General features: G+C 39.2%; 4 protein-coding genes and 1 long non-coding RNA gene across 7 annotated transcripts in view; 4 read left to right on the forward strand and 1 right to left on the reverse strand.

The window, feature by feature from the left end:
* LOC310942418 (excitatory amino acid transporter 1-like) overlaps positions 1-975 on the forward strand; it is a gene marked incomplete at both ends in the record, with an annotated part of 4,337 nt that extends 3,362 nt beyond the window's left edge. Inside the window, 2 exons of the mRNA XM_083907798.1 lie at positions 514-648; positions 846-975. Of these exons, the coding sequence (XP_083763924.1) occupies positions 514-648; positions 846-975 (265 nt within the window). The remainder of the gene's footprint in view (positions 1-513; positions 649-845) is intronic.
* Positions 976-7,948: 6,973 nt separating this feature from the next.
* Positions 7,949-18,446, forward strand: LOC310942556 (caytaxin-like). The gene is made up of 12 exons (XM_083907965.1): positions 7,949-8,064; positions 10,359-10,417; positions 10,507-10,734; positions 12,675-12,833; positions 14,437-14,539; positions 14,744-14,875; positions 15,018-15,104; positions 15,313-15,411; positions 16,151-16,186; positions 16,272-16,319; positions 16,536-16,582; positions 18,348-18,446. The coding sequence occupies exons 1-11, from the start codon at positions 7,988-7,990 to the stop codon at positions 16,573-16,575; spliced, it is 1,068 nt and encodes a 355-aa protein (XP_083764091.1). The 5' UTR covers positions 7,949-7,987; the 3' UTR covers positions 16,576-16,582; positions 18,348-18,446.
* Positions 12,562-28,581, reverse strand: LOC310942557. The gene is made up of 5 exons (XR_014593105.1): positions 28,518-28,581; positions 28,071-28,262; positions 15,055-15,148; positions 14,799-14,893; positions 12,562-12,811 (listed from the first exon to the last, which is right to left on the reverse strand). It is a non-coding gene; the product is annotated as an uncharacterized lncRNA (long non-coding RNA).
* On the forward strand, positions 22,300-24,850 carry LOC310942114 (nicotinamide riboside kinase 2-like). Of its 2 annotated transcripts, none has more exons than XM_083907420.1 (8): positions 22,300-22,461; positions 22,541-22,631; positions 23,515-23,563; positions 23,773-23,950; positions 24,028-24,099; positions 24,185-24,291; positions 24,374-24,459; positions 24,537-24,850. In XM_083907420.1, the coding sequence occupies exons 1-7, from the start codon at positions 22,436-22,438 to the stop codon at positions 24,457-24,459; spliced, it is 609 nt and encodes a 202-aa protein (XP_083763546.1). In that variant the 5' UTR covers positions 22,300-22,435; the 3' UTR covers positions 24,537-24,850. The 2 variants fall into 2 exon arrangements, with proteins under 2 accessions (XP_083763546.1, XP_083763547.1); XM_083907421.1 differs by having other exon boundaries at positions 24,540-24,850.
* Positions 26,608-42,182, forward strand: LOC310942555 (protein-lysine 6-oxidase-like). Of its 2 annotated transcripts, none has more exons than XM_083907964.1 (7): positions 26,608-26,647; positions 34,773-34,881; positions 35,329-35,466; positions 35,543-35,699; positions 36,865-36,960; positions 37,060-37,175; positions 41,422-42,182. In XM_083907964.1, the coding sequence occupies exons 1-7, from the start codon at positions 26,626-26,628 to the stop codon at positions 41,426-41,428; spliced, it is 645 nt and encodes a 214-aa protein (XP_083764090.1). In that variant the 5' UTR covers positions 26,608-26,625; the 3' UTR covers positions 41,429-42,182. The 2 variants fall into 2 exon arrangements, with proteins under 2 accessions (XP_083764090.1, XP_083764089.1); XM_083907963.1 differs by lacking the exon at positions 26,608-26,647 and adding an exon at positions 32,563-33,433.
* The last annotated feature ends 29,907 nt before the right edge of the window (positions 42,183-72,089 follow it).

A 72,089-nucleotide genomic window follows, 5' to 3' on the forward strand; every position in this document is an offset into this window, starting at 1 on the left:
ATGAGCCTTTCAGTCGACCACTATCAGCCATTTCCTCTTCCACAAAAGAGAGAATTTCCTCCAAGTCTGTGCAATTCTTTCTTCAGAAGAGCTTCAGTTTCTTACACAATCCTTTCAAGGCTCTGATACTAATGCTAACGTTGAGCTGATGTGCCTAAAAATGAAGCATTTCCTTTTTTGTGAAGCACGAACCAAAGTATAACTTTACAAGATGCTCCATGTTCCTCCTCTTGTCACAGGTTGCATCCGATCATCTGAGATTTTGCTTGAAAATAATACTTTGACTATATTCTCATAATAGTCTAATTGTTTTCGTCAGTGTGGCTCTAATACTAAAGACACTCTGCTCACTCAGATTTAAAGACATCACAGTTTCCTGTGATAGGTTAAACTTGTATGTGTGCCTTGTCATCGGATTGGTACTGGCCATTACTAGCTCTGTTCTGCCCATTTTATATACCATAATGAGGACCTTGTTGCATTACCACTACTGTCTTGTCTCTCTTTTTGCAGCTTGATTGTCACAGTTGTAAGCACAGGTGGAGCAGGCATCCCTCAGGCTGGTATCGTATCCCTGCTAATTGTCTTGTCATCAGTTGGACTCCCCACTGAAGACATATCCCTGCTTTTGATTGTGGACTGGATGCTGTAAGTACGCATTTAATATCATACTGTATGAGAGGAAACGTTAAATTAGCCAACTTGTTTTCTTCATAGGGCTATTTGAGGTTTTAAATGTGCACATATGCATGTAAATTAGGGAGTAGGCATTTAGAAAACATAAAATAAACCACAAATACAAGTTCCTGCTATAACTTAGGGTCTTCATGCATTTGTCTTGACAGGGATCGTTTGAGGACTGCCACTAATGTCCTGGGGGACTGCATTGGTGTGGGTGTAGTACAGCATCTGTCCAGACATGATCTCCAGAGCTCCAGACCTGCAGAGGAAGACCTCCACCTGCAGGTTTCATGAGGCCTCTGATGGAAACATTTGATAGGCTGTTGTAAAAACTGATATGAAATACTTGTTTTTCATTGAGCTTGAGCAAGATTTAATGGGTTCTAGTCATCAAATGTGGACAGACTTTCTCAGGAGTATGATATCACTCTTCGTAATAAACTGTCTTGACAGATATCTTCCTCTCTGCACTACCTGACTTCGGGTTGCCAAATAAGTTTTTCACAGCCTTTTACTCGAGATAAAATTCTGTTGAGAGTCATTTGTAAAAAAAATATATCTTCTTGAAAATGTCTGGTTCAGCCATTCAAAATATCATAGGTGTCATAGAACTTACTATAAATGTTGCGCTTATCAGGATTTGTATTTTGACTGTTTTTTTGTATTTGGACTATGAATTGCACCATGATGACCTGCTTTTTTTAAGATGACAACATCTTAACAGGAAAAAATAGTGGCTTGAAACAGCTTGAAACATAAACTTGTCCAAATCTATGCACAAGATTTAGGATTAGAAATGTTTGGCAATGTGATTTTGGCATATATTAGATATAAGGTGAATAGATGAATAGAAATGATAGAGTATTAGGATTTAGTACTGTTTCCCTTGTTGAAGTGGAAGCTGTGTTTTCATAGGGAGCACTCTATCTCCCTCTGGTGGCAGAGTATCAGTGACCCAGTTACACATCGAGAGACCTGTTAAATATTTAATAATCCTGCCTTTTTTTGGAAGTAAAATTGCACAGTGCACCGAAAACTGAAACATTGATTTGTTTAATAAAACAAAATGGATTGTTATATATAAGAGAATTTCACCTTGATGACTTGACATGAAGGGGCTCAAAGATCTTTACATACTCTAGTACTCAACAAACATTACATTTAAAGCTTGTTTTTATCTCTCTTGCAAATACGTTGCAAAAAAACTTTAATTCAACTTGTTTGTTTCAGGGAACGCTTAAAATAGTGATCACCAAATAGTTTTTTCTTTCTCTTTAGGGAACAAGTGTCTGTGCCCTGATCTAATGCAGTGAAAAAGACACTCATGTACAGAGCCATTTCCAAATGGAATACTTTCACATCCACAAATATTGAAATCAAGTGAACAATCAATTTTAAAGGTACATTGTGTAATAACCTTTATCAAAGCTGTATATCCTTCACCTCACCCTTCCATCCCAAGTGTGTTAGGGTGGTGAAAGAGAGTGTGAGAGAGAGAGAGAGCTGCTCCTCATTAGCAAGAAGCATTTTGCTTATGCAAAGAAATGCATCTGTTTATGTTTAAACACAAAATAATTTTGTGAACTGAAAAGGAATGACAATGCTGCTTGCATGTGTGCGGGGGTCCTCCGTTGTGATAGCGGAGCAGAGTTTACAGCCGAGGTCAGTGTTGGTGTGTGAATAGGCAAACAAACAACAACCACAATGACCGTTACTCATTGCGTTATCACAAAATTACAATATTCAAAGTTGAAAGCATGTTTCGTCTGTAGTAGGCAGTGGCTATATTACGTTTGTAGAAAATGTATTACGTTTGTGGGATTATTGCAACACACGTAGCTGTAAACACGCAAACGGATAAACACACTCGTAAAGTTGTAACAAGTGTCCTGTTAAACTGTTTAACACTCCCCTGAACATGGTGCAATTGAAAATGTTTGAGCGACTGGCAGTCAAAAGAAACTCGAGATCTCGACTTTCCGCTTTCAACTTCTTTTTTTCCATTTTCTTTGGGAAACTAGAGATCTCGATTTTGAAACTCGAGATTTAAAAAAAAAAAAAAAAATGTTCTTCATTTTTTTCCCTCATGTCACTTAGGAGGCTCTGTACATATGAGCTTAGATTGTCTTTCACATTTATAGACTGTAGACTTTTGAGTGATTTGTTATGTTCTTGATCCTTATGTGCTAGAGACAAATTAGCCCTTGTAACATGTAGCGTTTTTGTATTGTATATTGGATCTCAGGAGGAGTCGATGTTCTGTAATGTAATGCCTAATGGAGATAATAATAAAACTGACTAAACTGCATGTTTCTTATCTACTAGATATTCTGTCTCAATTAAATGGGCTGGATCTTTTGATGAAATATGCATTCAAAGTCTGGCCATACTGAAGTATTTTAGTGATGTGTAAAGTAGTGTTATTAAGAAAACTATATCTGTCCCAAACACCCTAATGCATTTTTTGCTAAGCAGCCGAATGCAGGAGGAGAATATGAAAACTGTGTCAGCTCCCACCAGGTGATGAGAAATGCAAAGCCAGAGAGGTTTAGTGTGTGTTTACTGACACGAGGAGAGAGAAGGCTCAGTGCAGTTGTGAGGAAAGGGGAGGGTGGAGAAGAGGGATGAGCATCACAGCATTTGTAGGAGGAGTTTCATTGAGAGGAGAGAGCTTTGTGAGAAAGATATCGTGAGAAAGAGAGAGAAGGGAAAGATGCTGTTGCCAGGAAACAGCAGTGAAGAAGGGATATCCATCTATTCCACCTTGTTTGAGAATAAAATCATATTTCACCATGGACGTGAAACAGAGAGAGCATGAGGACAAGGAACTCAGCTGACAGTGACTCCCGGCAGCCTGAAAGGAATCACAGTGAAGGTAGGCATGTGATTATGTAACATCACAATACGGCACCCATATGGGTGACATCACCACAGCAGGATTAGATGCACGGGGTGGGGGCGTTAGGAGTTGAAGGAGGAAGGAGAGAAGCAGAAGTCGATGAGAGTCAGAGAGATGAGAGAAGCTGGAAAGCTTTTGTCCAAAAAGCAGAACACAGGATGTGACTGTCAGCTCTAGAGGGAAGTCAATAGATGTGCATGAGAGCAGGATGGTATTGTGCTCTGTAATGTCCTAATCACAGTCTCTTCTACAGGAGGACACAGTGTCTCCCGTGGCATTCATTAGAACCATCAGCCAACAAACAGAGGTACAGAAATGTTCCACCTGCAGATGTAAACAGTGAGGAGCAGCTCTAGAAAGTGAGCCTCTGACTGCAAAACAAGGACGCTTTAAAAACAGTGACCAGGAAGTCTTCTTAATCACAGCATGTGAGTAGCCTGCTCTCTGCATGAGGCTCCTGCTAACAGGTTTTCTTCTCTGATAGGAAGCACAGAAAACAGATTCTACTATATGTGTTATTATTTGTAAGTAAATGGATGGTAGTTATAAATAGCCTGTCTCCACTTACACACATAAAACTATTTTCTGTTTCGAATAAGACGATCCCACTGATTTAAAAAAATAAATAAAAATTAGTTGTCTGGGTTTATGTTTTTTTTTTTTCCTCGGTCAGAGATCAGTGTCTAAGACAAAACTGAGCACTGTTTGATTCTGACGACATGATTGGGATTGTTTAGTCGCTCTTAAGTAAAGCCACATACCATTTATGATGAAACATTATCTAAGTATCTGAGTGCTAAAGTGTAACTCATCATCTACACAATACACCAACAACATAGAACAATAGATGGGCAGTTTGATGAGTTTTACGAAATTGTAGAGCAGTGCATGTCTGATTTAAAGAAAGTTTATTCTTAATCACCTATCTTGTCACATACAACTTTATTTTAGACTTTCAGTTTGTGGTTAACTGGTTTGAATGACTTTCCTTGTCATTTCACAGTTGCCTATTATTATTAGTGGCCATCATCCATTGATGTTAATTTATGAATGATTTCTTCAGGAAAATAAACAAATGTCAATCAAAAGTATTTCTACATATTCCTGTGTTTGTTCGCTTATTGGAGTCTGCAACCCATAAACATTTGATAATGATGGAGCTGAGAACAGATTATTCCAGTTTGTGTGTCATCCTGCTGCTAATGAAATATATTAAAGGTCATTAGACCTTAGATACATATAGTGTCTCCTGGTGAGCATTTGCTGCAGATTACATTTAGAACTTTAGGGTTTGATTAGCAGACCACAAGATAGTATTCCTCTGCCATCCGGACACAAATCCCTCCCAAAAGCATGTGCTGTTGTTGCTGCATTAGAGTTTGTGTCCATCATTCAGCAGTTCATTGTTCTTTATGAGCAGCTGAGGCTTGACAAGAGACATCTGCACAGATGATGAACCACACACACACTGATCTGCTGTTTTTCCGTGTGAATTGTCTGCCTCATTCTCAGTCACACTCTGTCAACATCAAAGAGAGGTCATCAGTGTTTTCCCAGGATGCTTTTGCAGTTATCCTCTTTATGTATGTATGTGTGAGAACAGAGGAAAGTGTTTTTTAATGAGAAGGATTTTTATTAAAGCAGTGTTTAATGACCTTAGCTGTTTAACATCTGGGTGTAGCCACACCGTTTCAACAAAAAGGCTACAATTCGCACAGCCGTCTTGATTTTCCTGTTTATTTTCTTCTCCTTCGTCATCGACACCAATAAATCATAAGACACTGTGAAAACTATAAATACAAAACATAAAAGTCCATATGAGTCCATTGAGGCTTATTTTAACAAATCGAAAATTAAATACACTTGACAATTAATACAAGTACAATTGCCGTGTGCGCCTCTTGAACACAGTGCAGACAACTTCAGAACTCATAACTTCTTGCCTCAATCACTCACTACAAATCATTATATCAACATGTTTTAATTCAATTATGTATAAAGGCAAAGCCCTTTTGGTCTCCTATTTATTCACTTTTAACACTTGCTGAACTCAAGTCTATAACAATGAACTCACAGACAGTTACGCTGGGGTAAGATACTGCAATTACCACCACTCTCTCATTTAGAGTCCAGTCACAGCACAGCAGTTTCTAGCAGCATGCAGCCAGAGGGCTGTCACCTTTTAGCCCACTTTTGCTGTATTTGTTTTCCATATGGACTCTGACGTGTCTCGCTGGAGCACATCAGTGCCGTCCCAGTGGACAAATGGACAGCGGGTAATGTCTGCTGCAGCACGAAATCTGACTGGGACAATGATGAAGGAAGGACACGGTCACTCCTCCCCCATAAATACTCCTTGCATGGATACAAAAGTACCGCGTGATGTCGTCTGAGTCGATAACTGTCGAGTATGTGCATGACCTTTGATAATGACCAGAAGACAAGATGGTGTAAAGTTGACCAAAATAAGGACCCTTGAAAGGGCCAGTTTATGATTTGGGGGATGATTAATAGGCAGAAAATAGATTTTCACAATTATGTTTAATGTTATCACATCTGTCTTAGGTCATGTTTTCTTTTTCCCCATAATCACCATATCCTGTTTTATTTTGAAAAAACACTGTCTCTCATTTATTTCTGTTTTTTCATCCCGCACCAGTGATTGATAGATGTACCTAAATATATACATTGCTGGTGCTTGACATCACGTATATATATATATATGTATATATATATATATGTGTATATATAGTATATATATATGTATATATATGTTTGTGTATGTATATGTATATATATAATATATATATACTATATATACACATATATATATTATATATATATGTGTGTATATGTATATATATATATATGTTTGTGTATATATTTATATATATGTATATGTATATACATGTGTGTATATATATATATATATATATATATATATGTATATGTATATATATGTGTATACGTATATATATATGTATATATATGTGTATATGTATATATATATATATATGTGTATATGTATATATATGTGTATATGTATATATGTATATGTATATGTATATATATATATTCAATTTAGGATTATTTTTTGGTAATTTGTTTCATTTTACACACTGGTCAAAATTCCTCTGCTCCCTCTAATCACACACATTGCTGGTGCTTGACATCACAGTGTATTAAGACTGGTGCTGCATGTACCACAGTTTACGAAAGATGAGTATGGCCATTTAAAAAAAAAAAATGTATAACCCAGTGATTTTTGACTGCCTGTGTGCTGAACCCTACATTTGAGCCCAGCTGTACTCTACTCACTTGATGCAGGTGTCACTTTTGGTTTGGTTGGTTGTTCACATTTTGAAGTAGAAACTTCTTATAGATATGAAGCAAACAATGTTCCCCACATTAATCCAATGAAGATGTAGGAGGAAAGGACAAGGAGAGTGGAAAAGTGGAGACCGTTTTCTGGTCTGTGAAGGCCACCATAGTTCCTTGCATGTTTGGGAATAATTACACTACAAACACACAATAAATACACAGTATTTAATACCCAAAACACATAAAAGAAATAGTGACATGGTTTGGTTTTGGGTGACACATACACCCATAATGGCTGTGCATCGTTACAAATAGATACTTATCCCTTTAGTATCTGACAAAGCTGTGATCCAAATGAAAAATGAAAGAAGGAAAATTAAAATCTGAAAAGCAAAATACAGTATAGGCTACAATAAAATATCTTCTCCCTCCAGAAATGTTCATAAATGAGCCCCAGCTATCATGAGCTGCTCTGTGGAGCCATGTATGATGTCAGCCTGAGGGGCTGCATAGGAAAAATGTGGTGTGGTATTGTATCTCCTGCCTCAGCGATGTATCAGAAAGAATCACAGTTTGTCAAAATATTACAATGACTTGGTTATATAGCGATTACCCATGGTACTTTTTTTTATAATCCAGTATTATGAATCAAGCATTGTCATTGACAAATGCTGTCTCATCATTCAGACCCACACTCATGAAGAAGCAGAGGCTAAAAACATTCCCTCAGTTCTATTTCTCGTCTATTTCTCGTAAAAGTCACTTGCAAAAATACTAAATCCTACATTTCTCATAATACAACTGGGTGGTTTGTGACTTTAGACCCTCCCTGTTTTGTAAACACACATCATTCAAATGCCACACCCTAGTTACTGAAACCTAGGCTTTCTGAAGCAAGTCTCCAACCACAGCTCACTTAATCTTGATTAAATCACCAGAGTTGCACAAGATGTGAAATAGGTGGAGTGTTTCCTCTCTCCGAGGTGCGTGTTTTAACAATGTTTTAGAACCTGATTTTCTTACTCAGACTTGATTTCATGTGTTTGTCCACCACAGAGGGCCAAGGCCTGTCCTCCCTGACAGAGGATGGGTACAGCAGAGGCCACTTTACGTATGGACAGCATGGAGGTGAAGGACGAGTGGCAGGATGAGGATTTCCCCAGGTATTTCTGTGTGTGCATGAGTGGGTGAGAGTCCATATTTGTGCGTGGAGATCTGAGCACACGCTTTGGCCTCGCATGCCTCAGCAGCTATGGAAAACCAGACGTGTGTGTGTTTAACGCTAAAGGAAAGCAGGTGTGTTATTTCCTTGATGTGGAAAACAGCTGATTAAATAGACCACCAATTCGCCAACTATAGACAATTCTTTATTTCTACAGCTGTGAAACATGAGCAGAGGAAACAGATTCCTCACAGACATCTAGTGTATTAACAGCATATTTACCACAGTGTCATTGTTTCACAAATGTGCTCTAAGAGGGGTGGGTGGGCAAGAAAATAATATCCCCATTATTTGTTTGGATTAGTAAAATCTTGATAGTGTTGATTTTTGTCGTTACTATTGTGCAATTTATTGAACAGTGCGGAACCAAACTATTTCCCTATGTAACATAGATATAAAACACATAGATATACCAGAGCATTTCAGACAAAGAACATTCCTGAACAGATTTTAATCAGTTTGTGCACTTTGCCAAATTTCCGCTGCGTTCAACGGATATTTAAAGTAAGACTTGAATTTAAAAGGTAAACAACAGACTTTGTTGTTTGCACCTTGTCATTTGGGGAAAAGCCAAACCAGGTGTATACAATGGAGGTGGAGTTCTTTTTAGGGACCAACTCCTCCATTTTGTTTTAATTTTCAGCCGTGGCCTCTCTCTGCTCAGGGCCAGCTCTAGCCTTCATGGGGTCCTAAGCTGAATTTGCTTGGGGGTTCCGCTCCCACCACTACCACAGTAGTTCACTATGATTGGTTGATTGCAGTTTCTCTAGGGTGTGCATGAAGCACACTCACTCATGAGTCATAATAACGTGACAAATGCGTGTACCTGGATCTATAAGAGGCATGAGTAAAAAGGGATATTTGAACGTTTGTGTAAATACAATAATGGAGATAAATAGAGCCATTGTACTTTTTTATACTTTTTACATTGCATATTGTTCACCCCTATTGTTTAAGTGACTCTTCAGTGTCTGGTGTCTTCAACTTACCTTTACAAAGCCACTGACAGAATAATAACAGCAATTTCCTCAGCAGCTCCTTCAGCGAGCCTGTACTTGTGGTGTTAAAGGGTGTGTTTGACTTCTATGTGTGTGTTTTTGTGTGTGTGTGTGTGTGTGTGTGTGTGTGTGTGTGTGTGTGTGTGTGTGTGTGTGTGTGTGTGTGTGTGTGTGTGTGTGTGTGTGTGTGTGTGTGTGAGGGCTCATGTGTCTTAATACACTGTGATGTCAGAGTGGAGGCTGTAATCACTGACACTATTTCCAAGGAAACTGTGTAGTTATATCAACACAGATGAGCTTCCCCAAAGAGTAGAAATCAATACTGACCCTGACAATATTTTATTATTCTATTTCAGCGTCTGTTATCACAGTTAATGTCAGCATTACGTTAGTAGCCATTGACTAAGTAGCAAAAAACAATAGTGTTATGGCGTCATATATGTAGGAGGGTTTTTTGAGGGAAAAAGTCAAACATTTATACATTTTCAGAACACAGGTGATCAATGCACACCCTCCCTCCTTTACCCACTGGATAAGAGATGTATTACACTTTTTAAAATGAGAGATAATGAAAGACTCATTGAAGGGCTTCATGAAGACTTTCTGTAACATATGGAATCTTTTCTCAACCATATTAGAGAGAAAGTCAGGAGAAGAAGCCAGAATAATTCATACTCACTCGCCAAACATGTGTCCTACCTCTTGGCTCATGTATGGATGGTGCATGTACAGTAATGTCACCTAATATGTCATTCAATACTGTAGCATTTGTTGAAAATTATTCTTCTACTTTCGGCTTCTCCCTCTCTGGGTCACCACAGCAGATCATCTGCCTCCATCTTGTCCTCGCCCTTGTGTCCTCTTCTGTTCCACCACCTGTCCTCATGTCCTTCTGTACAACATCCATGTTGAAAACCACAATAAACAGAGTTTAAAAGAAAAGGTGGGAATATGGCTGGAAAGACTTGCCAGGTGGGAAGTGACAGTAGAGTGTGGACAATATAAAGTCAGGTGTAACTAATACAACACAGGTGATGTAATAGAAGAATAAGACAAACTAAAACAAGGCACTGATACAAAATAAAACAGGAAGAAATGTCAGCAATATACACACAGAGAAGGTCTCAAATAAAGCCAGGACAAAAAAAAAATTCTAACTAAATCAAAGTCTTTCTACTTTCGACTTTTTGCCATTGTTAATGTAAATGTTCATGTAGTATCATGATTTTCTCTGTAGGCCACTGCCAGAAGACGGTGATGTTGATTCTTCATGTGGCCTCACTGACAACAGAAGCAGTAACTAAAATAATAATAATAAAAAAAGATTGAAAATAAACATGATTATATATATTCTGCAAATAAACATCCATACTCTGTTGTTTTAGATCCCCCCACCACTTTGAAAGTGGGAGAGTCCATGTCTCAGCATAAACGTCGCACCTTGGTGGCCCCGGACATGAGCCTGTCCCTAGATCAGAGCGAGGGCTCAGTGCTGTCTGACGACTTCCTGGAAACGCCCGATGACCTGGACATCAACGTGGATGACATGGAGACCCCCGATGAGACCGACTCGCTGGAGTTCATCACTAATGGAAATGAGCTGGAATGGGAAGGTCAGGACAGATTATGATGAATGCAATCTGAATACTTAGATCAGATTCAAATTTCTACAAAACAGCAATTCTATTACGACAGCCCCCCAAACCACACATACATATGATTTGTAAATAAATAAACAAGTACAGAGAGCACATAGCAAGAGATATCTACAGGGGTCCGTTTCACAAGCAGGTTCAACAAACTCTGAGTCTAACCCTGAACTCTAAGTTGATCTACTCTGAGATAGGAAACTCTGAGTTTTCGGTTCCACAACGGCTGATTTGATAAACTCGGAGTAGTTTCACCCGAAGTGACAGGATGCCTTGTCACAACCCTCCTATTTATCACCAGGAGTACACTGGCTGGATGTGCCAATTTAGATTGGGGGTCAATTTATAGCGTTTTTATTGCATCTCAAAGTTTAAATGTTTTCTAACATGAGACTTTTAACTTGAAATCTCTCGAAAACTGTGAAGTAGAAATGTCTGATTTCCAGTATGCTAGCAGTCATAGATGCTCTTAGCACAACTTTTTCGGTCTTGTCCAGAACTTATGGAAAACATTTTTATTGCATCTCAAATTTGAGAATGATTTCGATATTAAAAAGTACTAACTTTTAACTTAAAATGTGTCTAAAATCGTACAGTAAAACTATCTGATTCCCATTATGCTAGTGGTCATACTCATAGACAGAATTTACATGTTACAAGTTGAGATTTTTCTTTTTGGATTAAAAGAAAAATGTCAATGTGGTCCTTTTAACTTGAAATGTTCTTAAAACTGCACAGTAAAAATTTCTGATTTGTTTAGTACACTAGATTACGGAGCTCCAGACATGACATGGTCAAAAAAAATAAAAATTGTGCGAAATACACAAAATAAGTATAACGTACGCATAAAATATTATTTTGTGGCCACGAAGTAGGTATAATGTGCGCACAAACTAATAATATCATTCCTGGACAGCGGGGTAAACAAATTGCCGCTGTTCTCAACACACGTGAACAGCGGCATTTGCGTCTTTACGCACGGGAGAAGCTCTGTTCTGACTCTACCAACCAGGCTGGTTTTTGTGGCTTGTGAAGTTTTTGCCAACTGTCAAGACTGGCTCAGATGACTTGACAAAAAACAGTCATCTTCAAGAGAGATGTGGTTAATTAATATTTATTTTAACCAAAAACAATAATCTTCAACAAAATCTAAACTATGTCTGTAATCAGATGAATCAGTTGTAAGTGTGAGTGCACGAATGTGTGTGTGTTTGTGTGTGTGTGTTTGTGTGTGTGTGTGTGTGTGTGTGTGTGTGTGTGTGTGTGTGTGTGTGTGTGTGTGTGTGTGTGTGTGTGTGTGTGTGTGTGAAACTAAAAGACTAAAAATGATATGAGCTGCCAGTCCGGAGTGCCAGAGTGCCAGGCCGGAAATGGTGAGAGAGAGCGTGCATGGCTGGACTGCAGGGCTTTAAACAAATAGTATTTTGTGGCCACAATTTAAATGTTTTTTTTTTTTTTGATGTTTGACCATCTCCGTACGATATCCCTAAAATCTGCTTCATTAATTGGTTCACAGGCTTTTTACCATAATAGTGAAAAGAGGGCATCAAAAGTCAGCATCAGATAGTTTGATCCATGGTTTGGCTACGGAGAAACAGAAAGCCTCTGATAGTTTGAACTCAGTCTCAAACTGGCAGAGATTAGAACTGAAAACCTTCTAACAAGCCCAATTCCCTTCTGCTAGGCCATGGTCTGCCCCTTACAAGACAATTAGAGACAAACTAGTATGCTGGAATGGGCCATTGCATATTTTACATTTTATTGGAAAGGTGCTTTTTTATTTACCAAGTTTAATGTTTAATAAATTCCGTCCCATGAAGTCAGTCATATGTAAAAAGCTCCATTTCCAGACTTATCGATCTTCTGCCACACCAACACCTTATTTTATGCAATCTTAAATGCAGATGACACTCCAGTGGCCACAGCCAAACGTCTTCCAGGGGAAAGCGAGGAAGAAAGAGACTCTTCAGGTCGTCTGTGGAGAACGGTGATCATCGGTGACCAGGAACAACGCATTGACATGCAGGTCATCAGGCCGTACCTGAGGGTGGTCACACATGGAGGTTAGTGAGAGTGAGTAGTTTTTAGGGGCCGCCTTATTAACTGTTACAAAAATAATGATATGTGGTAGGAAATAATAATATTTAAAACATTATCATAATACTAATTTGTATGTGTAATCTATACACCACTCCAATGTCAGCAGTGCCACACACCTCTGACATTAAACAACATTAAGCAGTTGAGAAAATGCAAATATTGCACCGTTAATATTAGGATGTGAGACTTTGAGATTTTCAGTGAGACAACTCTAGGACAGCCAGTCTTTGCTTTATACACCTTGAAATAGGTTTTTGTAGTTGATTGAGTATTATGCTGAAATCCTATCACAATATACTATTTTATATCATTCAATATTGATATCGTGATACAAATCAAATTGTTATTTTTGTAAGGCTGGGAGATGTGGGTCATAAATAGTATTGAAATATTTTGGGATGTATCCCGCAATGTGGATATAAAGCTGCACACAGGTAGTTTCTCTGGACTCATGAAACGTCTTCTCTTATAGATCGATATGTGTGATTCTCAAAGGAGAGTGACAATACACTGTAAATACACTCAATCTGTTTATGATCATCTGTATTACATGATCTTAAAATACACATTCTTACCTTTCATTTAAGATAATACCTGGTTTATTTCTTTGGCCTTATCATGTTAAATGAAGGATATTTACATGTTAGAAGTAATGACTATGAAGATGGTCACATTCTGCCATGAAAACTTAAATGACTTATGACTTAAAATTAAAGAAAATGTTATTAAGTAACTTTTTTAAGTATGTCGATTCCATGTTTTTTTAATATATATACTGTATATTTCACTCATGCACCCAATATGATTTATTTATTACTTTTATTCAACAGCCTTTAAAACCAGGAGAAGTCATCCCAGATACCATATCATGATATGTTGATATCCACATAGACTATATCTTGCCTCATGTCGCGGTATAAATGAAATATTGATATTGCCCAGCCCTAATTTAAAGCAATTTCAATACATGCTTCTTCAGCTGTGTAACACATATCCTGCTCCAATAAAGAAGAAAAAAAACATGACTCAGCAAAAATTGCTCTCAGTGATTTTTATTTGCACTCTTACAGTCTGTGCATAGGGAAGCACGGATTGTATCAAATTTAAATGTGTTCTCTTTCCCATATCCCATCCAGGGATTTTCACCATGTATCGGACCAACACCAATGCTCAGTATCAAATCAGCTCGTCTCCTACTGTTTTCGTACCAGTTACAGTATCTCAATTCATTGTCTCTCTCAAAATCCTGCTAGAGGCACAGTATTTTCACTGTCAGGGGACATTAATAGACATTCAAAGTCAAAAAAGACAAAACTAACTTCTGCTTCATATTCAAATTCTAGAGATTGCAGCCCACTGGTTTTAATCAACCACTCATTTACAACAAGCACACACCGACTTCACTTTCTAAAAGGGAAATATGTGTTGATGAAACAGCTTTAAGTTTCAAAACAAGTACAACTTAGTGACGCTGTGAGGTAATAAATACAGTCAATGTGTGGAAATTTTCTGTTGTTGTTTTATACCTTTGTGATTGGTTGTGCTTTCAACACTCTCCTCTCTCAGGTTATTACGGTGAGGGTTTGAATGCCATCATCGTGTTTGCAGCCTGTTATCTTCCCGACAGTGGCTGTGAAGACTATGCCTACATCATGGAGAACCTTTTCCTGTGAGATTCATTCTTGTATCTCGTGTACATGCAACATTATGTTACCATCTCCACTGTAGTGCTGATCAAAGGAGAAAACATGTATGTCACGATAAAATTGAAAGACAAATCCTCAAGTGTTGTTTTCTTTGAGAAGACTAGAGCAGATCATCCTGTGCTGCTGCTGCTGCTTTAGATGTGAGCATGTTTGTTTATGTTCTGCAGGTATGTTGTGAGCAGCCTGGAGCTTCTGGTGGCAGAAGATTATATGATTGTTTACCTGAACGGAGCAACTCCTCGCAGGAAGATGCCTGGCATCAGCTGGCTGAAGAGATGCTACCAGATGATTGACAGGAAGTAAGACAGTCTGTACACCTGTGGGGGGCAACATGAGAATAGCAACGCATGTGGAGATGATTATGTTGAGGATTATGTTGAAGATAAATATTGAATGTGTGATTTTTAAAAGCCACCACAAACACTCGAATGTCTCCTGTAGACTGAGGAAGAATCTCAAGTGTCTCATCATCGCTCACCCAACATGGTTCATCCGAACCGTCCTGGCCATCTCAAGACCTTTCATCAGGTGAGGATGTGTTTCTGACCTCAAACACACTGCTCTCATCAAATCTAACAAGCAAAGACAAAACAGGAGATCGGTGACAGTCAAATTATTTTACATTTAAAGAGCTGTGCTACATGAAGGCAGTGATACAAACAGACTGATACAGTGTCTGCAGTTTTCAAATATAATTTCTTGCAGTGACCACATGTTCTATATGTTACCTATACAGTGTGAAGTTCATGGATAAAATCCGCTATGTTCACAACCTGGATGAACTCGGCCAGATCATCCCCATGGAGCACGTGCAGATCCCTGAGTGTGTGCTGCAGTGAGTAATCAGAGTCACCAGGGGTCACTGGTGAAACACTACATGGGTCTGCCACAGCATTATTCTGTATCTGTAGATCAGGGTTTCTCAATGTTTTGTGTTGTTTTGTTCTTGAAAAAGAACATTTCAACACACATTTCTCAGAATCAATGACCGAAGAAAGGAATAGGCTGAAGCTCAAGCTCTAAAGGCTACAATCAAACAACAACAGTACACAATAACACTTAATTCACATTGTCTTCAATCCTTAAGACTTTTCTGAAACAAGAGCTACACAATTTTAACCCATTTCTGAGCTCATTCCATAATTTGACTCCCAACACTGAAACACACCTCATCACATCAATAAAAAAAAGCTCAGACATAAAACAATACTGGGACTGTCTGGCTATGAGGTGTTTAAAGTAAGTAAGTCCTGAAGGGGTTCACAGGAAATGATAAGATAAGGATGCAATTTCCATTTTCCTTGATGAAAAATGAGACTCATGATCAAACAGTCAGAATAGTTTTAAAGACTTCAAAAAAAAGTCATCAAACATCTGCTTTCATCATGGAAAAAATATCAAAAGTTAACACAGTATTGCATCAAAGTAAACCATAGGTGGATGAACTTCGGAATATAAGCGTGAAACAACAGAGTGAACAAAGCCATGTATGGTTTTGACTGATGGTGTGGCCTCTTTCTATCACTGGTGAGAAGTAGGTTGATATAATCAGATTCCTGTTCGCCCTCTTAAAGGTACGACAATGAGAAGATAAGAGCACAAAGGGAAAGGTGAGCAATGCATTTTCATGTGGTCCAATACATGTTACAAATGCATGCTCTTTTTTCCACTCTCATGTTAATATCTGTCTTACAGACTTCAGCAAGACCAGCAGCAGGGCAACTCAATGCCGCCTAAAGAAAGGTGACACCATTTTACAGTACATACAGTTCAGTGCCCTTTTTGTGATTAGTCAGTCAGTGAAGATCCTAAAATAACCACCTCTTTTCACAACTAATGACTGTATAAAAAAATACAAAGTATTAAGTTTAATAACTTGGGCACAGAAAGTGCAGCCTAAGAAACTGTAGATGGCGAAACACATTTATGTAAGGCTTAACTCTAATTTGTTGCTTCCAGGCCAAAGTCAGTGATAGCAGAGGTTGGCTGTGACATCTGACATTAAGGTAAGGGTTCTACTTCACCTCAGTGTGTCTCCATCTGCTTCATACAGCCTGGTTTGTAATCAACTTTTACATACAAGGACATGTTCTCATTAACACACACACACACACACACACACATGCTAACATGTGCATTAGGGACATGACAGAGTAAATGACCAGAATGCTGGACGATGGCCTATTTGAAGTGTTGACAGTGACCAAAGTTCAAAGACACCTTTGCTGCCCCTCTCTATCTAAAAATAATAATAATAAACAAAAAATGGAATTAACTGGAAAGGATGAGGCAGACATTGAATTTATAAAGTCTTGATGACCCTTTAAAGCGCTACAGTTTTTGTCATATACTCATCCACATGCACACTTTCATACAGCATGTCTATATGTAGTGCTTTTTCTGTAATATCTGTTGTCATGCCCATTCACATGCATGAACAAAAACCTGAAAATCAAATATTTTCTGGAGTCTCAAACAGATTTAAAGTGCATCTGTTCTTTGGGGTATGTAGGTTCTTGAAAATAACTAGAGCACACAGCTCTTTTTTCTGTCACAGTCATTGATTTTAATAGATATGATGATGCAAATTACATCGTGTTTCCTCTGCTATGTGGAAAGCTAGAGTTTAACAAACTGAAACACTGCTGCTGTGTAATTACTTTTAATCATCACGATCCAACTCATTTACACTTTTGCAAAGGTTTACTTTGTTTTTTGGAAGAAGGAAGAAGTGTTAGATCAGGGGTTCTCAAAGTTTTGATACCTGAGGGCCAATTTAGGAACGCAACTTTGAACTGAGGGCCGCCAAAGGAAAAAAAACAGAAATAAATCCCATTCATAATAATTTTAATGACCAGATTGCAGTTCTACAGTTTAGCGTTAAGTAATATAAGCGTTAATATAATGTAATTTAAGCATTAATATAATAACGCTTTATAATTTACTGGGTAATTACCCAGTATTTTGGCCATTGTTCTTACCTTCTAATTACAGGTAGTAACACATTTCTGTTACCATATATTTACTGGGTAAATAGCTCGTAATTGGGGGCTGCAGCTACCTGCTTATTACCAGCTTATAACACAATAATACACTAAAATTCATCATATAGAAACCAGATAAATACCCAGTATTTTTGTTTACACTTGTTTGTCTGTATCCAGAAATGTCCAATAAACATTTAACAAGCTTAGTACCTCCTGAATTAAAACTATCAACTGTAATTCACTGCGGGCCGCCAGAAATGTTTCTGCGGGCCGCCATTGGCCCCCGGGCTGCACTTTGAGAACCAATGTGTTAGATGATCTCCGACCATCATACTCCCTCAGTACACCATGTTATGTAAAAGCACAGCTGCTCGTCTTTTCAAGCTCCTCACAACCAATCAACTCTATTTAAACTGAGGTCTGGCAAATTGATCCGCTCCACAGTCTGCCTGTCCTGAAATGAGGGGAAATACCGGTCACAGCAGCCCGGGGTGGGTGAGGGTCGGTTATTTTAGCACTGAAAGTGCACTCTTCTGAGCTGCTGACCATTTCTACAACCCTTAATATATCAAAGTAGCCATCAGCCAAAGGACTGGCTGACATCCCAGGAATGGACACAGACACCATCTCCTGACCCAAAGCCAGTGCAAGAAACCAGAGATAAATAAATAGAGTCATGGTGGAGTCTGCTTTCTAACCCAAGGCCAAACTTAATCATTTAAATGTATCAGACGTATCAATATTTTCAGAGATGCACAAATGTTGATCTGTGTTTGAATTGCAGGAAGAAGTGGGGAATGTTCATTCAATACAACAGAAAACATCATCACACGCAATCCCAACAACAGCCCAGGATTAAATCTCCTGCCTGGATTCATTAGATGCAAGACAATCATAATTAACAGCATTATTATTAGCAACATGCCTGCTTGTAATTAAGAGTCAAATACCACCAGAGCATTACAGAATAGAGCCTCAACAAAACGTTTATGCTTCCTGCATGAGCCTCATCTACAGCATGACTAAAGCTATATGTAAATGAGAATTTATGATGAATGAAATCTGGAAGTGAAAAAAAGACAATGGTTGACAAACTATTAATTCACACTTAAGAGAGAAAGTTCTCTTTATACAAAAGTGTTTGTCCACCATTTCAGTGTGAATATACTGCTTAACTAAAAAATATATATATAATCACTTCAATGAGGAATTAGTTAATGACGTTAATTCAAATTCAGTTTAGCAAGTTATATAAATACAAATGTCTTATTCTGTTTGAATCAACTTATTATTAATTATTCTAGGTGTTTTTTTTTTATTCTTTTTGTAATTTTGGGAATGTAAATACTTATGTTTATATATGTTTCTGAGAGACAGATGTTTGCACATACGTATGTTTTTTTTTTTATGTATATGAATAGCATGGTTATGACTTGGTTTCGTGGCTATTTTCTGGAAAATAATAGTGATACCTTGATATGCAGGTGGCATGCTTGTCCATTTTATTTCTATCTCTTTTCCATGTGTTTCTCAAGTAATTTGCCAACATGTTTTAACAGACACTTTTACAATACGAAAAATTTGTAATATATATAAGAGGAGAGTTAATTACGTGTTATTTATGAAACGTGCCATTTAGTTTGTAAAAAAAAAAGTAATAATAAAGGAACATGACTTAAACATACTTTGTGATGCCTCCTGAATGCAATCTTCACCTCTGATACAGATAACATGTAGGGTTTGTTTTTATATGCACGATTACTGTGATCACAAGGTGTTAGAACAACATGTGACTCATAACAATGCAACTGCCCATTATGTCAGTTACTCAGGGGATTACCAAATCCCCTGCATATCAGTTACCATGTTTTTATCCCAGCGATTTATCCATGATCAGTGTATCAGTGTTATTAAATCAGATTATGTCTGATGTGTTGTTACCTGCTATGAATAGTCTTAGCTACAGAGTCTTAAGAATGGGTCTGTCAGTTTGCCACAAGGTTGTAACAGATTGAAACAAGAGTATGCTTATAAAATTTGAATAATATTGAAGAAATCCATCCATCTCCCTAGCTAGCGCTTTATCCTCCACTGGAGGGTCGTGGGGGTGCTGTGTCTATCTCAGCTGACATAGGGCGATAGGCGGGGTACACCCTGGACAGTTTGCCAGTCCATCGCAGGGAGTTTGAGAACCATGGGCTTAAATGAGTATGAATGCAATTCTACACTAAACAATTGGTGGAAGTAGAGCAAAATCATAGTTCATCAATATGATACAAATAAAACTAAAAGGCAAAGAAGAATTTTACTAACTTGTAGGAATGCACCAGGTAGAAGCTGGTATGAAAAGGTGTGACTGTACATTCTCTTTACTGAACACAAGGTTGTCTGCATGGATGTTGGGCATACTTGACCCGTCTATGTAAAATGTTGATCCTCTATGGCTCGGTCTTTTTAAAAAAAATCCTAGATCTGCCACTGGTAAAAAGGACAATTGTGGTTGAAGGTGTTCTAGCACAGAAACAGTCAAAAAGATGAAATGGCCAACAATGACGTGAGAGTTATATGCAGTCTTTATGATTGACTTTGTGTTTTTATTTTCACTGCTTACTGCACAAACTTAAGAATGGCCTTCTGGGAATGATTGACCCCAAAATGTCAAAACTATTGTCACAAACTCACTCTTCCTCAACACTGTACCTATTATTCTGGCATTTGTGGGTTTTTCCGCGCTGCTCTCCCTCTCTCTCCCCTCTCTGCAGGAGACTTGACTGACCTACTTTCTGAGGACGCTGGTGATCAGCTACACCTGCTGCGGCTCCACCCCACCTGCTCCTGATGAGCAATCAGGAGGCTTCTTAAGCCTGAGCCGCCCATTCACCAGCGTCAGATTGTTGATGCTGGACCCTTCCCCAAGCATGACTCTCGCCCTGAGCTCAAGCATTCCTGACTCAGCTGCATCGGCGTTCTGCCTTACCCCAATGCTAGCTTACCTCATAGCCTCACATTATTCTCTGTAAACACCATTAAATATTGTTTATACTCTTACAACTGTCTCCTCTGCAATTCGGGTCCAACTCTCTCTAACCGTTCTGTTTAACCAGAATGTAACAACTATTCCTTTAGGTCTGGTAATATTCTGTAACAAAGTAGGCCTGTATTAATCCAAAAAAGTGGAAAAGGGGAAATGTATGGTGTTTCAGCCAGACAGATGGGAAAAAAAGTTAAATATATACATATATATTAAAAATAATGAAATCAAATGATACTTTATAATGTAGGTGTATGGTATCATGTTTAATAACTTGGACAAGGAAAACTGCTGTCAAATTCTAAATGTATACATTGACATGCAGGTCAAGTAAAGGTTTGTGTTTCATGTGGGTCTAAGAGGGAAAGAATATGTGCACCACATGCTATGAATGGCCCAACACATGGTCTGATATCCTATACTGTGTAGGGCAGTTACATGTTCATAAATTCTTCTACCAATGTTAAGCATTTAGTGTTTACCAACACCAGTCCACAACAGTGCATCAGAAGTGGCAATGTCTTTAATATAAATAGGGACATTTAAGTGTTGCAGTCACACGTTACCAACAGGTGTTACTTTTACATTGAAAGTGCCTTAAATGGGGAAACGTGAAACCATGTTCTGGGACTCGGACTTCACCTCCTTCACAATAACAGTTACTAATAAGGCCGGCTGTAAATGTATGAATGCATTCAGTTATTGTAAAATAACATGAACACACATCCGGGGGACGGGGACTGACGAATGGTGTAGATGAGCAGTCAGCGAGCTCCTTCACTTCAAAGACATCATTGAAATTGTTTGGTGCTTTCAGACCTGCAGCCATGACTCAAGACACTGTGGTCACATGGCTGGCAGCCATAAAGTCCAGTGGGTTGCAACAGAAATATGTGTGACACAGCAGGCAGACACACAACAGCCAGCTAAATATAGTGATTCTGGTTTTCACCCACCCAGAGGTATGGAAAAATTTCCATCTGAAAACCCAAATAATGAGGAGTTATTTTTGTTCTGTGATGCAGATGTCTCAGTGAAGAAAGAAAATGGTGGACCTACTTAAGGCAAGAAAAGAAAATGCTGGACAAACTTCAGTGGAAAAGAGAAGGATGGACAAAATCTATACAGTCTTTTAAATAAATGAATTTGAGTGTTACCAATTAAAGTATTATTATTATTTAGGTTTGTCCACAATTGTCTTCTTTCGGTGAATTACACTGACTCTTACTTGTTATACAACTAACGGTCCTCTCCATACTTGGCTTTTTCTAGGACAAAATCTAAGTGAGGTTTAAAGAGGTTTAAAGATTTTTAGATCAAATCTCAAATTGAGAAAATAAAGAGATCAACGTCACTAGTCTTTCTGACTGACACCACATGTCTGTCCAAACTAAGAGTATTTATTTCATGTGTCATGGATCAGACAAATCACTCAATTTATTCTCTTTTAGCTCTGCTGGATGTGGAATTTGTCGTGCAGTCAGTTGGACAACGTCCACACTGAGCCCACAGACAGCAGGTGGAAATTTAGGGATCTTCTTTCATGCAAATGTGAGTTGTCCTCATCCCCATTGGTGTTCCACGCCTCAAAGCGATGGCTCACTGGCTGCAGGACAAAGAGGCCTGATTGGTTCGAGAGGGTGTGACGCTGCAGCTGAATCCTATATATGTCCGGTGAGGAGATTGTCTATCAATGAAGTAGTAAAAGAGGGGGACGACTGTGGCAGAGGAGAAGGCAAGGTTTTCATAAGAAGACTTTAATAGGTTGTTTGCTTTGGCTGGGTTCCCTTCTTTTATTTACTGAATTCCAGAGGTGACCAACACAAACAAAAGATCTGAAAATGAAGTTCATCATAGGCATTGGAGGGTAAGTCTCATTTCAACCAATGAATGTTCTCATCTGCTTCTGAAAATTAACACAAACCTATGTTAAATGTATTTTACAGAGTGACCAACGGTGGGAAGACCACTTTGACAAACAGACTATTAAAGACATTACCTAACTGCTGTGTTGTGCATCAGGATGACTTCTTCAAGGTAAGATGGAATCACATAATAGTTAAATTCAGCTTTTAGTCACTAAAACTAAATGTTAAATGCTACAGTAACTATTTCATTGTAGTAATTAGTTAAGGTAATAGAATTATTAATTAAAGATATTTAATTTGCTTTATTAAAATGACCCTTGAGGACATTTTGTGCTTAGAAATAAGCCACCAGTCTGACCTGCAGATGTCCTGTCCTCGCAGTAGCCTAGTAATACATCTGGCTGATTGTTTCCTGGACAGCCAATCAATGGGCTGAGCGTCCCCACTTAAAGTGTCCAACCAAAAATACTGCAAACCAACGTTTTGCATGAACATTAACATCAGTTAGTCATTGTAGTTTTTTTTTGTTTGATTGTTTTTTTTTTTTTAATTATAATTTATTAGTACTTTTGTAATTTTTTTTACGTGCTGCATTTCGGGATGATCAGCAACTCCTCAACGTCGCTGAGTTGCTATCTTCTGAAATCTGAAATGTGTACCATATAAAAACAATAAGGGTGTTGACCGGAGTCAAACAATTTGGAAAAAATATATAATTACTAAACTGCAGCGACCAAAGAACCTAAAACGTTCTTCTTTTCAGTAACAGTTCAGTTAGAAGCATTTATCAAAAATATTTATTTAAAGCTGCAGTGAGCGTTACCTTTACCAAAAGTCATTGAAAAAGATATTACCAAGAGAAATTGGTTCTAAAGTATCGCGACCAAATTCCGAGAGCGCAACATTGGGAAAAAAAAGCATTTTAACCGCAACAAAAAAAGTTATCGTGTGCTCCTTTTGGTGGAGACGAGTCCTTGACTTGTCCTGTCCAGGTGTGATCAGCTCCGACTGGTTACTAGGTTGCAGCAATGTTTTATTGGTGACTGTTTCAGAAACCCAATCAAATAGAAGTCGGGGAGGACGGCTTTAGACAGTGGGATGGTAAGAATGGATTTCGCGTATGAAAACCATGCAGTAATGTACATTTCCTTTTCTGCACATTTCTTTAGTTTGGTAACCATTCAATGGTAAACTTTGTGATAATAATCTAGTCTGTGAATGCTAGACATTCACTATAGTTGTGGTGAGGACTGTTGCTTGCATGTGTGGTGAAGCCTGCTCTTCTTTGTTCTCTACTTGTTCTACATCAGTGATCAGCGCCCTGGACATGGAGGCTATGATCAATACTGTGAAAGGCTGGCAGGAGAACCCGGTCAAGTTTGCCCGCTCACACGGTGTCAGCCTGTCACCTGAAGCTGAGGAATCAGGCTCAGAGGAGAAGGGGATCCATATTCTGATCATTGAGGGCTTCCTGATCTATAACTACAAGTGTGTCATTTCACCTTATTGACCTAGAGGCCTTTTGACCTCTGACGCATTTCACTAATCTGAGCTTCCCTCTGCAGGCCTCTTATCGAAGTCTATGACAAGTGTTTCTACATTTCCATTCCTTATGAGGAGTGCAAAAAGAGGAGAAGGTAACAAATCTTGTGGAGTAGCTTTTTTTTTCAGGTTTTGTGTTATAGTAAAGGCTATAATATGGCTTAATTTATGTCTCCACAGTACAAGGACATACACACTCCCTGACCCCCCCGGCCTGTTCGATGGCCATGTCTGGCCCATGTACTTGAAACACAGGAAAGAGATGGAGAACAACTGTGACAGAATAGGTTTGTGTAACCAGCAACATAAAGTCAAAGTATGACCCAAAATCATCAAAACTTTGAATTTAACTTTTTTTTCTCTGGACAGATTATGTTAATGGGATGAAATCTAAGGAAATTATCTACAACAAAGTGTACGAAAGCATTCAGAACTCCCTGCTGAACAGTTTGTAGGTGAGTGGAATCCTGACATCATGAATCATGATCATTCATGTTTTTTTCAGTGTATAACTCGTCTCCTCTCTCTGCAGCAGGATGGGGACGACAGCGGAATTGTGTACAGACTTTGTAAATATAATTATGAGTAAACGTGTTAACACCAGCTCTTTACTTCTAGCCTGATCTGTAAATAGTCAACCATGTAACTTATGAAGAACTAACGGCTAAGTGCTATGTTTTGTATGATCCTGTAACTTTTTTTCTAAAAGATGAGCCACCTCTGGACTGAGCAGAGAGTAACATCAAGATATGACATTATTTTGTTGTGCGCTATGTCAAAGTAAAAATCCCTCTCACTGGGAGGAGCCATATGTGTTTTGCAACTTAAAGAAATCACTGACTCTGATACTTGTGGTTGCTGTTTTCTTTTCCTACTCACTTGACACTCATCTTGGTCACAATCACTCATTAATGTGGACTGAAAACAACCTGCAGCTCCACAATCAGCCAATCAATATGTTTAAATGAAAACTTCCTGAACAATAGTGATCGGATGGATTATTCTCTTAGAAGCAGGAGATGAAGTTCACAGGAAAGAAAACAATCAATAAAAATAGAGGATGGATATGCGGATGAATCACACTGTAAAACCACACAGAAAAAGCCACACAAAAAAATATCAGCCGTAAATCTTGTGTTATATAATAATCTGACCACTGCTGGAAAAAAGAAATAGACCAATTCAGATTTCCTCAGGAGAAATATCATCAGTATTTCAGTATTCATTTTCCTAATTTACTTATTATTTTGACTTAATTCCCTGTCCAAATGGACACCAAGACACATGTAAGCACTACTCAACTGTCCCACAAGTGTCCACATTTAGTGCCCACATTGCATCCTAATTTTATAATCCAGTTCCATGCTTTATACCTATGTTTTATTCCATTTCTTTAAATCCATTGTGTATATGATATTATGTCTAATAAGAAGAAATACCAAATATACTATGATAAATGAAAGAAAGAAGGAGCACAGCAAAAAGCACTTAATCAGAAATCACTACACGTTATTTCTTTTTTTGACCTTACTCAGAGTGGGGAAATGGACCACAGCTGTCTGTGTCCTGCTCAAGTACATCAACATTAGTTTCTCCTACTGCTTTTTAATTGTGTGTTTAGAGTATTTGGGACTTCTGCATAAAGTACTGCTGTTTGAGCTTCACAAGTAATATGTATAATTAATCCAAAAGGGGTATGAATCTGTCATGTAGAACAAGATGCAGTGGAGGAGAAGCACAAATATAGAATGGAAATACTTAAATAAAGTACAAATTGCACTGCAGTAAAATTCATATTTTGTGTTCTTATGCATAGTATGCTTAGTTTATCCTGTTGTATATTCTCTTCAAGAGATCACTGCATAAATGAGAAGCAAACATAGATCCATACAGTTTCACTTTTATTACCCATTAATGTTTCACTTGGCAAGTGACAAAAGTCCAACTCTTTGGGGGAAAAACAACTGTTCTATAGGGGTAGGCAATATTAGCTTAAAGTTATATCGCGATATTCCATCCTGATGTTGCAATCACGTCATTGTTATGTAATTTCAAAATAAAGGTGCTTGTTTTGATGTGTAATGAAATAGAATTAACAAAATAAAAAATAAAAAATTGAAGTGGGCTCCATGTGGCCTGTGGGCTGCGAGTTTGACTCCTGTTTTAAATTGAATATGCAGTAGAGTGAATTCTGAACCATAAAAAAGAGATAAGGATGTACAGTGTGAACTCTTATTGATGATGATGATTATTAATATTGTTATTTATAATAATAACAAAAACAACAATAATAATAATAATAGTAATCGCCATATATTTTTCACACACTATGACTATGAGATGGGAAGGGCCAGCTCTGTGCGGGGACGTGACAGAGACTGTGTGGGTCTTGTGTTGCATAAGTGGGAGTTTTCACATGCCAGAGGTCAGCGTACAGCAGAGACTGGCTGCTCCCTCAATTTATATTTAGACCAAGTGCCTGGTGGGTCAAGAGAATATATTTTTAATAGGTGTACACACCCACTTGACACTCTGGGCCTCGTGGGGCCAGACCCCTCACGCCACTGCAAGGTGGGGAAGAACCTTCTGGTGTGGCATGTGCTCCTACGTCACCCACCGCCATGGCAACCTCCAAAAGTAAAGGTATGGCATCCATATTTGGGCAGAGAGGCAGTGACCCGGGAGATGAGTGGCTATCACATGTCACGCAGAGGCTCCTGTATGAGTGACTGAGGACCGCTGAGGCATGTGAACAGTTGCGGTTGTGCCAGAGAAATATTTATGGCTGACACGTTCGGACAAACTCGAGCAAGTGACTCGAAGCTCCCTATCATATATCATTTTTATAATCGGTATGTGAAATGCATTAACGTGGTTGTGCACAGCTATTAAACGCTGCATACAGTACATTCACACATTCTATTTATGATTCATTCAGTTATATTTATTGTCACATAACTCTAACTAATCACGTGTTTCTTATCATGTTTATATGTCATATTAAATGTATACCTGTTATCTGTTATTTTAATTATTTTCACACATTTTGTGTTACGTATACTTATTAAGGAGAATGATTATGATTATTTGAATCAACCACTGACCTATAAAAGCAGACACATCGTTTAAACTAAGCTGACTATTTCAGTATAGTATTATTACATTAGTAATTATGGTCAGATATAAAACAGCTAATAATAGTCCAGCTTGGGCAAAAGTGCAACCAGAGTGACATTAAATCACTCATTAAGGCATTTATTCGACCTAAATGACATCTAAGTTAAGAAAACCCCTCTAACCTAACTTATGAACATATAATTCAGTTTTGTGATGTGCATGATCAAGAGCAAATGTTTAAAAACGATATAAAGTTTTCTGCTCTTAAAATACACTTTGTGTGCCAACATTATTATGCAGAATGACTCTTATCAGAGTAACTCATAGTATAATTAATACAATATAATATAATGTGTGTATCACTTGATTGTTTTTTAATGGTTGAGCTAATTTTAACTTTGTTACTGCTGGGTAGTTAAACGTTGAGTAATATATCATTTGTATTATTTAATATCATGAACTTCAAAGTACTTCATACTTGTGGGAAATTCAATGTAATTAGTTACTCCACCATGGCACTTCACTTCACTATCACAACACCTAAAAAAAACATCTTCATAATGTTGACAACTTTAAAGTTTGTTAGATACAGTTAGAGGGGATCACACATGTTAAGTGCATTCAACAGCACAGGTTGTCACATGAACAGATCAATGAAAATGAAGACAGACAACAGCGACGTGTTGCCTATAAGATGAAATGTGAGGAGAGCTGACGAATGGGTCTCTGGCAGAGGTTAACCAAAGACACAAGTGTCACAAGAAACCGCATGATCTCTGCTTTCCAACAACCTATATTTCATCATTTATCAGACATTTTTATTTTAATTCAGGCTGTGCTGCAACAAATCAGCTCAGCTTTATTTAAGAATTCTTACTTTACACATAAGTGAAGCGTCAAATGGTCAATAATGTTCATTTTTCACACATTATTTTTTTCAGCATCTCACCTGTATTGTCTCCCCATGATCTGTGGTAAAGCATCTGGATCTATCATTTTATTCTTCAGACTGGCAGTGTGAGGCCTCGGGGGAGGGGGGAATACAACAGGTGTATTCCATGTAGGGGAAGCTTTTCTTGTGGTAAAACCATTTTAAGACCATCATCTTCGTTAAATCTCACAAGAAGCAATGCCTGGATACCTAGATTGGTGGGATAAGATATATTCAAAGCGTAGAAGAATTAGTCTTTTCTCACAGGGAAAGATCTGCTGCTGCTGATGCTCCTGCTGCTGTCGGTGTACCACACAACAACAACAACCACAAACTGTTCATTTTATTTCCAAGCACCAACAATTTACAGTAAAGATTAGTTTTTTTTTGTGGCAACATTTGTTGTGATTTGTTTACTTTCAGGTCAGAAACACAAGAAAGACTCAATTCAACATTAATACTTACTCGCTAAATTTTGTGGGTTACATGTCCTGCTCGGGAGGTCTTGTGCCAAACCAGTGCAGAGGATCTGTGGTTCTTATAAATCTGGTCCTCGCATAAAGGAAAAGGGGCGGTGCTGGACTTTGGACCATGCACGGAAATGTTCTTTCGCTAAGAATAGAATAACACTCACGCGCACCATCACGATGCCCCATTTGGAAGAGGAAACACACTCCATGACACTTCATCTGAGCCCTCTGTAGATCAGGGTCTGCATCTCATTCTGTTTGTGATCCATTACAGAATAACAGATCCCTTACCTGACTCATAGTTTACACCCTTAATCTTTAGTAAACATTTAGACCTGCACTGTGGTGTAAAATGGGCAGCATTTTCCTCCAATGTTTCACCACTTATCCAAGAGGTTTCTGTGGTTCTGACAAACTGTGGAACAAATCCTTCACCCTCTGCACTAGTTTCAGGTTGTTAGTCACTTGTCACCTCAGTCAAGGTGTGAATAATGATGGTGGTTCAGGTCACCCTGACACAGACAGTCTGCTATTGTGTGAGTGATGTATATATATATATATATATATATACATCCATACATATTAAAATGGTGTACAGTGATTGCTTTTTAGTCAACTGCTGAATTGTACTTTGTCTGTGTTGGTATTACAAAGTTAAGGATTAAGTAAGTCAAACTTATTGGAGGAAAGGAAAGGAAAGGAGGAGTGGGGAGAGAAAAACACCCCACCCCATGTTCTTCTTTCCTCTTTCTCTGATAGATAATAATCTTATATTCTTGTCTTCTATCAATTTATATTTTTGTAATATAATTGTTATTATGAATAATAATACTAATAATAACATAATTAAACTCATTATTGTATATACACAGTGTATTTAGCTTGTTCCTGTATTGTATAATATTGTATTGTATTGTATACAAGCTAAAGATTGAAAAATATTGAGAGTCCATGTGACTTAGCAATATGTGAGTGAAGCAATATGAGTGCTGTTGCATGAGCACAAATGACAGGAAATGAGAAGAGATTTGACTCAACACTGCTTTTGTGCATCAAAAAAATATCAGACATTGTTTGGAGATGAAATGACAATGTTCAAAACAGATGAAGTGACATGAAACTGAAACACAAACCTGATTTAACAGACCTGTCTGCAGGCTTGTAACATGCAGATGCAGCCTGCCATCCTGTGGTGGACGTTTACTACTGCACGAGAACATGATGGAGCCGTGTAGAGATGATTGTTGGAGATGTGCTTTAAAAATCACATCAGGTCCTTTATCTGTTCTTTATTTGATCTTGATAAACTGAAGATTTGTTTATTTTTGAAGTAGTATCAAATCCACATTGTTTATTAATAGTTTATGGTTCTGATTTTAATTTTATTGAACAAAGTATGTTATGTACTTTCTGCACAAGCAGTATGTTTTATTAAGTATTTTTTATTGTGTACTATTGGAGTAATCGAGGGTCAGTCCCTCAAACTGAACAAGATTCTTGTTCTTTATATTTATATATATATATATATATTTATATTCTTGTATTTAGACTTTTTGTCTAAATTTAATGTGAGGTGAAATCCACAGTTTGAGTTTATTAATTTTATTGTATTTAATCACATGGACAAATCTAAGTAAATGCAGGATTTGCTGAACCATCAGAACATTATGTGATAAAATCAAAGGCTCATGTATTTGTGGTCACATAAACTGCAGATTTCATAAAACACCTGAACACAGATCCACAACATATTTATGGGTAGTACAACAATAAACACTCCTAATGTCACGCACTGGCAATTCAGCATAATTTAATCTATACAGTAGGTTGAATTTTCAGCACTTCACCAGTGTTTGTGTTTCATTTCTACTAAAACTTTCTTTTCTCATCAGATTGTGCCAAATGTTTCCTCACAATTAAGAGATTTAGTGCAACCAGCAGGGGGCGTCACAGCCACTTCCACTGTGAAGACTCACCTCGATGTAATAGTGGTGCAGGTGGAGAAGCAGAATAAAAGGAGTGTCACACAGTTGTTGTTTTTTTTGTTACATTATTCAAAAACAGCTCTTTAATGAAAATTCGACTGATACTTGACACTTTAACCTGCAATGTTTTAATATTTTTCAGTCATAATTCACATTTTTAAGTATTGGGTGTTGTTCCTTCTTTAAAAGGACTAGGATTTATGAAAAATAAGTCATTTTTAATTATTGGTATTTATAGCTAACTGCATTTTCTTCTCAGTATCGTTTTGCATGAAAACTTCTATAAGAAAAGAGTCATTAATTGAGAGTGATTAATTAATCTAAACTAGGGCTGTCAAAATATTATCATTTTTAATCAGATTAATCACAGGGTAGATGTGGATTAATCACGATTAATTACCATTCCTAAAAATATGGCAGAAAAATTCTAATTTTCTCTTTATATTGTTGTAGGAACGGAGAGATAAATAAAGTATGTGAAAATATAAATGTAAAGAACAATAAAATACTGTAAATAACTTTAAAAAAAAACCTATACAAACTTAGTAGAAAATAAACATTACATTGTAAAGAACCCACATTATAAGACAATATAATATATATATAATATATAGAAAAAGTTAAATACTGTAAATAACTTTAAAAAATAAACTTTTAAAAAACTATACATTGCACTCTTAATAACTCACATTATAAACAAAATATAAAGTATAGAAGTTAAATAGTTTTCTTGTGGTACTAAACCCACAGCTTGAAATTCCTCATCAGCACTTTGAAGCACTGCTTCTACTAGTTAGCGTTAGCGTCAGCTAGCATGATGCTAATGTTAGCTGCTGTCTGTGTCCCCGTTAGTTAGACAGTGACTGTTAATGTTATGATTATATCATTATCTGCGCCAGCAGCGCCACTTACAACTGAGTGTCTTCCTTTCTTTTTTCTTCGTCCTCTTTTTTTTCTTCCTCTTCTAACTTCCTGATTGATAACTCCTCTTCATTTTCCTTCAGCTTTGTTTACAACTTGCAGAACGATAACTTCACACAGGTTAACGTGAGGTGACGTGGGGCCCCTTTAGGGAGGTTTCCTACCGAGATGTCATTGTTGTTAAAGGGGGACGGGGATGCGGCTGCTCACTGATGAATTTAGGCAACAGCCCTCAGGCTCCGAGTGTCGGGTGCCCCCTCATCGGCTCGGGGGCCCCAACCAGTTGCCTGCCTTGCCTGTTCATAAACTGCACGTCTACCCGTAGCGAAATGAAAGTGAGAAAGTGCGTTAATGCATTAAAAAAGCCTAATCTAAACCCTATATTTTTACATGTTGAACTTTAATCTTTTTACTTCTTTATAATCATTTTACCGTTGTTTAACTGATATTTGCTTTTTTTTTTGCTAATATCCTTGCTCTCAACAACCGTAATAGCAAAATGTTCAGCTTCTATTATCTCATCACTGACATACACATACTTCCTCACCATACCAGCTGCTTTCAGCCAAAGTGCCTCTCAGGAGTCGCACGCTCGCTTGTGCAGGACCATAAACATTGATATTCATCTTCAAGGAGTTATGAGAACAACTGTTCAATAAAATTCAACAAATTGCAAAACATTTCAGATTATTGACAATACAAACGGTGACATTTTCATACAAAATAAAGAGAATGTAAAAATCTTTAAAAAGCTGTGGGGGGGCTCAGGTGCCACTAGGGGGAGCTGAAGCTCATCTTCAGCACCGTCTACACTCATTTAGTTTTATAAACGTTTTTTAAAAGTAAAATGAAGAAATGATTAAAGTTTGTTTATTCACTTTGTTTTGCCAGTGAAAGTCTGGCGTGAAAGCAAAGGAAAACACTTTGTTCAACAGAGACTTGCGGACTGGTCCTTTAAATCAACCAGATTGCACGATGGCATTTGGGTGACATCAACTGACACCCGTGCGTTAAGTTTACTCAGCAAACATCCTTATGTTAGGGCAAAACCACGGAGAGGGGTGGGTTAATGTTTCTTGGTAAAGAAAGTTTAACTTTGCATAAGAGACAATTGAATAAGTGAGTTAAACGGGAAGGATCCAGACCCCCTCATCTCCTCACTGTGTCAGACAGTCCTCCTAAGAACTGATAAATTGTTCTGCGTGAGAGAAGGAACGACGAGCGCCCTCATCTACTTTCCACAGAAGAGCATCTGTGCGCACAATACATGTTCAAAGCTGAATTTTCATTGACTTTGGAAGGATGTTTTACTTCAGTTTTACTGCCATGGCAAGATGGTCAATTTTATTTTTATACTTTTTCCAAGGACTATTTCCCCTCATCTTTGGGCAGCAGCAGCCCATAGCTGGTCCCTGGCGACACCGCATTCAGTGGGAGAACAACGGACAGGTTTACAGTTTAATGAGCACTGGATCAGAGTATCAAACTCCGGTTCGGTCCAGAAGCCATTCACGGTTTTACGTGAGCAGTAGGAGCGGTGGCACCGGGAGCCAAACGCCGGGAGCGCACAGCGCACAACGCGCGCTTTTTAGGGCCAGCCAGGCAGAGTCCAGACAGCTCAGGACTGACCACAATGTACAACCAGGATTTTCTGCTCTTGGACAGGATGCTGGACAGTTGATGTCTGTTAATACTCACGCGTCAGGGAGCAGGCAGCAGCCCGAGCGCGCTCATGGAACAGGAGCCGCAGGTCACTCCATCCCAGCATACACCACAGCTTTGGAGAGAGATTCTGGAGGCTCTTCACTCCTCTCTTCGCTGACAGAGGATGTGTCAAACGAGGCAAACACGAATGCAGAGGACATGCTTAACGACGACCCTCGAAACCCCTTTAAAAACCACAGGAATTCTGTTTTCTATAACATGTATCCCACGAGAGGAAGATCAGGGGCTCGGACGCACCGACCACCTGGCACAGGATATGGCACACGGTACTTCCAAAATGGTAAGTGGCACAAAATTAGTTTAAAATGTTAATTCACTTCGGGTTCAATTTAAAGGTGGACAGATAAATTTTATAGTGTTTTTTTTTTTGTTTTATTTTTGCTTTTTGCATTTTTTTTGTAAATAATTAAATAATTACAGTCGTTGGCCAATAAACACTGTAAAAAGAAAATGGTTGATTAAAAAAAAAAAAAAAAAAAACTTCATTTGGTAACACCTATGTGAATGTAATTCATTCAAACTAAATGTACCAAGTTATACAACGACAGCTTGCTTACATTAGTTTGAATTAACTTTATTTTTTTAATTTTAGGTGTTTTGTTTTGTTTTTGAATGAGGTTAATTTATTGATTTAATTTTAATTGCATCTTTGATGATTGTCTATTTTACCCCCATTGGGGGAAAAAATATTGATTTAAAAATAAAAACTATATACAAAATTAAAATAAACATGAGGGTGTTTCTCCATTTTCCATTTTGTTTTTCTAAAACAAAATATAAGGACAAATTAAATGTCTATAAAAATCAATGTCAAATCAAGTTTTGGGACAGTTTTGTGAAGTTTCTGTGAATAAAATGGAAACCTATAAATGAGTATAATAATAATAATCTGTGTTTATTATTTAAATAAAAATAGTTAAATGGGCTCATGGTTGGTGTAGTGGTTGGTGCTCTTGCCTTTGCAGTAAGAAGACCCGGGTTCCTGGGTTCAAGCCACAGTTGTAACAACTTCGAGTCCCAGATGGAGGAGTTTGCATGTCTGCATATCTGGGTCCGAAAAAAACATGCAATGAATGAATGGTTGTTTGTCTCTACATATGTGTATATGAATGATCGTGGTGGTCGGAGGGGCTGTTTGGCACACATTGGCAGCCAAGCATCCGTCAGTCTGCTCCAGAGCAGCTGTGGCTACAGATGTAGCTTACCACCACCAGTGAGAATGTGTTAATGGAATAATGGGTCATTTGTACGCATTATGGGTGTCTAGAAAAGCGCTTAAAAACGTAATTAATAATAATAAAAATAGCTATTTTGTGTGCATCAGTGGGTATAAAACCTGCTGCTCAATATGATCATGTATTGCATTAAAAATGCATTTCATATCAGTTAATGAACATGATCATGTCTCAAAAAACAAGATGAATTATAGGAAATGGATGGTCCCAGTATAACACAAATTGAGAAAAATGTATTGAAAATGTTGAGTCCAACAACAGCTGCTATTAAGCCTGATTCCCTGGAATTTTCTCGGCATGAAGAATCTGGCAACAGCAATAAGAGCTCAGCATCTCAAAGAAACCATCAAACACATATTGTATTATACTCTTGATTCTCTGCAGGACTGCCAGACCTTGTGCCCGACCCATATGCCATCCAAGCAGGTGCTTACGTCCAGCGCATGCAGATGTATGCACTCCGCTGTGCAGCTGAGGAAAACTGTCTGGCCAGGTAAACTGTGGTGCCAAAAGTGATTCACCTCTTCTGTACGAACATAGCAGCACGTAGACAGTGCAGCAGACGTACACACCCTCAGATATCTGTTTGCTTTGTTTTTGCCACTTGATATAAATTAATTATAATTTGAGGACAAGTTTTGATTGTTTTTGGAGGTATTTAAAGCATCTCATTATACCTTATACCATTATACCTTTGGATGGGTTGGGATAACTACTCTGATGATGGAGTTACAGAAAGTGATCTCATTACAGAGCAGTGATTCTCCCACATGTTGTTCTGCCAAGACATAAATGTTCTGGCTTGGTTTTACCGAAAGCATTAAGTACATTGGAACAAAGTCTTTGCGCTCCGTTACTTTTAAGAAAACCAGCCCTGGGAGCTCAGCCAGTTGCACTTTTAAATGCAGCTCATACCATTTCCCCCTGTGATTCATCCAAGGTCAGCTTATGGACCTGCTGTACGAGACATCGACTTCAGGGTCCTCCTGCGGTTCCCTCAGAAAGTGAAGAATCAAGGCACCACTGACTTCCTCCCTGTCAAACCCAGATATCAGTGGGACTGGCACAGCTGTCACCAGTGAGTTTAGACTGACTCTGACAAAATAAAAACATTGCATCATTGAGTTTTTATTGAACCTGCTCCACGCACACAGGCACTTCCACAGTATGGATGCCTTCAGTAACTACGACCTGCTGGACGCCCTGACTGGAATTAAAGTAGCTGAGGGACATAAGGCCAGTTTCTGCCTTGAGGACACAGGCTGTGATCCTGGATTCAGGCGCCGCTACGCCTGCACAGCCCATACACAGGTAACATAGCTACGAGTGAGTGAGATCATCTGTTTCACATATGTCCAAAATGTAAAAGGTCACAATGACCCAAGAAGATGTACTGTTGTTCATACGTTTTTATTTAAACCTATAGTATGTTACTTTTAAATATTAACACATATTACATTGAAACCATTGTCAAATTAATCAAAAATACGTTTTTAAAGTGGTTTAAACAACCATGTTGTCCCCATCCTCTCCTGGCATTGGTGTATGCACACATATTTTCCCTCAGTCAGGTCTGATATTATTGCTCTGTTTCAAATAACGGACACATACAGATAATGACATTGTTTCTGTTAATAGAAACCAAACAGAAACAGAATAGCAACAACAAAAAGCATCAAAAGTTTCACACTGTAGCTTTAACTATTCTATTTTCATGATATCCTGTAGAACAGAAAAGCTTCTCATTCACATTGAATGGGGCAGCATCACGTGTTGTCAAATTGCATTGTGGGGCAGCGGAAATATACCAACACAGGTGCTAGCCATGAAGTAAAAAAAAAACAAAAAAACAATTTCACTAAAACTGAGTAGAGTAGAGAAGTGCATAAGCAAAGTGCTAGTAGTTAACCATGTCAAACACTGTTCTGCTAACTACTTAACTACTGATAGCAACCACCATCACCAAACACAAGACCTGCCCTTCATCAAGAGTTGACACCAACCATCATAACTCATCATAACTTTTTCATATATTCTCATGGCCATAAATTCCAATTGATCATGTTACATCTGTAAACTTCCTTTAGAAAGTATTTATTTAAAAATAGTAATTAATAAATAAATATTTGATCTTGTTCACATTAAGGCAGTGAAGGCAGACACTTCAAAAATACAAGGCACTTACTTGCACAGTATTTCACAATTTGTCCTTATCCACATCTAAAAGTGAGTCATACCAGTGGGAGAAAAACATCCAAAGACACTGGGATGTTTATGACATCTGTTGTCTGGTCTCTGCGATTCTAGCTTTGGCTTCTCTGTGCTAGTGTGTTGTAAGAGCTTTACCTCATGACCCGTTTGTGTAACTTTGACTCAAATCTGCCTGATTTACAGCACTTGTAGGAAAATAATAGTCAAAGTTCTCTAAGTTGTGGAACCACGCTCAGAGGAATGCTTGGTTGGGTTGTGTTTTCAGGGACTGAGCCCAGGATGCCATGACACATATGCTGCCAGCATTGACTGTCAGTGGATCGACATCACTGACGTACCTCCAGGAAACTACATCCTGAAGGTATCATATGTGTTAACTTTATACAGCTGTGTTATTTAGTTTTACTTATCTGCTGACATAGCACTCTTATTTTTTTTATGACTGTACTCTTCTTTCCAGGTTACTGTCAATCCCGATTTCCATGTCATGGAGTCGGACTTCACCAACAATGTAGTGAGATGTGACATCACTTACACAGGAGTTTATGTTCAGACACGCAACTGTCGAATAACAAGGTAAGAGAGTTACACTGCATTTCCCTCCTTAACACATTCAAACAATTACTGTTCAATGACAACTATGAAGACCTAAATATTTTGCAAAAGTCATCATGTAATTATGCAAACAAACATGAGTAGTATATGTACTACTCAAGTGTGTATACTCATGTTTAACTAAATCTACAAACAGATGGGTTTGTTTGTTTGAATCAATCAATCAATCAATCTTTATTTGTATAGCCCACAGTTTACAAAACATAGTTTGACTTCACAGGGTTGGTAACATCCTCTGTCCTTAGACCTTCAACCAGGGTAAGGAAACACTACCAGGGAAAAAACCCTTATAACAGGGAAAAGGGTAGAAACCTTAGGGAGAACCACAGGTGAGGGATCCACTCCCTGGACGGACAGACGTGCAGTAGATGTTACCCAAAACATACAATACATAATGACAAGAATAAAAAGTGAATGTAACTCTATGATCCTATCTATTAATGTTTTATATTAACTGTTTTGATATTAAACAATTTGTTGTTTGATTCAATTTAAAGAGTGAAACGTTATACTTCCAAAATTGAATGAGAGTGTCAGTCGATTTTGCCATATCAACTTTATTATTATTTAATTAAAGTCTCGTTAAAAGAGTAATTTTCAGTTTTCATAGCCTTGGAATAATTCTACATTCCATTTACATGGGAACTGGGAGTCACCCCCAAGTTCACTGTGTTCCAGCTGAGAAGTCAGAAACACAAACGTATCTCAAGCTAGTAATGTTAGAAATACTATTCGCATTTTGCACTCACAAATTACGTGACATGTCTAAGGCAAAAAAATTAAACTGCATGATGTGTACGACTGATTTAAAGTGAAATACAACAAAAGCACTATTAATGGCAAAAGTAGCAGTTTTTGTATGGTGGCAGCCATCTTAAAATCCTAAACTCAGGGTATGTGAAGTTGCTCCGAATTTTTCCGAATTAAAAATGCCCCTTGTCCATCAGGAAGTCCGAGTTCTGACTGCAAATGGAATGCAGCACAAGCCTTTTACATGTACTTTTTGTGAGGGACTTGTTTTATGGAGGCTGCCATCCTGCGCCACCATGTTTGAAGGCCACTGTAGTTTCCTGACTTTGGAAAGAGAGGAGTGAGCAGAGGAGTCCTCCATTTATTAGTCTCTCCCCATTAGATGTTACCAGTTCTTAAAGCGGACCTACACTGGAAGTTCCAATTAACGCTGTTTTCTAGTGTGTATCTGCGTCATTACCTTGTTTACGAAGCCATGAAGTTTCGAAAACAAGCAGTTCAGCCACTGCTGAGAACGCTGTGTTTTATTCTAATCTCGGGCTCAGCGAGATCTCTGAAAAAACCCTTCTGGTCACGTAAACACCAGTTCTCCTGAACAGCAGATCCTCCTGCTCCGGGCACTAGTCCGGGCACATCCGGTTGCGTACATTGTACCGCAGAAGAAGAATTACGTCCGTTGTGGAGGTGTTTCACGAGCGACAGTGTCTTCTGACTCTGGGTCAGACTCCGGGTCAAAGGTCGTCAAAGGGACTGCGGCGGGGAGTCGTGACGAAGCTATTTTTAAACACTGTTAAAACAATGTTTTGATAATGAGTAGCAGTGCATCCACCGTTCCAGAGGGGGGAGCTGCGCTTCTGAGAGCGGGTGTGCTGATTATGTCACTTCCGGGTATTGGCCAATCACAAGACAGTTGGGAAGGCTCTACGCTGGCTGGCCAATCACAACACAGTCTGTCTTCTCAGTTTGAGATTTCAGTCTGAAATAGCGCGACTGACAAGATCGTCAGAAAAGAGAGATTTCTATCAGCTCGTTTACAGCAACTAGGAGGTTTTTGACCATAAAAACAAGTTACTGTATGTAAGTAGACCTCCATAACTAGCATATATGTGCAACAGGACCACTCTATGTGTAAAGTGCGCTAAATAGTTGAACGATGCACAGTGAAACCATCAGCTGCAAGATGATGTTGTAGGTCTTTGGAGCTGGTCTGTGGGTTGACTGTGACTGTTCTCACCATCCTTTGCCTCTGCTTATCTGAGATAGCACAACATTTGAACATGAACACCTCCACCAAAGTCTCACCCTCCAGGGCGGAACGGCAGCGGCTATGTGCATGCGCGATTCATTAGCAGCCTGGACACAGAGTGCGAAGGTTTGCCAATCTTCTCTGACTTTAGGCTGGGACTGCGGAGGTTTCCATGCTTTGGGAGGTGATCCCAGCAACACGCTGCTTAAAAATTTACAACACGCAAAACACACTAATAGCCTCCGTTATCTCTTGATGTCTGCAGGATGTGGTGGGATATGGGACGGCATTGTAACTTTAAGTGATTGAATAAGTTTGTCTTGTTGCCTTGAGGAGCAGACACGACAGTGCGAGAAACTGTGCAAACAATTTCCTTTTGCTCGACGTCCGTCACATTGAAGCCGAAATGTTTCCAGGTAACTGATATTGTCCTAGGTTTCTTCTCAACCGAAGGCTGCCTTTCTGCCATGTTTTCAATCGCTCGCTCCTCATATTATTGATATACACACGTCACACGCTTGCTGCAACTGCACGTAACACTGGCGCATTCAAGGTGTTTTTCTAGCATAGGTATTTCAAATAGAATAGATTTGAAACCAAAAAAGAGATTTGAGAGCAAAAAAACAGTAAGTTGCAATCAAAAAAAATCAATTTGAGATCGAAACAGAACAGATTGCAATTGAAAAAAAATATGAGAGAACATATTTCTTCAAATTCAATCAGAACTAATGTTTCTAAGTAAAAACATATGACCATTTTAGTCCTCTTTGCTTTCAAGTTAAAAACCTTTGCTTGCAAATCAGTCCCCTTTGCTTGCGAGTTACAAAGTTTTGTTTGCAAATTCAACAGCACTTGATGGGCGAGGCCTACGCTGGTGGATGGGAGAAGAGTTTCTATTGGTTGGTTTGTCCTGACTCTGGCGCAGCTACCTGCATCACACCCACTTCTCCCCCGTGCTGTGCTGCTACAACGTATGGCTGTGATTAAAACATTTAGTGTTGCATGGTACTCTCTGTGCCAAAGCGTCACGGTTCCTACAAAACAGTGAATTACTAAACTACCGCTGAGCGCGATGCCAGTTTCCACTGTGTCGCGGACTGCCGCCGGGAGCTGGAGCCAGGAGGAGTAGCGGAGTAGGAGGAGCGGCTCCCGGTGGCAGGTCCAACTCCCTGGTCCTGGCTGGAGCTCCCGGCGGTAGTCCGCTGCACAGTGAACATTGTTTTTAATCGATTATAATGTTCTAGTGGTTAGGGCTTCGAGCTAGCAACAGCAAGGCAGCCGGTTCGATCCCCGACCAGTCCGCGGCTGAAGTGCCCCTGAGCAAGGCACCTAACCCCCTCACTGCTCCCCGAGCGCCACTGAATGCAGGCAGCTCACTGCTCCGGGTTAGTTTGTACTTCACCTCGCTGTGTGTGTGTTCACTAATTCACGGTTGCAGTAATTGGAATTTCCCCACTGCGGGACTAATAAGGGAATCTTAATCTTAATTTCGCACAGTGCTTTTATCATAATAATATGAGAATTAAATAATGATGAGTTTCAAAACCTGGTGGGTTTATCTTACGTTTTAGAGTGCCATTTGCTTATTAGGAGCAATTTAAGATTACAAAAGAAAAGTGTAAAAATGCAAGAAAGGTATGTATGGCTTAAACTAGAACTGTGCCTGTGGTCTTCCAATTCCTCACAATGTTCCTCACAGTTGAAACTGAGAGCTTAAATCTCTGAGATAGCTTTCTGTATCCCTCCCCTAAACCATGATGTTGAACAATCATTGTTTTCCAGGTCATTTGAGAGTTGTTTTGAGGCTCCCATGTTGCCACTCTTTAGAGAAGATGCAAAGAGGAGAAACAGTTACAATTGGCCTCCTTAAATACTATTTCTCATGATGGGAATCACCTGTGTATGGAGGTCAAGGGTCACTGAGGTTATCAAACCAATTTTGAGTTCCAATAATTAGTGCTAAAGGTATTGAAATCAATAAAATGACAAGGGTGCCTAAATATTGCACACTTTCTGTAAATCATATACATTTTATTTCACTCAAATATCACTGTTTGTCTCCTATATGATATATTTAACTGAAATTTCATATCCAAACAACCAATGATTTATAAAGGAAAATCATGAACATTTACAGGGGTGCCCAAACGTTTGCATACCACTGTATCTCAGGCCTTATGTGTGTGCATTTCTGTCTCTTTCTGTTTCCAGGGGTTGAAAACTTCATTTCCACTCCTGTCTTTGGGAGAACATCTCAGCCCTGAACATTCAAGCAGCATCGACTCTCAGAATAACAAACTGGTGTAACTGGTGAATTGTTAATGTTGCTGCCTTAGAGTCATGTGATGCATTTGTTATTATTAAGCCAAAAAAGTTTACACCATTTTTAGAAATCACTTGAGATCACACAATATAAACATTTTTTTTTTACCTGTGTGGCACAATTCTTTTTTTCCTTAACAAATTCAAGTACTGTGTTTGTTTAGGTTGATTTGTTGAATGCATGTTTTATTGTTTTTAAAAATGTGTACATTTGTTGATTTTTCTGCTTGGCGTTATTGTTACTTGCACATCATTATTTTTTACAGTTTTATTTATAGAGTGAAATACATTACAATACATTACAAACTCTTTTTGGCAACGGAAAATCGCAGAAATTTGATTGAACACTTTGTGACTTTACTACCCTCTTATGTTTTCTTTTTTTTTTTCTATTTTGTTTCTGACTAAAAGATGTCAGTCATTTCTTATTTATCAATAAGAAAAAAAGAGTAATATTTTACTATCCAATAACCATGGACAACTGAAATAATGTGTCATATGTTTTATGTTTGTGTCAATGTGTGCATGTGTGATCAGAGTGGATGGAAAATGCTGTCATTTGTGATGTAAAACTGTTGACCTTGCTTGAACATTATTGAGAATGTTTATCTCATATGTTAAATTGATTTAATGCAATAAAGATGAGTGAGTTGAGCTACAATAACATTTGTCTTGTAAAGATGAGAAGCATAAATCTGTTTAAAAAAATGCTAGAATTTCAAACATTACTCAATCCTAAAAACCATTAATGAAAAGATAATGAAAGGATTAGATGAAAAATTTAATTAAAATATACTTTTCATAAACCATGCTGGACATGCTGGTGTTTTGTCCTTGTCCTTTTAAATGGAGGAGCCTTGCTTTGAGTGAGGCCTGCAGAGTGTAGCCTCAGAGACAAACAGGGCTGCAGACAGACACTGGCGGCATGTTTGCTGACAGGATTCTGTGAAGACACAACTGGCAGGATCTTATACAACCCTGCCATATCCACTAAAACACAGCCAACCTACGATGAATGGGGGCTTTTTCTTACTCTTTCCTCCTCGGTACTGCATATAATTGAGCATGTATCTCTGTGCTGCTCGCCCAGAATGCACCACATCATCTTCATTCAAATTTGTAAATGATTGTTTAAGACAACAGTCAATTTTTCAAAACAGTCTGTTGGAGATTTGAAAAAGCCACTAGAGAATAAGTCATTCAAATATATTTTTACCTGAGACAAATGTGTTTGTGCAGCAAGCACTAGACTGTTTCAAACTGCAAAGGAATGGCACACAAAAGCTGATCAGATTGTGCTCACTCTGGAGTGGGATGTGCCCCACCTGATGCAAAGTGCAAGAATAGTGTGCTGGAAAACACGTAGCCTACAGACAATGTATGCGTGATTTAATGCACAGATGTCAGGGATTTAGGATGAAAGAGCTCAGTCACAGCTTAAGTGAAGCAAGGATATTTAGCGTAATCAAAATGGTTTACGTTGGAAGTTGCCATGGTGCTTCCCTGCCAGAGTAGATTGTCAATGTTATTCAAAGTGTCTGGAAATTCCCCCCCACACACACACACTCCTATTTAGTGGACTCCATTCCTGTCCGTCCAGGAATTTTCAGGACAGTATTTGCACACAGTGACTATTCCAGCACAGCTTCTCTGTGGGGAGAGATGGCCTTAATGGCTCTAGATGGAAAGATAATGAGACATCACAGCTAAAGCATTTCATGATGAGTGCAGGATTAGTGTACTGATCAAATTTCACAGTAATCCAGCCAACAATTGTTAGGAGCTTTTACAAGAAGACAGCCACTGATGTCATTATGATTCAGTCCCTCTGGATTATGAACATCTGCACAAAATCTTATAGAAATCCATCCAATAATTACCAAAATATTTTAGCCTGGACCAAAGTTTTGGAACAATTACGTAGTGACTGGATCTCCAGAGTTAAAATGCTAGAGTGCTTAAAACATTGTTAGATGTTCGGATGCAAATGATGTTTGATTTTTTCTGACCAAGGTCCCTTTTTATTAAAGCCAACATCAAACAAAAAAAAAAAAGATGACAAGAATATCTTCACCCTTAAGCAATGCCAGAGGAGGAACCCGAACATCTTACTTAAAAGTGAAGTAAGTAGTTTATAGTGCCATCTAGAGGAGAGGCTGAAATTTACAACAAAGAACTGCTCCTCTGCTCACCCCCTCCCTTCCCTGAGCGCTACGGTATCCTCAGCCGGTCAAATGTCGTCCTCGTCATCTTTCTCCGTGTCAGCAGATGAGGTTCTAGTATTTATTCAGATGTATAAGTGTGTCTTTTGTATATCGTATCTGCTCCTTCAGTGGAGGCGGGACTTCCGCTACAAGTAAAGCGACGCTTGATTTGTTCTCTCGCGTTTGTCCTTACAGGCTCCGGTAGAAACATGGCGTCTCGCTGCTAACAGTGGCTATGCAACCGCGGCCCGCGAACATGTTATTTTACATGACTTTTTGAAACACTACGAAAATGAAACAAAGCATAATACAGTGACTAGACAATGCAGGAGCACATAATATGTATAAAAAAGTGGATTTTGGGTTATATAAACCCATAAATACTACACAGTGTCCCTTTAAGGCATTTTTTCTTTATTATTGAGCTCATTTGGACACATTGAGGATATCATGGGTTTATTTAGCACTTATTCATAATATTTATTACATTATAATATACATGTATTAATTATCATATAAAAAATAGTTAAGCCTCCATTTCTTTATTAATGCATTGAATGGAAAGTTTGAACATATTGTATGCTTTTTCATGAAATTTAATAAACATAGTGTATGCTTTTTCATGACATTTGGACCCTTTGAAGATATGGCAGGTGTGGTTAGCATTTTAATATTCATATTATTTAACAAGGTATAATAGGTTAACTAGTTTTATTAAAAACTAGAGAGAAATTTATATTGTTTTGTTTTTTCAAATGATTGCAATGCGCTTCCGTACAATATAACAGCAGTATAAACTGGATTTAATCACACAAGAAGTATGCTGTCAATACCACAGGTGTTCAATGCTAGTCCAGTGGAATATTTGCTTCCTGATCTGTTTACAGTTCTGGATTTAAAACCACAGCTCTTTGAACAACCAGGTTCTTTGTTTCTTGGGCCACGGCTTGATCCTGAACAACGTCTAGGTACTAACAGTTCCAGCATGACTCAGCTCGCATAGTACCTGGTACCTTTTTGTTACCTGCTCTATATATTACTATAATAATGGAACACAAGAGATGAGCCAGGTGTTTTTACCTGTGGCTGCTGACTCTTGATAGAAGCCGCTTTTCTGGTACTGGATGATTTTCTGGTTTTCCTTATTCCACAGGAGGAAAAAAGTTTAAAAGAAATATCCTGTGTCATTTGCAGCTGATGATCAAAATATTCCTGTCCCGTTGAAGTCTTTTAAAGCCTTTTTAACCACATGTTTATTCAACCCCTGACTGCGCACATGATACCTGTTTTTCTAGAAGCCATGTTATCCATCAAACTTGTTGTACCTGCTGCGTAAAACTACACTACTACTGACTGGAAATACCACTCACAAAAACAATAGTGATATATAGTCGATTTACATGTTTCTGGCGAAAACAAGGTCTTTAGAGAACTGTTTTTGGAACTTAAGTAACAACATCCACCACGTTTGTGTCACCAAGACCAGGTAAAAGTCAAAGGCATGTAGAACTAAACTGTTCTGACAAGCTGATCAGGTGTCTCGTGTTGGGCTGACTCAGTTCTTCCACACTCAGCTGGTCTTCTCCTTTTTTGGACCAGCATGTCATTTTTAACATGCCATGCTGTAGAGAAGACACTGTCTGTTTGCTCAGCTGTGGAGTTTCACACCAACATCTGGATGGAGTCTCTCGTTAGCCTTACACAAGCATGGGTAAAGATGGAAAAATGAGGTTGGCACCTCTCATTTGGTGTCAACAAACACAAGCCAGCGTGCAGGTAGGTAAGGTGAGGAGGGGATGGGTTTTTGCCATTTGCCTGCAGCCAACACTGGACATTTTCCCGGATGCATCTGTACATCTCCGGACAGTGTTTGGAGAGGTTACTGAGGGCAGGGGTTTGGTATTTTCAGGTCATATTTCAACAAAGTGGGGCCATGTGAGAGCTGGCAGGGACGTAACAAAGAAACACGCTCAGCCTGAAGGCAGTGTCTTCACAGGAGGGTTTAGCCACAGAGCAGAGAAATTCCTCAGCAGCTCTGTCATCCCACTGAGATTAAGAACAGTGCTGAGGTCAGAAACGGAGCGGCGAGGGCATGGAGGGCAGACACACTGGGCTACTTCCTCTCCTGGGGTCACTCTCAAAACTAGCCGACAGTGATGTATATGCAGAGAGTGAAATCTGTGTGAAGACAAAACTCAGAGGAGATATCTTCAAGTGGGATTGATGATGGAATCTGTTTTTCTTTCAAGCTGGATTGTATTGTGACTTGGGTGGTATATGGAGAGGGATATGGCTCAAAAGATTTGCTCTTCTCTGATTTCTCTGTGGTGGATACTAAATGTAATACTGTATTGTCCCATCTTTCACTTTTAACACTTTTGTATTAAGTTGTTTTTCATTTGTGTTGTTCACTTTAAAATGCCTCGCCTGCAGACATAACCCACATGTTTTGTTGTGAGCTGAGAGACACCAGGGTTTTGAACAAAGTCCTTGGGCAATTCTTTTAATAAGTGATATTCTCCATGGCAAGGTTGGCAGTGAGCCGTCTATCAGTCGCAATATTTGGCATTCAAGATGTCACTAACAGTAAGTTGACTGACATTATCATGCCTGGCTCATCCATACTGAAAATACATAAATAACATTGTGCTCCTGCATCGAGGAGTAAAAAAAAAAAAAAAAAAAGCTCAGAGACACATTATATATACATTATATAGCGTTTAAGGGTTTATTGGCAGAAGATCAATAAGAATTTTTGTACAAGTATAAAATTGCTTGCTTTAATAGTCCTAAAATTTGCTTTTTATGTGTACTTTAAACAATGGCCTTGCTTTACTGAGGCTGCCATCTTGCACTTATATGTTTCCACACCAGCCGTAAAGTGGCACAACTTTCAAATAATGGCTCCAATCTTATTTTGATGCTACATCAACTCATAACAGGATGAATGTCACCTGTGTCAAAGCCTAAGCAGGTCTGCGTCACCTGCTTTAGCATATCCACACAGAAACGGAACCAAATTTAAACGATCTTTGGAATTTGAAAAAGTTTCCTGAAACACAGCATTGTTTCAGGAAATGTCTCCAAAGCGACTCGAAACCCTGTAGTACATATGACAGGCCTGTAAGTGGCGCTGTAATGCTACACCAATAAAGACATTCTACACATTACAATGCATATAGAAACAGTGTGACCACACAGACAAGAACAGCTGACAGTTTGTCGAACAATCACTAATGCTTATTGTTCATTCAGCTAAAAATAGTGTCTGTGAAAACAGGTTTGGTTTTCTCCTCCCCTCATTCAGTTTCAATGTTCACGATCTTCAACACTTTTTTCTGTAACTGTGTAATGTCCTGTTTGAACCTGATTTGGGTCCTTTAAAAATAGTGTTGCAGTTGCAAAACAAACTCCAGTTCTGAGGCTTCAAGGTTCATGATTTTACAAACTGTTTTTATGACCTGTTTTCCAGTCATTTAAACAAACCACAGTAATTGTTGTTTTAAGTTTAGAGCTACATGTTATTATCTAAAACAGCATCTCTCTTTCCTGGCCTGACCCTGATCCTAAAACGGAGGCTGGTTGGATCTGTTAGCACCTAGATGTTGTTCAGGATCAAGAAACAAAGACCTGGGTTGTACAGAGAGCTGTGGTTTTTCAATCCAGAACTCTAAACAGATTAGGAAGCAAATTATTCCACTGGACTAGCATCGAACACCTGTGGTATTGACAGCATACTTCTCACGTATTTTTGTTGGTCAGATGAGACAAGTGGGAAGTGGTAGAGTGAGTGTTGTTCTTGGTCTCAGAATCTGTCTGACATTCCGTAGTCACTCCAGTATTTACAGAGGCAGCATGGCCAGCAGCTCATCCACTGTGCTTTCTGTCTGTCAAGATCTGCACACAGGGTATGAGTTAAGGGCCAGACTTGGACCACAGGCCAAGATATGGCCTTTGTCAAGGTCCACCAGGCTTTGGTTCTGCATTATTATTATCTTATATTCAGACCCACAGATTCTGCTGTGTCCACTATGAGATGGTTCCAACTTGATATCCACACACTGCTCTACTTGTTCAAAAAGTTTGGCTTTGTTCAAACACAATAGTTCATAGAGCGATCATGTAAAAAGCAGACTCTTATTTGACTCAAAAAACAGACTTCCCCTCCAAATACATGTGATGTTGTGTCTGGGAAATGGAAAATATTCCGACACAGTTCATGACTAAGCTATTCAAATATTCAGTTTTTGCTCCTGCAAGAAGACACTGATTTAGAAGGATTTGATTATAATTTACTGGTTCATTGGTCTGTTACTAAAACAATGGTCTGAGTTTGGAATGGATTTAACCATGTGATTATCTGTTCTGATGTGACTGCATTACTCTCAAGGCCATGGAGCATTACACACTACATTTTTATGACAGGTTATCTTAAAATGTATTCAGTACTGTATTCAGAATGGGGGAAACAATATGTGGCTTAATCCACCAAGTACAAATGCCACTGTCTGTTTCATCCAATTGCTAACAAAGGCTTTGTATTTCCAACTTCTCAATGCAGTGAACTCGGGGGTGACGTCACTCCCAGTTCCGACTTCTGTATTATAATGTAAACTGGATGCAGTATTTGACCTTAAAATAGAAGAAGCTGATACACAGATGACGAAGACAACAGCGAGAAAAACACATCAAGGAAACCGACTTCAGGTTCTGCCAGCAGTGTTGCCAACTTAGCGACTTTGTCTTAATTCTCATTTCCTAACAAGTATTTAGATTCCTCTAGCGTAGGGGTGTCAAACGTACGGCCCACAGGCCAGAACTGGCCCACCAGAAGAGTGTGTGTGTGTGTGTGTGTGTGTGTGTGTGTGTGTGTGTGTGTGTGTGTGTGTGTGTGTGTGTGTGTGTGTGTGTGTGTGTGTGTGTGTGTGTGTGTGTGTGTGTGTGTGAAGTACGGGAAGTTAGCATTGGTCACAATGAAGTGGGGTAAATAATATGTACATATAATGTGTTTTGTTGACATTACATTGAAGATAATCAAATACAATTATGTAGTTTTACATAGAGTCATTTCCGATTTGTCCACTGGGGTCACATTTTTATTAGTGCCCACTTTAGTTTCAGGAATACTACATAGATTGGTAAAATCATTTCTAGATTTTGCCATGTTCTAATCATATCTGAAATAGTAGGATTTTTAGTTCCAGATACCTAAATGTTTTGTACCTTTGTAGATCCACTGTGATCTGTAAGTTGCAATGCATGTGTAAATGATAAACTTAAAGGCGCCATCTGTAACAATGTGGCCAAAACGGTTACTACACTCAAAATCAAAACACTGGCGAGTCGTATCGACCTCCCACTCCACCCCTCCCTTCCAGAGTCGAGGTTGCCAGAGCGGTAGACATGTAACTCCGTCAGCAAAGAGCGACGAGCAAGCGTTTTATCATAAAGGAGTGGCTCTAAGACACACAATTCTGTTCTCTCAGTAAAGATCAAGATGTATAATAATTTATGGTATCATTAGCTGTTGCCGACAGAACAGAACCGACCGGTGGTTGTTCTGTCCACCATGGGGGCAGTGATGGTGGTTCTGCCCGGAGCCACATCCCCCACCGCACCGAAGCAGCACCGTTTCGGTGCTACAGGACGGCAGTCTCCAAAGCCGAGGGGAACAGCTCAAAACAGAACTCGACAGTCAAGCTATGATGCTATCATAGTTAGCCAAACTGAACTTACCTGTCTAGGAGAAGAGTAGCCCATTCTGCATCCGTTTTGAAATTCCTCTCAGCTTTAAACTCTCTCCACCGTTCAAAAGCATGTCCTATATAGACCCTCGCTTTGTCGCAAACTTCATCTTGGCGTTTATACCATTCATACCGAGGTCTTTTAGGTTTTGTAGCTACGTAACTGGCAACCCATGATTGCTCAGCAGCTGAGACTCTACTGACTGCAATGATTGGTAGACGGCGGAAGATGGCACCTCATGCCAAAACATAATTTCAAAACATAAACATAGAATTTTTTTTAAATTTGTATTTATTGTTTTTATTTATATTTTATGCGAATATTTTGACTGTGCTGTTTTTTTGGTGAGTTCAGTATGTTAAATGAACATTATTCCTGGTCCTCTGTGACATTTAAGCAGAACATTTTCAGATTTTTCATTATATACTTTCTGAAAAGATTAAATTGGATTCAATGTAAAACTAAGAGAAAACATTGGAGTTTGTTTATAGATTACGATATTATTTTACTCATCCGGCCCACTTGAGATCACTTACAATGAGTTTGATACCCCTGCTCTAGCAACTCTTTTTCACAAAAACTACCATCAACTTTTTTGGGTGAGACTTTTGGCGTGAAAGTACATATTGTTTTACTTCTTAACGTACAGCGGGTGCTGGCATGGGCCCCTCCCCTGTCCCAAAGCACTCACACAGCAGTCCCTCCCAGAGTCTGACCAGTCCAAAATTCAAAACAAGAATTGTTCATTTTAATTTTTAAACACACTTAGGGTGTTTCTTACTCACTTTTTGTCTCTCTCACAACGTTATTCCTCTGTCCTACAGCGTCTATTACAATTACATACACATGGTTAATTATGCAAATTAGGTGAAGATGTCATGTTGTGACTTTTAAAACTGCCAATGGCTACTTTCTTTACTGAGGAGTAAGGAACACTGCCTGCCAGCTCAAATAATTCAAATTCAATTCAAATATTTTAAGATAGTCATCAACATGCTAACAACTAGCCACCAGCTAATGTTCTTTAGGTTTGTGATGTAATAAGTCAACCAAAAATTGCCTGATACCAATAAGCTGAAATGGGAAGCATAATGAAGGTGGAGCGACTTGTTTCAAGAACTCAACTCCCTGCTAGTTTTTATATTCTGAGACAAGATCAGTAGTCCAATTAAACAGCGTTAATCATACTGACTGCACAAGAGATGCCACAGAAGCCACACATACAAATGAGGAGAACACTGATGAGAATTATTGATATGTTTATCACTCAAACATACTTGTTAAATGATATTTTAAAGAACTAAGGACTAATAGAGCTGCCGCTTTGATTCTGGTGTCACCTGAAATATATTACATATTAGACATACAATCATTAAATTAGAAAATGCTGTTTAGATTAATCAATTGTTTAAATAATTAGTTGTCATCCATAATCTATACTAGTATCACATTATTGTTTAATAAGATGCCTGTGGGGCCATTTTTCATTTTGAATATTGCTCTTAACAAGAATAATTCAAGCTTCAGCAGCCATTATTATACAATTACTCGAACAGCTATAGGCTGAAGACACAGAGAGAGGCATGTGTCATCCATCATTTCTCACCCTCTACCCGTGACACACACTGAGAGTCTGAGTGAGAAACCTTTTTTTTTTTGTAATGTTGAATGAATTATGAATGCCAGTTGTCAGAGGGCGGCGGTGTGTTCTGATAGCAGCAGGAGTTTGTGAGAGCAGTGTGGTGAAATTCTCAGACAAGATTTAAACAAACACTGACTCAGGCATTGGCTTGACTGGCCCAGGGTTACAGCAACAAGCGCTCCTGACAGAATTAGGCCATGAGAGATCACACACTGCCATCTGCAGATCAGCCTGAGAAGTATTCCAGCTTCCACCATCATTTGAGACATTAAGTTCTGTCAAGACACAGTGAGTGCAGGAATCATTTGTCAGAGTCAAATGTGATCAATTGCTGGAGTTATTTCTTTTATTTCTTATTACAACGCAGTCAATAAAATTGAGATATCTAACTGATCTGTGCAGTTAAATCTCCACTCTGCTTCTCCAACTTTTCTCTGTCATCGCTGGTGTTACCTTCGTCAATTTGAGCTGTAAATTATCTCTTATAGTTTGGATGTAATACATATTTATATAGCATACAATAGTATTTGTAGCATCCAGACTGGTGTAAGCTGCCTGACAATATAAGTTTTTGCAATACAAATGTAGTAAAAAATAAATTAATAAGGCATGAAAAGGTGAAAAGGTTCTTTTACCATTATGTTTCTATTTGTGTTCATAGCAGTTCAGCTTATTGTTGTACGGAATTATTTGCCACTACATTTCCAGCAACAGAAGAAAAGAACAGAATTCTCAGAAAGGTCTGACTGCCACTCGTCCATGCTGCTGTGCTCGCAAGACTTAAACAGTCACAGGTCGACTCATGTAGAAGTTTTCCCTTTGGAAATATCTCCACCTTCAGGCCGTGCTCTGCTTCTATCGGCTGTCAGATCGTCTCAATGGCATCAGCTCCTACTGAAAATCAGAACACAAAAGGGAAAGAGTGAAAATAATTCAAAATTTAAAACTCAACACCTGCATGAGCTTTGCACGCACAATACATTATTAAATATACAGAACCCAACAGTAGTGTATGTCTGGAAGTTTGTTTTCTTATGTTATTCTATTTTATTATAAGTTTGTAGGTGTATAGGTTTTACACCTTCACTATGTAGACATGGCATTCTTTATCTCTGTGAATGACATCTACTTCTCATGATGGCCAGATTAACCAGGGAGGAGCATTTCCTGTGCTCTTCTATTGACTGACACCTTCCATGATCAATCATTTCATGCTGTTTAGCTTCAGCTGAAGAAAAACAGCATTTCCAGAATTCTGACGAGATGTTTAATACTGCAGACAAGAATGGAGAATGAATTAAATCACTCTGTCTCTAAATGCAATTAGAGTATAAATGTATTTCTTTAGTTCATAGGCTAACAGCAGACTAAAGTGATGATATGCTTTGGTCTCAGACTCTAAACTGAAACTTACTCGGACTGTTTGTGCTCCAGAAATAAATGTATAATACCATTTCACCTGAGGGCAGAGTGCCTTAGTTTTCTCTTGCACGTTCTCTGCAGTGCTATTTTATTTAGAAAATATATACAAGTGAAATAAGCAACACCAAAAATGAAAAATACGAAAGGACAATCAAAGACAACCTGAGAAAAGAAAACAATACAAGGATTTCATTTACATTTGAAAAGAGTTGGGAAGAAGTATAACTTATTTAATCCCATCCCTTTTCCATAACGTACTTACAACAATGTTGTATCTCCGTCTTCCTCTTTTCTTATTTCTATACATTTGTGTTCCATAGCTGGATTGTGCTAGCAAAAATAATATGAACTCGGATCACGTAAAGGCCCTCACCCCGTGCAACTCAGGGAGGTCTCCCCTTTTACAGAAACGGGTGACAAGCTAACGGCTAATGTTTAGTCAAGGTAAGCCATTTGAAAACAAGCACACACACACAAACACACGCACACACACCTGCCCCATTATCAGACTTATTTCCACATAAAGTAATGAGAGGAGAGGAGACACTGAAGAGAGACTCACCAATAGCTGCAAGATTTAAAATAATGACAAATGTATATGTGCATATTAGTATTATCCTCTATGTGCCTCTATAATAATATGAATACTAAAAAAAAAAAAAAATACTTTTATACTTTTACTTTTTATTTAAGTATTATTATTTTGTATTATCATCATCATTATTGTCATTATTATAATGATGTTTTGCAATTAAACTGTACTTTTATACCAAAACTTGGGAGAGAGGAGGAGTCAGGGCAGCGGAGTGTAGTCACTCACTCACTGACCCGCGAACGTACTGACACACAGAGAACTGGAGAACTGTGGCTGAGGACGTGAATCTCGTTCGCGGACGTACTGACAGGAGAACTGTGGGCTGAGGAGGTGAATCCCGTTCGTGTTGTCACTCACTGACAACGTACTGCACTCAGGGAGGACATGAGTCACGTAGCAGGGCACTGGGCTCCTGCTAAGCACTGAACGATTCGGTGAACGAATCTTTTGAACGAATAATTTTAATGAACGGATTCTAGGTATTCAGTACACTCAAATGAACTCCTGGTCCCATCACAACTGAACAGGAACAATAGTCAAAGACTATGGCTTTTTGGCTTTCCCTCACTGCATACATAACATAACATAACATAACATAAAAACAATATTAAATCCTCGCTGACTGTTCTCTAGTTTATACAGCATGCAACTCAATCTTCTTTTACAATCATGACTCTCATTTCTTATTTTACTACATTTTAATGTTTCCTCTCCATTCCCTTTCTGCCAGTTTAATTTTTGTATAGCAAAATATTGTGTGTTGATAATAAAGTTATTGGATTGCTCACAGAGGAGGCTGAATAAGGTAGCAAATAGTTTAACATGTTAGAAGGAAAACACAGGTGTAACTGATGTCACTCATATCATATGTTGGCTCATTGTCACACAGAGGACAGTGTGACAAGATACGCCTTGAAAATGAGGCAGCTAAATGGAACTCAGCCTTCATTGTTACCTCCACCAGGGAGGTTATGTCTTCAGCCACGTTTCTCTGTTGTCCTTCTGTCTGTCTGTTTTTGAGCAGCATAACTCAAAAAGTAAAACATGGAACATGATGAAATTGTGTGAGAACATTGGTGATGGTGAAGAGAGTGCAGTTCTGGTGTTGATCCAAACACAGCTACATACTCAAGAGCTTTCTTTTAAACAGTTTAAACAATGTTACCTTGTGAGACATGGGATATATTGACAATGTGGTGAAATGAACAGCCTTGGTGGAAGTTTGTACTCTGTGCTTCCTCTAGTTTACACCAGTGGTTTTCTTTATGTGACTGAGGTCTAAACTGTGTGTAAAAAAAACAGTATTTATGTCAATGGTTCAAGTTAGTTTTGATCTAATGTCTTTTATCTTTTTTTGCAGGACCTGCTTGCATTGTCTTTCAAAGGTGAATCATATCTTAAACCAGCATTTACACTGGTTAACACTTGGGAAGAATTTGCAGGGTGGGCTTGGCTACTGCCTTGAAAATGGTTAGTAAAGTAGGCTGAAACAGAAGTGAAATTGGTGTTGAAAGGCTTAAAAGGAATGAAACCTTGGCTTCAGTCCACTGGCTTGACCCCTCTTCCACCATTGTGCTGATTGAAAGAGAGTCATTAAGGATGCATCATTGACAGAGGAATATCTGATCTGTCCACTATTGTAGATGCCAATGCACATCTCTGATTTATATCCACATATAAATGAGGCCTAAAACCAATCTGATATCTGAATACACATGCTTTTCCTCACTTATACTTCCATGGGTCATATCTGATTTGTGCCACATGGGAGCAAAAGGTCAGAATTGGGTCGAAGTTGGAAATCTGAGTTCATGACCTTGGAAATTTTGAAATCTGAATGCAAATGGAACGCACCATAACAGTGAACCTCGACCGTGTGACTAGCTCACATGATTCAGTCCTATAAAATGTCAACCGCATTGATGCTTTCGAAAACCTTGAAAGCTACCAGAAAAAAGTGATGAACTGCAGCCACATTGCACTTACTAATTACTAACTCTTATCTCCCTAAATGAATAGAAGCTGATGCCCATGCACTTTTTCCCCCTACTGGGTTTTTCTGGCAGCAGCATCAACCTGAAGCTGCAGCCTTCGTGAGTGAGTGCGTCACTATAATGTAGTAGAAAGCTGCTTGACTGTGCAGAGGTGCTCCTGTTTATATGGACGTCACAAATATACCAAGAGTTTGCCTCACTCCTTAGTGGCATGAAGCCATGGGATTTTATGATTAAAACCAGATTGTGCTTGCCCAACTTGGAGAGGCACAAAAAAATAGATTGCAGTTACGCATACTCTGCACAAGAGGGAAGTACGCTGCCTCTGCAGCATCTGCAAAGGTGGACTTTGGACTTTTAGGGGAATACTGAATATTCTACAGCCTCTACTGATGAACTTTCTACTCGGGCAAGAGGGACTTTTTTCACTGATGTCTTCTTGTTATTAAGTCTGCTTCTAGTTCACAGTCAGTAATGATCTGATTGTGGCACAAGAAGAAAGGTTTGATCCTCCTCATCAGCCACCTCACAGAAAATTATGCCAGTTATCATCCAGTAAATATCCTCATGATTCGAGTCAAGTGGGTCTCTAGGGTCTCACTTTGCCAAAAAAAAAAAATGACTGAGCTCCTGCCAAATCAAAGATAAAGATGAGTAAGATACACTGCAAAAGGGCTGTTATCATAGTTTATAATTTGCTTGAATAATACTTGATTTTAAGATTTATGTTTTAAAATACACAGTGACTCAATGACAAATAGATTTATCGAGAAAGATTAGAAAATTCCTCTGATCTACTCATGTCTAAGTTTACCCCAGCCAAGGACATGATGTCATCCTGCTGGCTGATGTGTAAACAGACAGCAGGAAGAAAGTCATTTCTCGTCTTACTTGCCAAAACAGACACATTTTGCAGTGTATTGAAGACTGGGAAGTCATGTGACATCAGCAAAAGCAGACAGTTTAAGCTCCCCCTTTGCCTCCGCCCACACACACACATGCACAAGAACATCAAACACACACATACAAACCCTTTTTTTTTCTAACAGGGGGAGGAACACTGCAATTCATTTACTGACTGTGAAAACAACGCTGCCAGTAAACACGGCAAGCGTCATCAGCTGCGAGGAAACATCAACACTATAAAAGTAGAGGGTGAGAAAAAAAGTCCCTTTGTATCTGAACTTACCATGAGTTGTTCCCCTGCCTGGTCCCTCCTGACCGCCACTCGCTGCAGTAGGATCTCATGTTTCAGGGCCCCTGTGGCACCAGGGCAGACCACCACCACCACCTTCACACCATGCTGGTGCTCTGGCGGCCTCTCCCAGGGTAGGCAGGGGTCCTCACAGGTTTGGGTGGCAGGTATGAGCCCTTGCCACACCTCCCGTTTTGAGGATAAGGTGGAGGCTTCTGAGTTCTTGAACTGGACGTGCTGTTCCCAATAATGACCTTTGGGTCCAGACTCTGTGGGAGGGGCTCTGAATGAGTTTGGCCACTGTGGGGGTACAGGTGAGGCGGATGGCCGTTTACACCTGACCTTTCATGGTTGACATTCTTACTGTGGGTTGGTGGGGTGAAGCGGCTGGTTTTAACGACAGATGCCATGTAGACAGGGGAGGGAGCATTAGTCCTTATCATGATGCGGTCTTCCTCATCGTGCTGTGACTCCTGGACTGGAGCAGGCTTGTGATTGGTGAGCAGGACCATCCTGGTGTCACCTGAAGGCGCTGAGCTGTCAAAATTATTGAACACCCCCATACTGCTGCAGGCAGCCTCCTCGCTGAGGTCGATATTGGCTGTGAGCCGATCAATCTGCTCAACCACCTGAATGATAATAAAGAAGGTCAATACTTGTCCAAAGTGCTGTGGTGTCAAAAAAGTACTTTAAATCAAGAGCGGTACCTAAGTTTTGCAGTAAAAAAGCTTGAACTTTTCCCTGCATTTTTCCATCAAATGTCACTTAAAATTCCTGTGTGTATATTTAGGAGAGTTTATTGGCTGAAATTGAATGTACTACGTGTGTTTGTATAAGTGCATAATCACTCTAAAATAAAGATCTTTGACTTTTGAAGCTTTACAATAAGCCTTTTATATGCAGTTAAGGCATGTGTTGCTTTATTTAGGCAACAGACTTGCATCACAGGAGCCTAAGTGTACAAAATTAGCCATATTGTTCATTATGTTTCATTAAAAGGCAGCTTTCTATGCAAAGGAAGAAGTATAACATTTTTCTGGCATGTGAAAGCCACCATAGTTACCTAACGTGCTTGGGAAAGGGAGGAGTGAGCAACAAAGTCCTTCATTTGTTATAATCTGCAGTTTGACTATTAATGAACATTAAATTGCTCAAATTTTTAATGGCTCTTTTCGTGTTTTGATGACCACTTTCATACAGTGCATATGTGTGCTGCACTTTTTCAATCACACATCTATCATCCATCATACTCATTCATACTCTGCTGGGACAGCCATCAGGAGCAACTTGGGTTTAGGTGTCTTGCCCAGGAATGGAACCCACAACATTCCAATTGAAGGACAATCCGCTCTACCACTGACCACTGCCGTCCAATTACTTGTCAATCATTTCTACACTGGATGTAAAATACTCTCCTAAATGTGAGGGGGAAATATTTATTTTTATTCCAATACCTTCATTTGAAAGCTGTAAATGATTTCCTATTAGTTTACTGAGAACGACACATTATGAATGTAAAACACACATCATATTTGTAAGATTAAATGTATAGTTTCCAAACACATTGTCACCAGATGAAGACGGGCTACAAAACATTTTTTGTCCCTAAACTTTCTAAGTGAATATAAAGTTGTTAACATTGGCTCCTTCTCAGCTTCCTGCAGCAGCAAATGCTATTTACTGAATGTGATGTCATTTATGATAATAAAACACTCAGTAGCCAATTTCCAGGTATGGTTTCTTTTATTTTAGATACTTTTAGGACATTTAGGTGATAAAACTCACTTTACTTCACTGGGATTTTATCACAGGACTTTACCATCACCACTGCAAAGACCATATTTATAACCACATGCTCTGACTGTGCTAAAAACTGCAGTAATCATCAGCAATTCAACTAACCAAAGCTGTTTTTAGACCTCCATTGTTTCCAACTGTCTCTGAATGCACAATCATGGACATTTTGTTTTTCCAAATGTTTCCGTACAAAGCCCGGCTCCACACGGAGGCATTCAGATGTGGACCAGTACTATTATACAGCTGCATGCAAAATGGACCCTGTAAGAGCAGGGCATAATTTAGTAAAAGTCGCAAGGCAGGCTTTTTTTATGTGCTGCTCGGAACACTGCCAATTTTAGCAACGTTCTGCTAAAGGTCAGGGTTTATTGTTCTCAATCATCGCTCCGGTAAGAGACGTTGACTAAGTCACAAACAATGCCGTCAGCAGGCACGCACACACACACACACACACCACACACATCCTGACATGCTCGCATGCTCACACAGATACACAACACAACCTGTGATATGTGCTGTGACTCATTTTTGTCTACATCTGAGCTTTATGTTGATTGTTTCAAGGAAAGTTCACTGGCACAGACCTTCACGTTTAGACACCTGATGTATGTCCACAAAAAGACCAATGAACATCTATAACAACAGAGCCTCCTACCTCTTTCATCTCCACGTGAACTTGCTTCAAACCCCCCAGCACATCCTCCAGACCTGCCACAACTTGTCTGATCTGATCCCTCACTGAGTCCTCCCGCCTCTTTGGCTTCACGTCCTCTGAACCCTGGTGCTGATGTTCGTCGTTGTTTGAGATTTCTGCACTGGTGATTCCAGAGGGAGGGATGCATGGCCCCTTCCTTCTGCTTTGGTTCAACTGTTTTTGTGGGACTTCAGTGGGGAAGAACGCTTTTTGTGTGGCTTCAGGTCCATTATAAGGTTCCTCTGATCCACCCTTCTGATTGCTCCAGTCCTGATGACTATCTCTTTCCTCCCCGCCCTCAAAAAGCACTGGCCTTGGTCCACAGTGGCCATTTGGTAAATGAGTCAAATGGGGACCATGGAGCTCCACGTGATGGATGTATTCACAACCTTCCTCTTCATCATCCACAGAGACATACCTGACAGTCCTCCTGTGTCTGTATCCTTGACCTTTGAACTGAAGGTGAGGGAGAGGATGCGGTGTCCCAAGCTTAAAGGCGTGTGCCCTGGTGTCACCATGTACCACACAGCCACACTGTTCTCTGACAGACGGGCAGTGTCTCACCCCTGACTCCAGTGCGTAACTCCACTGGGCAGAGTTGAAGTCCCATGGGCAAACTTGGCTCAAGTCATCTGAATGACTGTAAGGGCCAGGTTGAACAAACACAGGCCGCCTCTGTGGACTGCGATGACCACTTCTCTCAACTCTGTCCATTAAGAAAGCTCTGCCTCCAACATTTTTAACCTGAGGAGCCTGGATGTCTCTCCAGCAGTCCAGTGATGGGTGGTCCGTCTGTCTGGCTGATGCTGGTTGGTATCCCAGCCCACCCCACTGATGGCTGTGTGGCTGCTCATAGTGGACACAGTGCTGGCAGGGGGTGGGGGTGCTTTTATGCTGAAAAAATCGCTGGTGTCCCGCTGTTTGTGCGCTTTCAGTGTACATGTCCAAAGACGTCCAGAGGATTGTGTGGAAATCGCGTTAGAAAACAACTGCTTTCCTTCCCCCCTGCTCTCTCCAGCCCAGTCATTCACTCGCTCTGTTTTCCTCATCTGCGTCTTCCCACTAGAAAACTTTTCTTCAGCTTTTTTTTTTTCCTTTCGAGACTTCTACCTCCCTCCCCTTCCTTCCTTCCTGTCTGTTGTTTCCCCTTTTCTTCTCTCTCCTGTAGTTGTTAATCCCTGCACCCTTTATTTTCCTTCCTTGGACACCCCCTTTCCTACTTCTCCTAACTTACTTTTTCTTACTCCTTCTTCTTCCTCCTCAGCCTGTAGCCCTCTCTTCAACACGGGGCCCCTCTCCCTCCCTCTCTGTCTGTGTTCCTACCTCTCCCGCCTCGTTGTTCTATCTCATTTGCTGCTGCAGGCTTCCAGTCTCTCTCTCTCTCTCTCTCTCTCTCTCTCTCTCTCTCTCCGACTGTGTATTTCCTGTTTCCTCCCCTCCCCTCTCCCGCTCTCCTCTTTTCTCCACCTCTTACTCTGCCTCTTGCCTCTGGTGTATTCTCTCACATAGACGACAGTACCTGAATTTGGGAATTTGTTTGTCCTCCGCCTGAATTCCAGCCACCGTGTGAGGCTCCTCTGCTGAAGGACTCCATATGGGGCTCTGTCTCCCTGACAGTGTGTGAGAGAGTCCTGCGCTCATTAGCCCAACTGAAGCCTTTGCACTCTGCAATTAAATACAGTCTGGGTTTCCGTGGCCAGAGACTGAGAGAGGAGGGGAGGGGAGGAGAGGAGAGGAGCACCAGGGGAGGTGGGGTTTTTCGAAAATACGTAGACAAGGGAGTAGACAGCTCTGTGTGTCGAGGAGACAGAGCCAATGACTTTTTACAAGAGACACATTTCCACAAATGTCTGTCTCCTTATGTCCTGCCACTCTCTCAACCAAGGCATCCCAATTTAAACCCCTGCAAGTCATTCTAACTTTGTCATTATTTTGGACAAAGTGAATTCTTCCCACCAGAACTTCACTCTACTGAGGCAAATGTGGACTGTATAGTAACTTTCTTTAAGCTACAGTATAGGCTGGAGTGTTGCGTGTTTAATTCTCACATTATTAAAATACCTACATTTTTGGATCACCACTCTCTGTCCTGAGCTTTTTTCATCAGACCGACACAGACACATCCAGAGGCAACAGGTCACAACACCACCCATGCGAATCTGAACTCCCATTGAACAAAAGTTCAGAGGCATCTCCAGACTCCAATTGGAAGATACAAGCTGTCAATCACACTTGTCAATCACACTTGTGCATCCATCCATCCATTCTAGCCAGCTATAGCCAGCTAATTCCAGTTGACATATAGGGCGAAAGGCAGGGCACTCTCTGGACAGGTCAATCAATCAATCAATCAATCAACCTTTATTTGTATAGCCCACAGTTTACAAAACAGTATAGTTTGTCTCACGGGACTTCACAGGGTTGGTAACATCCTCTGTCCTTAGACCTTCGACCAGGGTAAGGAAAAACTACCAGGGAAAAAACCCTTATAACAGGGAAAAGGGTAGAAACCTTAGGGAGAACCACAGGTGATGGATCCACTCCCACAGACGTGCAGTAGATGTTACCCAAAACATACAATACATAATGACAAGAATAAAAAGTCTTTAAATGCCAGGGTCCATCTGATGGAGTCCTCTTTCCTGTCCTGACCTCATGTCGTTCACTGGTGTCAGCAGAACTGTAAGAGATTACCACCAGTCCATCACAGGGCCAACACACAGAGACAAAACAACCATTCACTCTCACCTTTCACACTGCGGTCAATTCACCTCTGCATGTTTTTGGACTGTGGGAGGAAAATGGAGAACCTGGAGAAAACCCATGCACACACAGGGAGAACTTGCAAACTCCATGCAGAAAGGCTCTTGTTCCAACCTAAATCCAACATAAATCACAAAATGTATATGAAATGCTGAGAAGCTGGAACTAGCAATTTATAACCATCAACTCGTCAGGAAAATGTTTACTGACATTACAAATAAAGTGAGACAAGCTCATTTTCCCATATTATTTTCACTTCTGCAATGGCATCCTCAGGACAACTGGAAGTACTATATATATATATATAGGGTTAATGGGACTGACACATTTGTTTTCTTCACCACAGAAGATTATCTCTTCAGCTCTGAAGGTCTCTGTCTATTCTGACACATTTTACTCAATTTATTAAAATGATTAGTTTTTAGACACTCTACCTTGTTTAGGTTTCTTTGCAGCATTAGGTATTCTTCAAAAGGCCTGTACGCAGAGTAAGTGAAGTGAAACAGCCAGTAGGTGCGTCCACTCTCTGTGAAGTCTTGTTATCTGATTACTAAAAGCCTTCATCACACTAAATATTTGTTTGTAATGCTTTAAGCTGAGCCCATAGGAGGTAAATAAATGGCATACTCAATGAAATCACTTACATTATGCCAAAGGGATATTTTCTGTCCATTAATGTCACACAAAGAAATATTTTAAGCACATGAAATAGCTGTTACAGTCACATTCAAGTGCTCAAGTTCACCTCATTATGACACAATCTCTGCTCTCTATAGACAACTGTTTTGCAGATGAAGGGTACCAATTGTTTATCCTTAAGGCAGAAAAAGCAATCAACATCAGTCACTGTCCAAAATAGTACAAGGCTTCTGTGTCGTTCAGAGACTAAAGAAATCACTACTCTTTTTCATTCAAAGAAAATAACTGAAGCTTTGAAATAATAATGTTTTGTAAAAAGAAAGGAAAAAAAAACCATCGGGAATAACAGCAGAAGGATAAAAAGGATTTATCCATCCCAGCAGGAGGATGAGCAGGAGTCCAGTGGCAGCTGCTGGAAGACTGTTCTTATAGATGAAACATAAAGCTGTAGAGACTTCAACTGTACTTTACTGCAACATGTATTTTCTCAGGACATCTATATGCACACTCACACTCACACTAAATTATAACGAAGGCTGGAAATAAGTAGGCTAGTTAGAACAGTGCCTGTCCCTGTGACTGAGTACATGTTTACCATAAGATCTATAGCATATATATTTTGTAAGTCCCTAAATAAACACAGAGGTGGAGTTACAGACAGTAAACAACTGGCTCCTTTCAGACCTGCTCGGAGTTGCATCATTGCTCACTTAAGAAAACTTTTGTTAGTGTCCCTGACTTGAACAAACTATTGACGTGGCAATATTTCCAGGGACATTTTGGGATATTTTCCACTTCTGACTTTAAACCCTGCATTTCAGCACGCAATATCTCATACATATTCACACAATCCAGACAGATAGTTGATAAGTGGAGACGCAGTAAGATCTCAAGCTGTAATCTTTATCTCTGTATTTCAAGATAGGGGCTCCGAAGGTTGGATCCTTGTCTACACACTACAAAAGGAATAGCAAAAGGTTTCAGGTACCTTCTGCACCTTAGTGTGTGTTGCCTCAGAAAGTTCCCAGCTTCTGCAGCCCTTACATCACACAGCTTTGTGCCGACCTGCCCACTTCCCGCTTCACTGTATGACTGCAGGGCAACCACAAAACAAAGTGAAGAGAATGGGAGTCTCACTTTCACCACTTGCCATTCTGTACTTCCCAGGGTCAAGAAGACCTCACGAGCACATATGAATACTTCTCATTGAGTCCATTACAAGAAGTCAATATGTTGTTGTGTCGTATGCTTTGTGGCCTATTTAGCCTCTGATGCAGGCCTTAGTGTCCCACATTACACAAGATGCACAATGTTATGTGCAAGAGATAATGTTGGTGATATGATACGATGAACGTTTTATCTTACCAGATATGCCGACGCCAATAAATGATACACAAAGTACAGTGCTGACATTTTAAAGCCACTCTGTCCTTCAATAGATCTGCAATCATCATTCATTCATTCATTCAATTCCTCCCACTTTATCTTCCAAATGAGGGTTGTCGGGGGCTGGAGCCAATCCCAGCTGACATTGGGTGAAAGGCAGCATACGCCCTGGACAGGTCACCAGTTTATCAAGGGTCAATTTATAGTGTCCAGTTAACCTCTGCATGTCCGTGGAGAGTGGGATTACATAGAAAACCCACGCACACATGTAGAGACACATGTGTAGACTCCACACAAAAAGGCCCTCAGTCAAACCAGGATTCTATCAATTCGATTTACCTTAGCTGTTTCAGTTCCACCTTTAAATAACTAGTGTGTGTCAAATGTCGATGTTTGTAGTCCTCAAACAAGTTTAGCCTTTGCTTTTCTTCCTTCTAATAGTATGTTTTATAGTATTGAATGTCCCCTTAAGCCATGGGTTGCCAGACCACAAGCACAATAACCTACAAAAACAGAGCACATATGATTAATTTAATTAGTTTTTTCATGAAAATGACTTTTATTGGCAAAAACAAATTATATGAGTGCAATTTCTGTCAAGACAGAGTTTATTTGCATCAATGTACATTTTAAGTATTTATGTGGAAATCCTGGGTCCTTGGGTGAACACCGTATACCTCTGTATCACGTAGACTACACCATTGTGTGGCATAAGCTCACAGACATGCATTTGCATGGATGCACTTGGTAACTTTTAAATAAAGGCGAATGTCAAAAAACTAGGGCAGGATGATTAATTTTTGGAATTAACGTGTTCATTTTTTAATGCATTAACGCACTTTCTCACTTTCATTGCGATACGGGTAGACGTGCAGTTTATGAACAGGCAAGGCAGGCAACTGCTTGGGGTCCCGAGCCGATAGGCGGCACCTGACACTTATTGTTCTTTACATTTATATTTTCACATACTTTATTTATCTCTCCGTTCCTACAACATTATAAAGAGAAAATTTGAAATTTTCTGGCATATTTACGAATGGTAATTAATCGTGATTAATCCACAGCTACCCTGTGATTACTCTGATTAAAAATGTTAATCTTTTGACAGCCCTACAAAAAACACAGCCTCATAATATTGTTGACAGTATTTTTACCTATACTACATATAAAGACTGTTAAATTTATGAGGAATCAGTGCTAAAATGAAATTGTATGTTTTCATTCAGTCATCATAGCAGATATTTTTTTCAATATTCAATATACGTTTTTCTATCAGTAGCAATACTTCCAGAACACAAGGTCTATCTGCTATATGGATCATATATTGTGGATTATCATGATCTTCACTATCAGAATGGAAGTCAAGTCAAGTTAGTAGAAAAGTTATTCAGTGTTCAGCAGCAAGGCACTATTTGCATTGAACAATGTCATCGAGAAGTACAACCACAAGGTCTTCTGTGGTTTTTCCTTGTCCATCTTCATCCAACGATGAACACACACATAGCAGCAGCAGCAGCAGCTGTAGCCTCGGCTGGGAGCATAAGTAGCATGTTTTGTATGTGTTTTCTTTGTGACCGTCAGCTAAATGACAACAACAAAAGCTCTGGAGCAGAGATGAGCAGATACATCAGATGCAGCGGTACAATGGCCAGCTGATGTGCCATGGACCACGCTTACACAGATAAACGTGAGTTGGATAAACAAGAAGAGGAGGACACTTGGTCTCCTCATTAATGTTTTGTTCAGGTTCAAAATAAAAGGGCTGAACAGAAGACATATTTATGTCGCTAAACAGTCACAACAGGTCCTGAAGCCTGCTAGTGCAATGTTATGACTGCACTACCCAGAGTGCATTGCAACGTTAATAACAATGGTGACCTAGAAGTTATACTATTTTTGCAAATTTTATAAAAACAAAGACATCAAGAGGGTTTTTTATGTCACTTTATTATCACTGATACTAACATTTATCTTTTAGTCTTCATAGCTTTTAAGAGACACTGAGAACAGATTTGACAGTGCACACTATGGAGACACTTCACTGACCATTTGAGGGTCTTGTGGAAAACTCAAACTTGAATCATTCATGAAGCTGCACACATCAGCGCCTTAATGTACTCTGAATGTATAAAATATAAGGAGATCTGTGAAACCTGCAGAACTCCTCTGCTTCTCTGTCCTCCTCCACAACTAACAAAGAGAATATAGTGCATGTAGTGAGTATCCCTGATACTGCATGTTCATTATACATTGAGTGGTTTAATGATGTTGAATGGTTCTGGCTTCTGTCGATGATTTTTAGTCTAATTTCACTCCCAAATGATCTCCTATCGTGAATAAATGATTGCATTGCATTCTCCTAAGAAGGCCAACCATCATTTATTTTACAGAGCAAAATATCCTCCAAGCCTTGAGATGTTTTTTATGCTATCAAAACAAAAAAAAAGTAAAACCTGACAAATGGTGTGTTTAAAATATTAAAAGCTGGCACAATTAATGCTTAGTCATAGAGATTTCCAGCCAAGAACTGTGGTGTGACTGTGACTGAGAGAGGAGGGGAGCGGAACATTTGGAGATTAAGATGAGCATTAAAAGGAGACTTGAGTAGAGACATCTTCTTACTGGAGAAAATGAACATCATAAGGCCAGGGTTGGTGAGGACAAAAGAGGTTTATGGATTTGTGTGGTATAACACATAACTAAAAAAAACCCCGAGAGGGAAATATTGTTATAAAATATTGTTTTTTTCCACTTCTTTGGAGATGTCAATAAAGGAGGCACATGGATTCAGGGATTTAAAACCCCACAGAGTAATGTCTTGTGAAACAATGGTTTCTTTTTTGTTTTGTGTTTTTTGACTCGGGGCTTTGCTTGGTGTATGGTGTATTAGTTTTGTTGTACTTTTTAAATCCCATTACAATGTAACTCTTCTTTGGGGAATGAATGGAAAATGGAATCAGTTTGAGGATTTAGACAGCAGCATTCATGGGATAAATGTTAGGTTGCATACAAATCTATTCTCTTCATCATGTGGAGTGTTATTGCAAAACAGGGGGGGGGGCAGAAGGCAGAATAATACGTACTGGTGAAGAAAACTCTTCACTTTTATTTCACAGCAGGTGAACTTTTTTTAAACTACAAATTGTCTACAAACTGTATTTTGTTTCTGCCAGCAATTCACTCTGCAGACATGTCTGGCAAGGACGCCATTTTGGCCAACTGCTGAATCCCTGAAAAAAACCACAAAACAAATTAGTTTTTTCACCTATTGCACAAGAGGTGGGCTTAACACCACACAGTAGCAAGATTTAGCAGCTTTTGTATGCATCCAAGCACTCTTGCCATTGCAGCAAGTCTGACCACCAGTTGGAACAAGGGCCTTTCTGCATGGAGTTTGCATGTTCTCCCCGTGTGGGCGTGAGTTTCTCCTGGTTCTCCAGCTTCCTCCCACAGTCCAAAACATGCAATATAGAGATGAGGTAAATTGGACACTCTAAATTGACCATAGGTGTGAGTGTGAGAGTGAATGGTTGTTAACCTGTGTCTCTATATGTGTCCCTGTGATGGACTGGCGAACTGTCCAGGGTGTGGCCCCGCCCTATAGCACTATGTCAGCTGAGATTGACACAGCTCCCCGCCACACCCTCGTGTGGAGGATAAAGTGGTAGAAAATGGATGAATGGATGGATGTATACATCGAACATGGCAGACACCGAAGAGCAGCTGTCTTTCAAATCGGCTGTTGCTTCCATTTTAAGCGTCTCGTTCCACAGAGCTCCTCCGGGTAAAAGCTATTAGATCCGGTGTTCATTTTGTTGAAGGAAATGATAATGAGAAATGTTTGTCAACACCCCTTTTTCACCAACAAAAACAAGACTTTAAGTAAAATAAAAGTTGATATGGCGAAAACTATGATGAAATCACTTTTGTCAATGACGGAAAACTAAACAAAAATGTGAGGGTGGGTCAAACTGGGGAGAGATCAGAAGAGAAGAAACATAAGAAGAGATCCAATCAGACTCATCTCTTTTGAGGTATGGAGGTTAGGTTTATCTACCTGGATGTCGCCCAGGAGGAGGACACACAGGGAAAGCAGCAGAAATGACAGCATTAGGAAGAAGGAGGAGTGATATTTGGTCAAATTTCATGTCTGATGACTAAAATATGAGCAAAACTAAATGGTATTTTGGTCATGAGACTAAAACTAAATCAAAATGTGCTGTCAAAATGAACACTGGTTAGATGAGCACAAGTACAATTGTTGACACATTTTTATCGCTGTGCCTAAATCATCCAGATTAGCGCTTTACTCGCTGAAACAGAATCCTTAAAAGATAGGCCCAACAAGTACATTTTGACAGCTTTTTAAAAGCCCAAACCCGTTTACAGCCCGACATTATTAAAATGTGCACACGCACACAGCTCTTTTGCCTTTTGTTAGAATGAATGAGTCATTTATACATTTACATAGGCCACTTGGAAGTTGGAACAAAGAAATAAAATAAGTCGGTGGGTTCAACTCCGGCGGGTTTGGGCAAAGATCTTCAGCTCTAATCCAGATTATTGTTCCAATTGGTTATAGGTCTATCCACTCATATACAGAGACATTTTGTTCCATGTCAATTGGTCACACCTTTTGTAAGTGGGAGGTGACTGCACCATTTCCAGACTCTCATATTAATTCCTTAATTGTAGAGCTTATTGTTTATAATAATACATGCCATGGATGTTGTGAAGGAGGATATGAGAACAGTTGTTGTGACAGAAGAGAACAAGATGGAGGCAGATAATCTCCTTTTTGTCGTCTTTTTCTCCCAGCTGCAAGAAAAAGAGTTTGTTTCAATTGATGAACTCACAGAAAGCATGTCTACATGTGCACTTGGAGAATAGTTTGTCCACCATGATGAGATAGCAACTGGTGGCCGAGAGAAAGAAATCCATGTGAACTCTAACACCCATTGAGTTCTTATTTTATATCAGTGATTGGTGTGTCAGTGCACATTCTGCTACAAGGGAATGAATGGTTATTGTGTTCCAATTTGGATTATGAACAGTGGCGGCTCCTGAAGTGGGGCAATTTTTTCATATAATGATTAAGGTGACCCATTCAATAGGTGCATAAAGAAAGACAGTATCAATGTGTTGTTAGATGATTAACAGTCCTCCTTGTGTCCACTAGATGGCAACTTGATAAACAAATATTATTAACATGAATCTAATGTATGATGTAAAACAGCTAAACAGGACACAAGATGTGTCCAGTAACCACATAAAGACAGGGGCAGCATATTAAGTCAAGTATTTATTAACTGACCAAGGATCAAGAGCTTTCACAACCTTTACCAGATACTTACAACACACATACATGACAAGATAGTGCAGTCAAATTATTCATTAAGTGTAAAGGAAAGTGCAGAATGTGATCTTTAGATGTGTTGCTAAAGGCATCTTACAATACTCTCTTACACGAAACAGTCCGATTGTCTGATTTGCGTGAAGTTTAACCTGCAGTTAAACCCTGAGCAGAGCAATACAAACATCAACAATGTTAGCAAACAAGCTAACAAACGTAGCTTCGTCGCCCAAATCGTCCTTATACACCGGCCGCCCCTGATTATGAAACAATTCTTCTTTCCAAACCAGGAAACCCAATTGCATCATGCCACAAAATGCTGTGTCGTGTAATTCACAGGCTAAATACTCTGTGAGTTTTTGTGAGTGTATATCATGGTATTATTTTTCTGAGGATTGTTTTTACTTTAAAATACAAAAGTGGAATATTAAAGCGGGTCAATCACTGCTACAAGTCCCTTTTTTTCATTCTTTGCCTAAGATTCAAAACCACTTCCTACATTTATTTTCCTTCTAAGAGTAAATAGTCCTTGACACTATTCCACAGGGTGAATCATTAAGCAACCTATCTCGCAATACACAGTACAGTCAGGGAATCTGTAGAAAGCATGTAAAACCTGCCGGTGCTGTTGCTAATGTGTCTCTATGTGCAGAACATCAAGAACACGGGCCTATAGACACTGCTTTCAAAACAGGCCTGAAATCCAAATGACAAAGACAAAAAGCACTAATGGACAGGATGATGGTTGGTGAGAGTGAGTGTTGCCTTGAGAAGCACAGCAGAGAGGTTCACAGGAGGCTGTTGCCATGGTTGACAGTAAGAAAACGGTAACAAAACGATTAAATCCACCCTGTTGGCATGAGAGGTGGGATGTGAGGACAGGATGCAGGTGTACTGTGTATGAGTTGGTTTTTGACTGCTGACAAAGGGAGGGATGTTTCAGTAGCTCAGCACTGTGATACCCAGTGAATGTGTGTGATTGTTGCTAATGAATGAAAAGGAAAGGGATGGGTAAGTGGAGGAGTCTTCAGTTTGTTACAGTCTACAGTCTCCATAATTTGTCACTAATTCTGATGCACTAGACCTTTAACATAACATTTTAAGTAAGTTATCAATTGTATCTGGCTCTTACTTTTGGTTGCATCTTTGTAGTAAACACTGTGGCACCATGAACACATCTGCCTCATACATGAAAGAGCCCGGGACACTGCGTCAAGAACAGGAACAGAATGTCTGACTTCTGTTCACTCAGCTCTAGCGTGCAGAAGTAACAGACTCCAATAAGCTCACACCACATTGTTCATCTAACAGCGCAGTGCCAAGGCCTTTGGTCATTAATGGTCCAATGCAGAAAATTAGAAATCGCCACTGCCAAAGTCTGCTGACAGCAAATTGTGGAAGAAATATTCGGATTCCTTGTACTCTATGATCCTGCAAAGAAAAAATTGTAATTTAATTTCAGTAAAATGAAATGAAAGCTTCAATACTCTGTGCAAGAAAGTGTCATATTATACAAAAATACATTATGTACAGAATGATCTCTACTGGTATTTTTCTCTTTTATTTATTATTATATCGACATTAGTTTAAAAAAAATAAAAAAAAATTGTGAAATGTAGGCAAGTCATCAAGATTGTAGAAATGCAAAAGGAAAAAGCCTTGAGTAAGCCTCCACTTTCATACTTCTGCATTTCTGATAACCTTCCCCAAAACTAGAATGACAGTTGAGCTGCTTTGACTGTACTCTTTTAGATCTGCTACCAGTAAAGTGTTTTACAGGAAATACCTCATGTTCAACATTAAGTCAATATCTGAATTATCTCTTTCCTACAGTGTGATGACTGACATGAGCAGTTTCTTTGACCGTTTGATATTTAGAGAAACGCTGCCTTTCAGGCTTTGCAACAGTGTAAAAGGTCAGCATCTTACAGAGAGGCTTTCAAGGACCTGAACAAAAGAAAAAAAAGACCTTTGAAAATGTTACAGCAAAAATAATTTCTACATTTGGAATAGAAGTTTGAGGAAGTCTGTACCTTGAGTGATTCCTAAACAAAGAGAATAATAAACCTTTGGCTTTTCACATCCAAGAAAGTCCACAGGTGTCTCAAACTGAATTTAAAAAAAAATGTGCTGCAGTGGCTGCAACTGGCAAATTTTGCTGCGTTCCACTTGAGAGGTCAGAAAGTCAAACATATCTCAGGTTAGTCACTGTTAGCAATACTAATGCTTATTTTGAGAACACAACCAGAGTAGAAACATGTCTATGGTTAAAGATTGAACAGGACTGATTTACTGTGTTATTAACAATGTAAGTAGCAGTGTTTGTATGGTGGTGGCCACCCTGTTAACCCATGTTGGTGAGGTTGGTGAGTTTCCTGGTTGGTGAGTTTCCTAGTTGGAAATCCAAGTTCAGGGACCAAAGGCTCGTAAATTTCGAGTCCTGTACATGGCTTCTGGAAAACTGAAAAATGTACAGAATTAATTTACATAACACATTCTGTAGCTGTCAATATAATTTACTCAGTGTGAAAGAGGTAGACAGCTTTTAAGACAGCTTCCATGGGTGAAAAACAAAATTCTACCTATTTCCTCTGACCCTCTCCCTTTTTGGTGAACCCGTGTTATGTTTTTTTTCTCTCCAGGCTTTTGAAACTCTTTCTGTGAACACACAGCAAATCTAGTCACAAGGTGCAATCCTTGACATATTTGTAGTGCATCACAGACCAAATGGTTTGAAAAGACACTGTGTGAAGGATTTATGTATTTATATGGTAATAAAATAATTCCAAGACATTAAGAACTGATAACGTCACAAGTGGAGAATTAGAGGCTGTGCTGATTACACTGAATAGACCCAGCAAATTAAAACTGATGAGAGACATGCAGTTACTGCTGAAAAGAAAAAAACACTTGCTGTAAAACGCATTGAACAGAAAGGAATAAGGTCAACTGCTTTATGAACCATTATTGAATCTTGTGGATGGTGAAAAGAAGGAACTGTTGAAAGTGCTTTAATGTACGTAACACAAAGAGTGATGTCTCCAGGCTGAGCAGTTTTGAGATGAATGGCAATGAACTTATTAAATTAAGCTTGACAGGCACTCACTTTTGATTGCGCTTTGTTTCAG

Source organism: Microchirus variegatus (assembly GCF_963457635.1).
Source record: "Microchirus variegatus genome assembly, chromosome: 21".
Taxonomy (NCBI): Eukaryota; Metazoa; Chordata; class Actinopteri; order Pleuronectiformes; family Soleidae; genus Microchirus; species Microchirus variegatus.

What these genes read in the sequence shown, in the direction of transcription:
- LOC310942556 (XM_083907965.1), top strand. Translation starts at nt 7,988, where the DNA reads ATGGGTACAGCAGAGGCCACTTTACGTATGGACAGCATGGAGGTGAAG. An exon ending in AAATGAGCTGGAATGGGAAG is followed by an intron (nt 10,735 to 12,674) that starts GTCAGGACAGAT and finishes TCTTAAATGCAG; the next exon opens with ATGACACTCCAGTGGCCACA. An exon ending in ATCTCAAGACCTTTCATCAG is followed by an intron (nt 15,105 to 15,312) that starts GTGAGGATGTGT and finishes TTACCTATACAG; the next exon opens with TGTGAAGTTCATGGATAAAA.
- LOC310942114 (XM_083907420.1), top strand. Translation starts at nt 22,436, where the DNA reads ATGAAGTTCATCATAGGCATTGGAGG. An exon ending in ATCAGGATGACTTCTTCAAG is followed by an intron (nt 22,632 to 23,514) that starts GTAAGATGGAAT and finishes TGACTGTTTCAG; the next exon opens with AAACCCAATCAAATAGAAGT. An exon ending in TTCCTGATCTATAACTACAA is followed by an intron (nt 23,951 to 24,027) that starts GTGTGTCATTTC and finishes TTCCCTCTGCAG; the next exon opens with GCCTCTTATCGAAGTCTATG.
- LOC310942555 (XM_083907963.1), top strand. Translation starts at nt 32,731, where the DNA reads ATGTTTTACTTCAGTTTTACTGCCATGGCAAGATGGTCAATTTTATTT. An exon ending in CACACGGTACTTCCAAAATG is followed by an intron (nt 33,434 to 34,772) that starts GTAAGTGGCACA and finishes GATTCTCTGCAG; the next exon opens with GACTGCCAGACCTTGTGCCC. An exon ending in GAGGAAAACTGTCTGGCCAG is followed by an intron (nt 34,882 to 35,328) that starts GTAAACTGTGGT and finishes GATTCATCCAAG; the next exon opens with GTCAGCTTATGGACCTGCTG.